Here is a 68,779-nt window from a genome sequence, read left to right as displayed (position 1 = left end):
AAGGCCACAGCAGTGGGCACGCCCGGGGGCTTCCAGAGATGAGTGGGGATTGGACAGTGGAAGGGGGATGAGGCAGGGGCCGCATCTGGAGGCCCAGGTTGTATTGGGGAGAGGGAGTGAGGAGGCCCCCGGGCTGAGCTCAAGGCTTGTTTAGGAAAGCGGGGGCGGGGGGGGGGGGCCTGGATGCCTTGAAGGCCTGACTAGGGAGTTTGGACTTGACCTGGTGGACAGTGGGGGGCGCTGGGGGCGATAGAGCAGGGAGGGGCATTTGTTTGCTGCTCATTCCATTTCACTTCTGCTCCTTCGTTCTCTCAGGGCTGTTTTCCGTCTCTGTTTCTCCCAAGACAATAAATCCTTCTCTGCTCTTCAGTCTCTTCTCTCTAATCCCTGCTCACCCCATCCCACAGGCCATCCTCTGCTCTTGGCTTCCTCTGCTCAGCCAACCTGGCCAGTGCCCCCTGCCCTGCTTTTGATTGGCTTCCCCTTCCTCCCTCTCCCTGGTCCCTGGCCCACCTTCCCTGGGGAAGGGGTTGGGTCGAGTTGGACTTGAGGGGAAAGGGATATGGACATGGTGGGACCATGTGGTGGGAACGGGTGTGATGGTGACTGAGCCAGGAGGGTGCCTTCTGTTCTGACAGCCCTAACCCTTCAGGGAACAGCCCTCCCCCAATAATGCCGCTAAGGCTCTTTAGGAGGATCTTTGCATCTGTCAACCTGATAAATGGAGATACAGATTTATCTAACATATAAATCAGAGTGATGGGCCTTCATTATTTGGTTATTAAATTTAGCAGAAAGGGACAGTTAACCAGATGGAAATCAGACTGTGCAGACAACTACTGCTCTCTTTGGTCTCCTTTCAAATATCTACCCATCCATGCATTTACCCATTATCCATGCATGCATCCACCCATCCACCCATCTATTCATCCATCTACCCACGCATCCAGGCATCCATCCATGCATCCATTCATTAATCCATGCATGCGTCCATCCATTCACACATTATATTCACTCACGCATCTATTATATCCATGCCTTCATGCATGTAGCCATCAAATATTTATTGAGCACCTATTTTGGATGTTTTACATTTAATTCTTACAGAAGCTCTTAAAGATGGACATTGCCGGGAGGATACTGGGACCCTGTGAAGTTACGTTGCTGAAAGTCATGCAGACAGTAAGCAGCCGTACCTGCTTCAAAACACATGCACTTGGTGTGGAATCAAATGGCCTCCCTTGGAGTCCCCAGTGCCCCGTTCTGAGCGTGGAACTGAACGAACGCAGGCTAAGGTTCTGGGATGCTGGCGTTCTAGAGTTCTATTCTGGATGCAGCCTAGGGTGGAAGGCAATGCTGGGCTTCTAGTCTTATTGGCATTGCCACCCCTGGAATGGAGCCTTCTTCATCACATCACTTGCAACTCTGGCACGCCCTTGTTTCTTCTCTCCGTCGTAACTCCCACAAGCGGGAGGCTCCTGGGTACACCCTTGGCCGCTGCACCAGCTTCAGCAGTCTCCTCCAGCGACTGGGCTCTGACACCTGCTTCCCCACGGGATGGCAGCCCCATCTTACTCTGCCCCTTCATTTGCCTTTCTTGTTAAGTGTGGGACCGAGTGGTGGGAATGGGTGTGATGGTGACTGAGCCAGGAGGATGCCTTCTGTTGATGAGAGTTAGCTGCTCATCAGATCAGAGCCGTCTCCTCGGGCCTCAGTGGTTAAGACAAGGGCGTGAGTACTGGCCGCTTACTGGGGCGGTGATCCCTGGAAGCACCGATCGTGGGGTAGACCAGTGAGACCGGGGAGGGAAGGAAGCCAATCAAATGTGTGTTAGGAGCAGTGGCTGCTGCGGGCACCTGCAGCCTAGTCTCCTTGGGGACCTCTGTGGACCGAGCTTTAGCGTTCTCACAGTGGGTGGGGGGAGGGAACGGGGTGTTTACTCACTTGCTCCCCTGGCTGTTTGGCTCAGGGTGCTGCCTCCACGGGCTCTGGCACAGATGCAGGCGCTGGCACTGGAAGGCTCAGGTGGGCTGGCTGACTGTACTCAGGGGGTGTGGCGGGGGCCCTGGCAGCCTCTGCCGCACTCACTGGACGGGCCTGGTGGTCTGGCTGGTCCCTGGGAATGTGGCTCTTGTCAAGCCCTTTCCCCGCAGCTCCCTCTCTCGGTGCCTGTGGAGCTGCCACCCCCCCCCCCCCACACACCCCAGCTGCCCCGACAGGCCCCTCCTACTGGGGCCCGTTACCACACTCACCGTGCTCACAGATTCTTCAGGAGCTCCTACTATGTGCCAGGTGCCACAGAGAAAAAGAGGAAGCTGTCGGGATCCCTCCATGCATTCACAGCAGAGGAAAGGGTCCCAGCGTGAATGTCCTGACCCTGTGCCAACACCGGCGGCCCTTTCCAGGCCCTTCCTGGGCCAGGGGCCTGTCTGCGCTGCATCCCCTCCTAGAACAGGGGCAGACATGCCGGGAGCGCATAGCCCAGAGCCGCCAAGCCTCCTCCCAGCTCTAGGATCTAGGCTGTGACTGCTGTGGTTTTCCCGACTGCCTTTTCCTTCCTCCTGCTGCCTCTGCCTCTTCCTTTCCCGGGGCCACTAGCTCCGTGGCTGCCACCGGCCGCCTGGGTGTCCATCGGCGCTGAGCCTTCTGGCACGCTCTCTCTGTGTCTCTGTGTGGAACCAGGTGCAATTCACAGACAATGGAGGGCAGCTTATTCAAGGGCACCCTTCTTTGTCCCTGGAGAAGGCTCTGCCTGGTACCTGCTTCTTGGAGAGGGGCCTCCTCCCTCTTGACTGCTCCCTCTGCTAGATCTTGCCTTTTGGGGCGAGGGCTTGGGAAGAGTTAAGAGCAGGAAGTGAAGTTACTAAGGCCTTCGGTGTGGGGATGGGGAAGGGCCGGCAACAGGGACGGGGCAGGTGCCTCATCCGCTGGTCCATCCACACTGAAAACTCCTCATTGGGCTACACAGGCAGGCAGGCCAAATCCTGGGCCCTTGGACGCCTCTCCCCAGCCGCCACCCACAGCCTTTCCCCTCGACGTTTCCACCTTCAAACCAGGTTTGGTGGAGTGTGTCTGCCTGTGCTGGCCAACCTCATTGCCTTTGACGTCCTCCCCCTTCTGACTGTGCCATCCATCTCCAGCCCAGGGCAGGGCTGCGCTGGCAGGGCACACAGCTACCAGGTACCTGCCACTTGGACAGAAAGGTGGCTGTCCTTATGTTGGACCGGAGTGTGACTGTGAGGGCTGGGGGTGGGACAGGAACAATTTGCACAGGGGCCTCGAGGTGGAGTGGATGATGAGGCTGTTCGTTGGAGTCTCAGGTTAGGGCTCCAGCATCTCTGATCCGGGAGGAGTGAGTACAAGGCAGCCGCCTCCTGGGGGGAAGCTGGGGAGGAGGAGATTGGAGATTCGAGATGATGAAAGGGGAGAGCAAAGTTACTGATGCTCCTCCCCACCCGACGCACACAGCTCAGGGTACTCGGTTCCTCTCTGCCTGGCCAAGGGCAGTGTTGCCCCATGGAGTTTAAGGACAGAAAAAAAGGGGTGCACGGGCTGCTGTGTGCATTTTGAGAGTAAGACTGTGCTGTTTCTCTCATACCTTGGGGGGCGGGGGTGTGGGGGGGAGCTGGTGGAGCAGACTCGCTCCTCTGACTGGTGGGACTGGAGCTGTGGGGTCATTTCTCCTGCGGGGAGAGGTTGGTCTTCAGAGCAGACCTCCCACTTCCCGTGGAGGGGGGGAGGGGCCGGCGGCGTGTACCTGGGCAGGGCAGGAGCAGCCCAGGGCCTGGTTGGGACAGCTGCCTTGCCCGGGGAAGCCCTGGGTGGGTGGGGCTGGGATAGGACCCCCGCAGGGGCGTTCCTGGGCTCTGTGCTCCCCGTCACTGGTCCCTGAAGTCCAGCTCAGGGCAGGGCAGGGCAGGAGCCGGCCTAGGTGCGTGTCGGGAGGGAGAAGTCTGTGGTTATCCAGAAGCCTCTGCCTGCGCTGGCCACTCTGTCCTGCCCCCACCAGGCGTGAGTCAGACCGAAAGCAGAAGCTGCCAGGCATTGCGCAGGGTGAAGCGAGGCAGAACCAACTGTGCTATTTTGGAACCTGGTTAATTCCCCTGCCTGTCCCCCCTCTTCTCTCAGGGCTCCCATCCCCTCCTGATGACCAGCACTTTGCCTTCCTCAGGGGACGGTTAGGACAGGACTTGGTTTCCTCTGGAATGTGTGTGTGTGGGGGGGGGTGCTGAAGGCCCCTGTCCTTACTGGACCTCCCCTCCCTGGCCCAGAGAACTGGCTCCTGGGGAAGCAGGCTTCTGGGAGGAGGGAAGGGCAGTGCCCCCTCCCGCTGGGCAGCCTGGTGAGGTGATGGTCACCAGCACTGAGCACTGCCCGCTGCCCCCACCCCCGCTGCCTTTGGCCACTGCCCTCTGGGCCAGCTGTCAGCCGCCTCTCCCAGGGGTGTTAGCTGACAAGAGCTTCAGGTGGGAGCCTCTCCCGGCAGTGACTCTCAAAGGGTTGGGAGGGATTTCCGGACCCAGCGGGGAGATATTTTGGGGCCAAGGGCCTTTTCAGAACCCGTGACATCAATACCCTGCCGCAGCCCCAACTGACCCCCTTGTCCATGCTTCTTTCTTGGCCATCCTAGGCCTGCCCGACGTTCTGGCCCCACATTTTAGGGTTTCTTTGGAACCTGCATGAGCCTGGGGGCCCCCGGCAGTCCAGCTTGCGGTGGTGAACGAGGTCAGTGGGGTGTTTCTGAACTAAAGACGGGGTGTAGCTGTCACCCATCTGTGTGGTCGGGGAGGGGGCTCTGCTCTTGTTCCGGGTGAGTGTGTGGGTGGGATGGGCAGAGCCTGCACTGTGTGCTGCTGCCTCTCAGAGGGACCCCGAGGTCAGAGCTCCCCTCTGCTTTTTACCCCCAGCAACCTGGGTGGTCAGTTTCATGTACGAGGGGTAGGTCAGCAGGCATGTTGCAGGTGACCAGTTAACATGTGCGCTCAGATGGGTTTGGGGCTGGGAGAGGTGAGAGGGAGGGATGAAGCGTGTGGAGGAAAGAATGGTCTCCTAGCCCTGGCTGGTGTGGCTCGGTTGGTTGAGTGTCATCGGCCTGTACGCCCACAGCTTGCTGGTTCGATTCCTGGTCAGGGCACATGCCGGGTTGCTGGCTCTGTCCCCAGTGGGAGGCGTGCAGGAGGCAGCCGATCAATGTTCTGCTCTCACAGAGATGTTTCTCTCTCCCTTCCTCTTCCTCTTTCTCTTAAAATCAATAAAAAATTCTTAAAAAAAAAAAAAAAAGAGTGGTCTCCTAGGCCAGCTGCAGAGGGCACACCCTGCTCAAGGCCGTCTGCTCTCTGCTGGGGCTGCTCTCAGGGCAGGAAGGTCGCAGGCGGTGCGTAGAGGATGGTACGTGTTCATGTGTGTGCATGGTGTGTGTGTAGGATGTGCTGTGTGCGTGGTGTGTCTCAGGTGGCCTGTCTGGGCGCCTTTCCACTGATAACCTTGTCAGCTTCCGGGCTGCCTCCCCACAGACCTGGGCTGCCCCTCTGTCCCCAGTGAGCGCCCAGCGCAGAGCCGGCCCGGAGCCCTGTGTTCAGCCCCCACCTTGGCTCCTGGGCCTGAGTCAGGGCTGTTTGCCCCCGTTCACTGTGGGGCTCAGAAAGGCCCTGCCGGACCCTTAAAGCATCTCCCTCCACCTGGAGCCGGTACCTACTGCCGTCTCTTCCCACCTGTCACTAGCGCTCATGCTTGGAACCAGGTGACCAAGCCTCCAGAAGCTGCAATAAAGTGACATTAATGGCCCACATGTCTCCTAGGATGCTATGGTGAAGCGCAGATTCTGGGCTGGGCCGAGCCTGCTGTTCTAACCAGCCCCCCGAGGATGTGATGCCCGGGGATCAGGCTTTGAGTGGTGAGGACTTAAAGGCCCCTCCCATCTAAGCTCCATCCAGATTGCCGCTGCTCACACGGCCAGGGAACTGACTCTGGTGGACCACCTCCGAGGTGCCAGGCACACCACCCCTTCAGCTCCTTCCATCCCCTCACCTACTCGAGGGAGGAGCGTCTGTTTTACAGATGGGGAAACTGAGGCTCTGAGAGGTTAAGTACCTGTCCCTGCTCTGTCAGTGTCCAGAGCACTTTCCACTAACCCCGGCTGTCTGCCTGAGGGCAGACTCAGGACCAGATGCAGCCGAGGGGATGGTGAGGGGATGGACCACAGCTGTCCGGGAACTGCCGGGGCAGCCCTGGGTGGTTCTGAGGTGGGGGTGGGCGGTGCTCGAAGGGAAGGAGGGGCTGAATGGAGAGTGTGCTGGAGTGGGCCCATGTCTGCCCCACCTTCCTCGCCCAGGGCCCCTCCACTAATGGTCGTAAGGCCTCCTCCCTGCCTCCTCAGATCCTCTCCAGACAGACTCCCACCTGGGCGCCCAGCACACGGCTGTGCTCCCCGCACTCAGCCCGGGCAGGCAGGGGTTGGGTGTTCAGACTCCCTGACCAGGGGCCCAGTTCCACTGCCCACCAGCTGTGTGATCCGGGGCAAGTGGGGGGCCTCTCTGTGCGTCAGTTGCTCCCTCTGCCTGGTGCGCAGTAAACCTGTTGGTTTATACAGGGAGATAAGAGATAAAGGCCACCTTCTGTGAACTTAATGCGATTGTCCCTGCTCACCGGTGTTTACCCGCCCTCCTTTCCCCTCCCCTCTTCTAGTGTCTTCTTTTATTTAGCAAAGCCTGGATTCTTCCGTTATAACGAGGTTGTTTTCAAAGCACTCAGAGGCAGATTAAACTCTTAGCAAGGGGGCCAAAAAGGGGGTTCATTTGCAGTGTCCACGCTGAGCGGAGACTGGAGAGGCTGTGAGAGGTGTGGTGCAGGTGATGGAGGAGATGAGGAGCCCTAGCGGGGCAGGGGCAGGCCTGAAGCTCTGTGGGCGGGGCCTGAGGCAGGGAGGGCTGGGTTTGCAGTGAGCCCTTATGTGGGAGCCAGAAGCCACTCCAGGTGTGGCTGCATGTCCTCTGTGCCCCTGGCACCTGCAGGAGTCAACCAGCCCTCCCTGTCCAAGCAGCTGGCGGATGGAGAAGCAAGGGCTGGCCCTCTGAGGCCGCCACAGTAATCCATGTCCCTGCGTCTTCCCGTGGGCCCTGGCTTCCTCACCTGTGCTGGCCACACCCCTGAGAGAGACTGGGTTTGCACCCCCACTTTGCTGTGCTCTTCCAGTGTGACCTTGGGAGGTCACTTTGTGAGTCGGTTTTCTCACCTGCTAGAGGTGCCATTTGTCCGTGAGGGGTCTGTGGAGGACACATGAGACCCCGCGGTAGGTCCTATGGAGCAGCCAGTGCCTGGTAGGGACTCGGGGAGTTTGCCGCGGAGAGAACGGGTGATCACTGAGCAGGTGTTGGGCCATTGGACAGCAGCCTCTGAGGGCCCTGAGTCTCATTCTGGGGAGTCCGAGGGGTGGGGTTCTGGAGGAGGAAACTGGTTGCTCTGGAAGCCTCCTTGTAGCTGGGAGACTGGTAGGTGGCCAGGAAACAACCAGAGAACAGGGCAGGGTGGACGCAGGCAGGACGCTCAAGTGCCCCGGGTGTCCAGGAGGGGCGTGCAGGGAGAAGGGAGAGAGGCCTTTCAGACCCCTTGCCCACTTCAAGCCAGGAGGAAGGCAGCCGCCCACTGAGGGGCAGGGTGAGGGTCGTGTGTGTGTGTGTGTGTGTGTGTGTGTGTGTGTGTGTGTGTGAGAGAGAGAGAGAGAGAGAGAGAGAGACTGCGTGGGCTATATCTGTGAGAGAGAGAAAGAGAGAGAGAGAGAGAGGGAGAGAGAGACAGAGAGAGACAAAGAGAGACAGAGAGAGACAGAGAGATACTGCGTGGGCTATATCTGTGAGAGAGAGAGGGACTGCGTGGGCTATATCTGTGAGAGAGAGAGGGACTGCGTGGGCTATATCTGTGAGAGAGAGAGAGACTGCGTGGGCTATATCTGTGCACATCACAAGGGTGGACCCCCGGACCTGTTCCTCTGCACGCTGCCCTCAGTATGTCTCCTTGTCCCCACTGTCCTCCTGGGCTGGCCTCATGCCCAGGTCCAGCTAGACCCCATGGGACAGGACGGGCTCCCCTCTGGTCTGGGATTGCCTTTCAGGCTGCCCCTTCGCTGCAGAATTGCCCTGCCTTGCCTTGGCCTGGGCCAACAGGCCTACCAGTCAGGAGACGCCAGCTCCTACCCTTTCCTGTGGGATTGAGCTGTGGGCACTGGAGGCCACTGAGCCGGCTGGGAGCTCCTGTGGCTTCCCTCTTCCCCACCTCCAGGCACCTGCATGGTGGAGTGGAGTGCGTCCTGGGTTCGAGTGTTGCTCTGCTTCACCCTTTCGGAGCCTTCGTTTCCTCCTGTAATTCACTGTTTGCTCCCCAGTCGTATTCATCACACACAGGGGCGCTCAGCCTGCGCCAACAGTGTTCCCACTCGGCCGAGTGATTATGTTGCAGGAACCACATCCTGCACCACAGCCTTTAGTCTGTCCAAGGTCAGGTGACACAGCCGTGCGATGGAGTCAGACCGCGGGTCCCTCCGGGAGAGGGTCCTGGAAGGAGCTTTCCAGAGAATGGAAATGTGCTCCACCTTAGTCTGGGCAGCGATACCCGTGGATGCTCACCAGTGAGAAGCCTTCGAGCTGTTCCCTTAAAACCTGTGCGTTTTGCTGGGGAACATTACACCTCAATAAAAAGGAAAAAGGCCCAGATGCTAAAATGAAAATGTTAAAAGCATGCACCACTGACCTCATTTCTGTTCCTGGTACCAAATACCTTCCATCAAACAAAGCACACTTCCAGGGGCGACGGTGACTTTCACCCGCTCTCCTGGGCATGGGAGGGAGCCCCGCTGTTGCCTTTCATGACCTGTAGGGGGCACCGGGCCAGGTAACATAGTGACAACCGCCTCGGGGAGTATCTCCGGCGTGTGGCTCTGTGCTGAGTGCCCGCCTGCTGACCTCTTCAGAGTCCAAAGGTGGGCATCATTCACTGTCCACCGCCTCTCCCTAGCACTGCCGTGAATCATGTGATCTACAAGCTTTGGGAGGAAAACGAAAACAAAACACCTTATAAAACCCAGGCGGTTGGAGAAGAAGCAAAGAGGGTGCCCAGGAGCGGAAATGCTGGTCCAGGCCATCCTGCCCTGTCCTATCAGGAGAGACAGAGCTGGGGTTACTGTGGGCTGCTCTGCCCCAGGCTGGGGTCTTGATGGTGTGTGTGTGTGTGTGTGTGTGTGTGTGTGTGTGTGAGAGAGAGAGAGAGAGAGAGAGAGAGAGAGAGAGAGAGAGAATGGATGGAACACTTTACTAGAGGCACCCAGCTTAGGGCACAACTGCTCTGTGGGAGGTGGCCCTGGCGGGGAAGCCCCACTTGCCTGATGGGAAGACTGAGGCCAGGCTCAGACAGTGAGTCAGGTTCAGGGACTTGGCAAGTTCCCACGGCCTCCTGTGGGCAGGACTGCTGGCTCCTGGGAATCTTACGGCGCCTCGCCATCCCTAGCTCTCTTGGGGTCCAACCCAACTGATGCCCCCAGGCCCTGTGGGCACCGTGACCACCTTGGTGGTTCGGGATGGCCTTCTCCTGAGGTGGGGGGATTATGTGAACATTCTTGTTCCGTTTCCTGTTTCACCCGGCTTTCCTTTGCGGCCTCCCCTGCCAGGGCGGGCTCGGAGAAAACAAGACAAACGCCAGCCCTGGAATCTTTCTCTCTCTTCCCTTCCCAGGGCTGAAAGCTTCCCCAGGAGGTCACGGGGCCCCTTCCCCTGCCTCCGGAGCCTGGCACCTGTCAGAAGGCCTTCCTTTAGGGGTCGGTTTGATGTCCCTCCGCCACACGGCACAGTTCCCGTGCAACCGGTAGTTTGTAGCCGACGGGTCAGAAGACAACTTCTGACCGGAGGCACAGAATGCAATAAATGGCTTAAACAGGCGTCCCGGCCCCTGGGCTCGCACACTGTGTTGTTTCAGCCGCCAGACATGTGTTTTTCTGGGAATGCAGGAAATTATCTCTGCCCTTTGAGGGGGGTAGTTTTTCTGCTTGTGTTTGGGGATTCCAGGCCGTTTCATCGTTCCAGGCACCCTCTGGCCCTGGGTTGGATGAAAGAGATCAGAGATCAGCTGAAACTCCTTGATGGTAAGGGGTGATTCTTCCGTGGGAACCCCAAATAAAATGTGGCGTCCCTCACCCCAAGTGCAGGACCAAGGCCAAACGCTAAGCCTGAGGGTTTAGGTGGTGGAGCCAGGCGGCCAGGGTCCAGCCTCGCCGCTCACTAGCTCTGTGACCTTTGGCAACTGCCAACTGCTCTGCGCCTGTGTTCTCATCCGAAAGGGGGCGGGGGCAGCCCCGTTACCCACGTCATGAAATAACTGTGATAATTAAGGTGATTTGAACGCACCTGCACATAGTGAGGACTTCATAAGCATTAGCTATTAGTATAGAATGTTGTTCCCAATTAAAAACATATACACGTTCATTATAGAAAAAGAACATTCCAAAAGTTAAAAGGAAAAAACACACACCACACAAGTACATCTTCCAAAGAAGACAGTAATATTTTATATATTTCTCCCAAGAGGTTTTTCTGTACATATTTGTACATGGTGATGATCAGATTTTTTAAAATTTATTTTTTGTTAATCCTCGCCCAAGGATATTTTTTTCCCATTGCTTTTCAGAGAGAGTGGAAGGGAGAGCAGGAGGCGGAGAGAAAAAGAGAAGCATCGATTCGAGAGACACATGGGTTGCCTCCCGCATGCACCCTAATTGGGGTCAGGGATTGAACCTGCAGAACAGGTATGCGCCCTTGACTGGGAATCGAACCCGAGACCCTTCCAGGCACGGGCGGACGCTCTAACCATTGCGCACACTGGCCAGGGCTGATGATCAGATTTTATTTACAATTTGCACCCCTACGTTTTGTCACTGGACGTACCCCCACGTTGCTTATCGTAAACAGAATGCCCCATCAGGAGGGAAGCACCACACTCTAGCTGAGCGACCTGTTGCTGCGCACTGACATTTTTCATTGTTCGGTGTAGCCGGTGATGGGCATCTTGATGCGGAAAGCGGTTCCTGCACTTAGCATTACTTCCTTACGGCTTTGGCAACGATCGCCAAATTGCCTTCCCAAAGAGGGTGTACCAGCTGCACTTGGGCAGTTGTGTTGAGCTGCCTGGTACCCAAGGAAGTTTAAAGCCGTAGCCTCACTTGGGTGGGAGGGCAATTTATGCAACTCTCCTTCTAAATTATTCAAGATCTGCCCTCATTCTTATGTAATTTTTAAAAATGAAAGTGTAACACACAGAAGGTAAACAAATTGTGAGCAGCTGGATCATTTTCATAAACGTGACACTCCCGTGTCCCCAACGCCCACATCAAGTTACAGAACATTCCTAGCCCCCCCTGCCCGAGCCGTCCGGGGCCATGTCCCCGTCACTCCCCACCTCGGCAACCAGGATCCCGGCTTCTAACAGAGATTCGTTTCGCTCGTTTTTGGACTTGACAAGCATTGGTCACGCGGCACGCCGTTCTGTGTCTGGCTCCTTTCGATCAACATCACGTCTGCGAGTCACTGACTGTGCAGCGGCAGTGGGCTCACGCTCCTCGTGAGTAGCTCGCCGGTGTTGGGACAGACCACACTTCTTGCCCATTTTCCGGTCGATGGGCACCGGGGTGTTTCCCAGGGTGGGCTGCTCTCCACGGCGCGGCTGTGACGGCGCAGTGCGTGTCCTCGGCGAGGCTCATGGACGCTTTTCTGTCGGCATCGCTCAGGAACGGAGCTGCTGGCAAGTGGCGCGTGTGCGTTTTCTGCTTCCTGCTCCAGTTTCTAAAGGGTCACCTGGAAGGCAGAAAGGCCCCCAGGCAGCTCCGCCCGGCCAGGGGAGGGCCTGCCGCAGCTGAGAGCAGATGGTGCTGCCTCTGAAGGCTCTCGTCTGGGGCCCGGAGTGGAAACGGCGACGGGCCCTGGGTCCTGGCCCTAGAACTCCAACTGGCATGGCCTTCTGACCTTGGCCCCGGGCCTCTGGTGGCCAATCAGTGTCCTCACCCAGGGCCCTTGGCTGACCCAACAACTATGGCACTGAGCAGGGCAGGGCTTGGGCCAGACTCCAGGTAGACGTGGGAGACCCCAACTTCGGACACTTCCTTTTCCCTTGTTTTAAAAGAATCACACAAGTAGCACATATCACAATAAGAGTAAGTGATTAGAAAATGGAATAAGAAACTATAAAACCCCCTCTTTACCGCTCCCCATCCCCCCACTCTCCTTCCCAGCAGGAACCACTCTGAGCAGTTGGGGTGTTGGGAAGCTCAGAACAGCGGATAAAGAGTGGGGGCTGTGAACCAGGCTGCCTGCATCCAGTTTCTATTCTGCTGCTTATCTGCTGTGAAACCTTGGGCAAGTTACTTTACGTCTCTGTGCCTCAGTGTCTCCCTGAAAATTGGGGGCCACGGTCGTCACCTCACAGAGCTGCTGTGAAGAAGAGAGGAGTTAATGTTTGAAAAGCACTTGCCAGCCCTGGTCCAGGCAAGCATTCAAAAAGCATTCTGATCCTTCTAATCTCTTCTGCACACTTACCCATTTCCTGCCGAGTGCCCAAGCTGGACATTTCATTCTGCAGTTTGCCTTTTCCGCTCAACGAGGTATCTTTGAGGTCCTTTTTCCTATGTCAAGACTTTTCTGTTCTGGGGTCTTCTTTCTCCTTGTCTGTCTCACGGGGGGAAGGGGTGGGGAGGCAGCGATATCTCTCTCTTTCCTTGTCCTCTGTCCACATCTTCCCTCAGGAAAGGTTCTGCTCAGCCGCTCATATTGAGGTGAGGTGACTGATGAGGGAGGCACGCACGCACACACGCACGCACGCTGGTAGAAGCCTGCCCTGGCCCTGAGCAGAGGAGCCGGGAGGGAGCACAGAGTGGAAACGGGGTGCCTGAGGGGCTGTCCCCAGAACCCCTGCCCCTCCACAGCCCCAGGGAATGCGGAGCAGGGCCTGAAGTCAGCTGACACTTCTGCACCCTCACCGTCTTCTGGAATCCTCCCAACAACCCATGGGGAGCTGAGGCTCCGTTTTACCAAGGAGGACACCAATGCACAGAGAGGCTCAGTGGCTTTCCCAGCGTCACCCAGCCAGTCTGGGCAGAGCGGGGGCCCCAGCCCAGTCTGTTGGACTGCGCAGCTCATTTTGGTCATAACTAAGCTAGAGCCCAGAGTCAGCTCAGGCAGAGGTAGAGTCGGCTGGGAGATTCTGGATCAACAGTGGCAGGAAGTGGCCTGTGGGTTCCAAGGGTGCAGATGGGGGTGGCTCTCGTTCTCTCGGCTGAAACTTTAGTCCCTGCTGCATTTTCCATGCAACTGGGCAGGAGCAAGAATTCTTTGGGGCATCAGACCTACCCCACCCCCCCTCAGGAGGAGGGCTGTGCAGGGGTAGGGCAGGGAGAAGGCTGGGGGAAGCACCCAGCCCCAGTGCTCAGCAGCAGGCACTCCAGGCTCCTGGTTGCTGAAGACATGCATGGGGGACTCTTCCCAGGCCTGGGGGCCTGGAGGCCTGGAGGCCTGATGCTGAGAGGGGTCCAGGAGCATTTTCTTTTGCTTTTTACTTACTTTACTAGAGGCCCGGTGCACAAAATTCATGCATGGGGGGTGGGGGGTGGGGAGGTGTACCTCAGCCCAGCCTGCACCCTTTCCAATCTGGGACATCCCTCTCACAATCCAGGACTGCTGGCTCCCAACCACTCACCTGCCTGCCTGCCTGATTGCCCCTAACTGCTTCTGCCTGCCAGCCTGATCACCCCCTAACCACTCCCCTGCCAGCCTGACCGACACCTACCTGCTCCCCTGCTGGCCTGATCACCCCCAACTGCCCTCCCCTGCAGGTCTGGTCGCCCCCAACTGCCCTCCTCTGCCAGTCCAGTCACCCCTAACTGCCCTCCCCTGCTAGCCTGATCTCCCACAACTGCCCTCCCCTACCAGCCATCTTGTGTCCACATGGGGGCGGCCATCTTTGACCACATGGGGGCGGCCATCTTGTGTGTTGGAGTGACGGTCGATTTGCATATTACTCTTTTATTAGATAGGATTGGGGTGAGTTGGTTAGTAACATTATGTAGGTTTCAGGGGTACAGCTCTAGAATACATCATGTGCATATTGTATCGTGTGCTCACCATGCACGGGGCATTGGGGCTCCCCTGTGTCCCTCCTCTGTTCTTCCTGCCAAGACCGGGCACTGGAGAGGCTGCGAATGGCCCCTCAGATTTGAGAGTGAGCAGGTGTGCTTGGGGGGTAAGGTTAGCATGCCCAGGGTCTCCCCTGGACCACCTCATCCACCCACGGATCCCTGCAAGTCCCTCCCTCAACCGCACACCAAGTCCCTCCCTCAACCGCACACCCAGCCCAGGGGCTCAGGGAGGAGACTGGGACTTTGTGGGAAGAGCAGCTCTGTGAGGGGTGACAGCTTTGACAATGGGCCACTGAGCCACCCTGTCGAGGACGGGGACAGGCTGGGACAACCCACAGCCTTGATGCTCAGGCTCTGCATGGCTCACAATCTCTGAGATCTTGTCCCCGAGGGCGGTGGCGCCGGGAGTCCTGCGTCCACCTGACACGCAAGCAAACTGAGGCTGGGCAGCCAGAGCGGCCGCAGGGCCCGCCGGGGTCTCCTCGGGCAGAGCCAGCTCTAGCCCAGCCCTTTGTCAGAGAAACAAGGGGCTCCTTCTCCCCCCCCCACCCCACCCCCGTCTCCCCGCGCCGGCTGGCACTGCCAGGCCCAGCCCCTCCCCAGAGGCCAGCTGAAGTGAGATTGTCCCTGAGGCCGAGGAGCTGCCCAGCGCTGCTGTGTGAGTGTGGGGCAGCTGCAGGGAGTGGGGAGGGCTGGGCTGGGGTCAGAGCCCGCGGGACTGCTGTGTGAGGTGGACAGTGGGTCAAAGACAGGCTCCCCCTCCGGAAGGGCACGGGAAAGGGGTGGGGGCTGCAGCTGTGCCCCTGCTACAGGACAGAGAAGGGGAAGAGGGGGGTGTCTGCCCCTCGCTCCTTGGGACTGTTCGGTTGAGAGCTGGGCAGAGGCCCCTGTGGCTGAGGCGGCGCCTTGACTACCTCCTGGCCTAGGAGGGCGGAGCGGGGAGGACGGTGAAGGGAGCACGGTGGTGAGGGAGGGCCGCTGAATGCTCAGACCTGGAGGCGATGGTGCTGTCCCACTTGGTAGGGAAGCAGCTGTGGTGGTGGGCGGGGACTGGGGTGGGGGTCTCCTGGCTTGGACTCCATTCCTGGCCCTGGACCAACCAGACATGCAACCTGGGACAAGCCCCTCCCCACAGCCTGGGATTGGATCCCAGACACTGTCTTCTCTGCAAGATCCTTGACCTCCCCGTGCCTCAGTTTCCTTGTCTGTAAAAGGAGAATAATACCAACCACTCCCTCGTGGGGCTGTGGGAGCTGAAGCGCGCCGCACAGCACCCGCACACGGTGCACGCTCAGACATGTGGATTGCTGTTACTCCCAGGGTCCGGTGACTTTCATGGAATCTTGGCCAGGACCTCCCGCTCATGCTTATGTCTGGTGCCTGGCATTTGACCGAACCTGTCAGCCACGTGCTTTCCTTTTCCACCCGCAGAGGTCTCGGGCCCATTTTTAGGCCCCAGGGTGCAGCTCTGGCCTCTGCTCTGCACGGCAGCTGACCCTGCCTATCCATTACCCACTCAGCCTATCCATTACCCACTCAGCCTATGCATTACCCACTCAGCCTCCCCAGTGCCATGCGCTGCTCAAGCCGCAGTATTGTGATCGAACACTCTCATCAATCTTCTAATGTAGAAACTGTTTACAGGTGAGGAAACTGAGGCTCAGAGAGGTTAAGTGACTTGCCCAAGGTCACACAGCAAAGTGGCGGCAGAGCTGGGATTCAAGCTCACGCCTGTCCTGCTGGATAGCACGTGCTAAAATGCAGTCATGCCGCCTCTTGCAATATCCCTGGGATGGGACCCTCCAGCCCCTGCCAGGACCTGTGTGGAGGCTGGGCTACCTTTCCGAGAGTCTCAGCCCATCCCAGCTGGGAGGGACCTTAGACATCACCCAGGCCTACCCCATCAATATTTAATATTTAAGATGGCGATATTGTGCACAGGGAGACGGAGGCTCAGAGAGGATGTAACCAGGGCCACTTAGTGAGCCAGGGACAGAGTGGGCCCTGCTGCAGGCCTCCTTCTGTCCTGCCCTGCCTCCTCTCAGACTAGGCCTGGAGGCCTCAGCCCCCGGCCCCACCCGAGCCCATCGAAGCTCAGGCTGCCGAGCCGGGCAGTGAGAAGCCCACTGGGAGCACTGGTGCCTGGAGCGGCCCTCCCTGCCCTGGGCTGTCCTGGCCTCCGACTTGCCTTCCTCCTGTGGGACCGTGGCCTCCAGGAGCTCAGGGGCTGCGCTCGGCTCGCTGCTGCGTGGCCAGTGCCGGTTCATAAATAGCAAACGCTCCCTGCACGCAGCGCATTGATAGAGCGATAGCGTCTGCCGTCACAGGCCCTGGGCTGGAGGCCAAAGGGACAGCAGGGAACAAGACAGACAAAATTCCTGCCCTCAGGGGAGCGTGCATTCCTGGTAAGAGATAGACAGTGAGTGAAAGAACGAAGCAAAAATGCATAATATTTAAGACGGCGATAGGTGATACGGAAGAACATGAAAGAGGTGGGGGTTTTGCAATTTTAAAGGAGGAGGTCATGGAAAGTCTCTGTGGGTGATATTTATGGCCCTTGAAGATGAAGGAGCTGCGAATGCCACCCGGGATCTGGTGGAAGGGCATCCAGGCGGAGGGCAGAGCCGGTGCCACGGCCCTGAGGTGGGAGCGCACCTGGTGTCTGAGGGTCGGGGTGGCGAGGGCAGGTGGAGAGGGGAGAGCAGGAGGCGCGGGGTCAGAGGGTCCACAGGGTGGGCCCAGACCCCAGAGCCCCTTTCTGGTGAGGACTTGGGCTTTTTCTGAGAGAAGTGGGAGCCATGGTGAGTTCTGAGCAGAGGGAGGGGCAGGATCTGACTCGGGCTTTAACGGGATCCCTCGGATTAGAGTTCTGAGTAGAATCTAGTGAGGCTCGAGAAGGAAGAGGCTGCCCAGGACCAGATAACGTGGCAGCGAGGTGGAGGGCAAACGGGGACGCACCTGAGGTCAGATCTGACCGGCCCCCCCGTGTGAGGGAGCGGAGGGAGGTGATCCCAGTGTTGGGGGCTGACACCTGCAGCGAGCGAAGCAGAAGGAATCCGCTTCCGCCCCAGGACCCAGGCGCTTGCATTCCAGGCTCCGCGGTGACCCTGGGCAAATCCCGTCCCTGCTCCGGGCCCCGGCGTCTGCTGTGCAATGAGCGCCCTCCCTCTGGCCCGGGCCCCGCCCCCAAGCCCCAGTGCTCGGAAGCGGCCACGCCTCACAGACCTGTCCCCTGGCCCCTGTCCCCTGTCCGCAGGAAGCCAGCGCCAGCGGCCGCCATGGCGTCGCGCATCGGGCTGCGCATGCAGCTCATGCGGGAGCAGGCGCAGCAGGAGGAGCAGCGGGAGCGCATGCAGCAGCAGGCCGTCATGCACTACATGCAGCAGCAGCAGCAGCAGCAGCAGCAGCTGGGGGGGCCGCCCACCCCGGCCATCAGCACGCCCGTCCACTTCCAGTCTCCACCCCCTGTGCCCGGGGAGGTGCTGAAGGTAGGGCTCGCCCCGGCCCGTCCCCTCCTGCCTGTCCCCGGACACACTCGAGCCGCCTTCTCCCCTGCCAGGTGCAGTCCTACCTGGAGAACCCCACCTCCTACCACCTGCAGCAGTCCCGGGACCAGAAGGTGCGGGAGTACCTGTCCGAGACCTACGGGAACAAGTTTGCTGCCCACATCAGCCCTGCCCAGGGCTCCCCGAAGCCCCTGCCAGCCGCCTCCCCGGGGGTGCGGGCTGGCCATGTGGTGTCCTCCTCAGCGGGCAACAGTGCGCCCAACAGTCCCATGGCCATGCTGCACATTGGTTCCAACCCTGAGAGGGAGGTGAGTGAGGAGCTGGCCATGGCTGCCACCAAGGTACTGCCCTCAGGGAGCCCCAGTCTGAGGGGGACACGGCCCTGCCCTCAGGGAGCCCCAGTCTGAGGGGGACACGGCCCTGTCCTCAGGGAGCCCCAGTCTGAGGGGGACACGGCCCTGTCCTCAGGGAGCCCCAGTCTGAGGGGGACACAGCCCTGTCCTCAGGGAGCCCCAGTCTGAGGGGGACACAGCCTTGTCCTCAGGGAGCCCCAGTCTGAGGGGGACACGGCCCTGTCCTCAGGGAGCCCCAGTCTGAGGGGGACACGGCCCTGCCCTCAGGGAGCCCCAGTCTGAGGGGGACACGGCCCTGTCCTCAGGGAGCCCCAGTCTGAGGGGGACACGGCCCTGACCTCAGGGAGCCCCAGTCTGAGGGGGACACAGCCCTGCCCTCAGGGAGCCCCAGTCTGAGGGGGACACAGCCCTGTCCTCAGGGAGCCCCAGTCTGAGGGGGACACGGCCCTGTCCTCAGGGAGCCCCAGTCTGAGGGGGACACAGCCCTGTCCTCAGGGAGCCCCAGTCTGAGGGGGACACGGCCCTGTCCTCAGGGAGCCCCAGTGTGAGGGGGACACAGCCCTGTCCTCAGGGAGCCCCAGTCTGAGGGGGACACAGCCCTGCCCTCAGGGAGCCCCAGTCTGAGGGGGACACAGCCCTGCCCTCAGGGAGCCCCAGTCTGAGGGGGACACGGCCCTGTCCTCAGGGAGCCCCAGTCTGAGGGGGACACAGCCCTGTCCTCAGGGAGCCCCAGTCTGAGGGGGACATGGCCTGTCGTCCGGGAGCCCAGCCTGCTGGGAGGCTCACAGGAAACCTGCACAGCCAATCCCCTGGGCCGTGTGGCTCCTTGGGGAGGAGACCTGGCTGGGTCCCGGGGCTGTGGGACCTGGAAGCTCATGGGCTCCTCCCCCCGCCGCCCCCCATCAGGAGTGGAATAGGGTGGGCTCCAAGGTGCCCCAGGGAAGGCCCGGCAGCCCTGCCCTCCTGGTAGGCCCTCCCCAGCAGACTTTTCTCTTTCAGTTTGACGTCATCGACAACATTATGTGTCTGGACGACGTCCTGGGCTTCATCAATCCTGAGTCTCAGATGCCCAATACGGTACTGCTGGCCGGGGCGGGTGGGGCGGCAGAGGGAGAGGCGGCGTCAGAGGGAGGGGCCGAGGTCCTCCACGGCTCAGTCTGGAGAGAACCAGAACCGGGTCGCCTCCATCAAATCATGTAACGGGGGCCCCGGGCCCGGGACAACTAGGATCCCGAGGGACGTGTGTCTACCTGCACACACGATGGGACTTCAGCAGGGACAAGTGACACCGTTCGGGAGGCTCCCTGGGGGGTGGGGGCCGGGGGCCCGGGGCTGGGCCTCAGCAGAGGCGGGCAGGGAGCATTCCAGGGCAGCAGTGGCCACAAGGAGGCCCAGAGCTGGTGAGCTCCTTTGGCTTCCGGGGCTCCCCCTTCTCCAAGCCTAGGGCCCAGCAGGCCAGGCCCGTGGCCTCACTCCATGGGGCGAGGGACATGGCGGCTCCGTCCCCTTCCTCCAGAGCCTCTGGCAGCGAGAGCGCTCTCTGGGCCTCCTGGGCAGAGGGAGGCGGCAGGTGGGACGGAGCCAGGAGTGGAATCAAGAGGCCTGGCTTCTGGCTTTGGCTGTGACCTTGGGAAGTCTCTTCACTTTTCTGGGTCCTTGCTGTCAGCTGCAAGATAGGGAAGATGCCTTCTACTCGCAGGATGGTGGGAAGATTAGACACAGCAAGAATGGGGGGGGGGGGCGCCTAACTGCGCACAAAGGTGACACGTATTTACACTGAGCCGGGGAAGGTGCAGGTGCCCCACCCCTTTTTGGGGGTTCTGAACCTCCACTGTTCACTGCTGCCCCTTGGGCCTGAGCCTGACGCCCTGGTCTTGGACCCAGCCCCTGCCACTGTAGGAAACTCCGTCCCCCACCCCCACTTTCCACAGTGGGGACTCAAGGAGTCACTCCTCAATCCCCAGCCAATGAGGCGTTGTCCAGTAGCTCAGCAGGGGCATCGAGGTCTAGGGAGGGAGCGAGGCCACACGCCCGGTCCCTCTCGGGGTCTCTGTGTGCCCTGTGGGGTGCCTGTGCACCGTGTGGGGCTCTGGGCCTGTGATGTGCTCTGCATGTGTCTGTGTAGGAGCTGGGGGTCTTTCCAGAGCCCAATCTGCTCCTGCCAGGCACTTGCTTACACCCCCACTGGCTGCCCATCCCCAAATCCCAGGTCTTTGCAAGTTGAGCCCAGCACGCCAGGGTCCAGCTCACCTCCTGCCCGCCCCGGGTCCCTGCACTCCCGCAGGCAGTCCCCACCCGCCCGGGTAGGACCCTCCTCTCAGTTCGGCTCAGGACTGCAGCTCCATGCCCTCCGGGACGGTTTAGATTAGGTGCCCCGCCCCTGGACCTCCTAAAGCTTGGGGACAGATCCTCTCCCGAACTTGTACCTGGCGTTCACTGCCTCCTCGAAGCTCCGTGTGTAGGCCGAACTCTTGGGGCCTGTGGCTTGTTCAGCCCTGGACTCCGCAGACTCTCAGGAGGGCGGGGGTGTCCGGCTGGAGAGGTCCCCAGTGAATTCTGACGCCTCTGGTGCTGGCAGCTTGCGGCCCCTTAGAGCTGAAGCTGACCTGGAGCGATGGGCCCTAGTGAGGACCCCTCATGGAAAGGGGGCTGCTCACCGGGCCCCCCTCTCCACCTCACCCCACAGCTGCCGCTGTCCAGCAGCCACCTGAACGTGTACAGTGGAGACCCTCAGGTCACAGCCTCCCTGGTGGGTGTCACCAGCAGCTCCTGCCCAGCCGACCTGACCCAGAAGCGTGAGCTTACAGGTACCTCCTCCCTGCCTCCCTGTGTCCGGGCCCCCATCTCCCCCTCCCCTCCCTCCCTCTCAGCTCCTCCCTGCTTCTCTCCTGGCCCCCAGATGCTGAGAGCCGGGCCCTGGCCAAGGAGCGGCAGAAGAAGGACAATCACAACCTAAGTGAGTCCTCCCCACCAGCCCCTTCCCCTGCCTCCCTCTCGCCCAGGCTCTAGGTAGCCTTCCCTCCCCAAGGCCTTTGGTGGGACTGGGCCAGCTGAGACTGCCTTGTTCTGGAAGGGGTGGGAGAGGGGCTCCAGGGGAGATCGTCATGAAATCCCCAGCACCTCAGAGTGAATGAGTTTATCAGATTGTTTGCTTTTGGGCTTGGAACCTGGGGACTCCCCGGCAGTGGGGGTGTCCAAACCCAGGCAGCTTGGCCTACTGGCAGCCCTCCCTCGCAGAGCCCCTTGGTGGTGCCCGGCTTGCGCCCATCCCCCATCCCGTAGAGATCCCACTCCTTTGGACGCCCATAACTTCCCAGAAGGCTAAGGCACCCACCTCGGGCTGGGCCCTTCTCCCCAGGTGGGGTGCTCATGCCTCTAATTGCTCCCTCCTGCATGTGTTACCTTTAGTTGAAAGGAGACGGAGGTTCAACATTAACGACCGCATCAAGGAGTTGGGAATGCTGATCCCCAAGGCCAACGACCTGTGAGCGGGTTTCTGGGGGAAGGGTAGGGGCTGGAACAAACAGCCCCATGCTGGTTGCCAGGGGGAAGGGCGGGACGAGAATCCCTTGATTGCTGCCTTCTAAGAGCTTATCAGCTGTTTGGGAAAAGGTCCCTCCTTCACTCAAATCAGGAAACTCCAGGCAGATGAGCAGATGTTCTGGAGTGAGGCGGGGCAGGGGGACTTCCTGGAGGAGGAACGACGAGGGAAAGTTCGTTGAGGACATTGGACTGGTGGGGAGGGGGCTTGGGGTCGGAGCCTGAGGGTCAAGGACGGGTATGGGTTTGGGTGGCAGTAACGGAAGGCTGGGGAAGGAGGCTGTTCTGAATCGCTTGGTCCTATGGGGTTAGGGAGGTGGGTGTGACAATGAAGTTCCTGGGAGGGCCTGCTCCGTGTGTCGGGAGATCAGCCTCAGCCACAGATAGGGGTTGGCTGGGTCTGAGGGTCCTGGGCAAAGTTGGGACAGGTGGCATCGGCTTCTGAAACCAAAGCAGGGTCTCATTCCCACCCCCGGAGTGCACGGCAAATCCTTGGCCGCCCTGAGCACACACCTCTGGTTCTGTGCCCTGCAGGGATGTGCGCTGGAACAAGGGTACCATCCTCAAGGCCTCTGTTGATTACATCCGGAGGATGCAGAAGGACCTGCAGAAGTCCCGGGAGCTTGAGAACCACTCTCGGCGCCTGGAGATGACCAATAAGCAGCTCTGGCTGCGGATCCAGGTCTGGCCCCTGCACTCGGACCTCTTGGGAAGCTCTGACTCCTGACCCCTGCCCTGGCTCTTGACCTCAGGGGCAGTGTTTACTGAAGTCATGGGAATGATGCCATGAGAAGGGAAGATGTATTAGTCAGGATGTTATGGTTTGGTAACAAACATTCCCAGCAACTTTAAGCAGCAAATATCAGCTGGAGGTTCTGTTCTGTGAGACCTTCATTCTGGGACCCAGGGCAGTGGACGGGTACATCTAGAGCTGGCTCTTAAAGCCATAGTTACTCTTCAGGTGGCACTCATCACACTTCTGCTTACAGTTAATTGATCAATACAAGTGCATGCCTACACCTAACCTCAAGGGGGCAGGAAAGAGCAAACCCACCCTGTACGGAAGGCAGAGAGTTGAAACCCTTTGGTGATAGTGCTAAGGATCGCCATAGAGGCCAACTCAAGAACCAAGGCTTGGGAGTCACCTGGAGCCACGGGTTCTAGTCTAGTCCTGGCTAGAGGGTCTCTGTGCTCTTTGGACCTGAGGCTGGTCATCTATATAAAGGGCGATTGGACTGAAGCTTTTAAACTTTCCTGTTTCTATTTCTCACAGTGGATAACTAATTTGCATTACAATACAGCACACATAGCCACACTCAAAGTGAAAGATCAAAGTTTCATCAAAGAACCTCTCCTTAATAGATGCAGTGCATTCTGGTAATTTCTAGTCCAGTCTAGTCTAGTCTAGGCAAGTCTATTTCAATTAAGGAAAATAGAGGGAGAGCTGGTCAAGACTCACTAAGTGGTTTCAGAACCCACTAATGAGTTGTGACTTAGAGTTTGAAAAAACATAGGGGAAGCTACCCTAGGCTGAGACAGTTTGTGGTCTTGGATGCCAGGGGAGAGGGGCAGGGGCTGTGGCAGGGGTTGGGGGCAGCTGGTGTCCATGGGTGCGTGCCCTTAGCCCTCTGTCTGCCCACAACGCAGGAGCTGGAGATGCAGGCTCGAGTGCACGGCCTCCCCACCACCTCCCCGTCCGGCATGAACATGGCCGAGCTGGCCCAGCAGGTGGTCAAGCAGGAGCTGCCTAGCGAGGAGGGCCCGGGGGAGGCCCTGCTGTTGAGGGCCGAGGTTCCCGACCCCGAGTCACTGCCGACTCTGCCACCCCAGGCCCCGCTGCCCCCGCCGGCCCAGCCACCCCAGCCACCGTCCCCATTCCACCATCTGGACTTAAGCCACAGCTTGAGCTTTGGGGGTGGGGGCGACGAAGGGCCCCCAGGCTACCCGGAACCGATGGGGCAAGAGCACGGCTCCCTGTTCCCCAACCTGTCCAAGAAGGACCTGGACCTCATGCTCCTGGACAACTCACTGCTGCCGCTGGCCTCCGACCCCCTCTTCTCCACCATGTCCCCCGAGGCCTCCAAGGCCAGCAGCCGCAGGAGCAGCTTCAGCATGGAAGAGGGCGATGTGCTGTGACCCTGGGGACGGGCAGGCCTGGGGGCTGGGAGGGCAGGGCCGCCTCCCTCCCCCCTTCAGGCTGCACTTGTGTGTGAAGTAGCCACCTGCCCTGCCTTACTCCTCCCTTCGGCCCCTTGTTTGGACTTAGTGCCCGCTTGGCAGCCTGTGGGGTCGGGAGAAGCCCCCACCCGGCTCAGTACTCCCGGGGGCAGCCCTCTGATGGGGCTGGGCAGGAGGAGGTCTTGAACCTGGCCCAGGGGCTGTGCTGGAGGTGAGAATAGGTCCTGGAGGGTCCTGTCTTCTGAGCCCGAGCTCCCACCCCACCAACGAAGGACTCGTTGGAGCAGGGGGTTCAGGAAGTTCCTTCTCGGAAGCAGTGACTGGTCCAGGGGGAGCCCAGGCCTGCTTTTCTGGGACTCAGATGGCAACAAGCCCATCCTCCAGCCTGGACACCCCCCTCACACAGGTGGGGCGCCCCCGGCCCCCCTTTGGTGCTAACAGCTCTCCGCCAGGCGGTGTGAGGGCGGGGGTGGCCGGCAGAGGGTGCTGGGTTCAGGCTAGTGTGGGGTCTCTGCTGGGAGAGCAGCTCCCCTCCAGTCTCCCCACTTTGTGCCTTAGTAAACACTGTGCTTTGTACCCGCTTGTCCTGTCTCCTTGGAGTGGGTCTGGGGCTGACGGAGAACGGGAGGATTCCACCCAGGGGGCTCCTTTCTGGGGACGCAGTGGGGGTGAGGGCAGGGGGGAACAGGAGGGAACAAGCCTTCACCTGGTCCCCCCAGCTCCCCAGCCCTGCCTAGGGCCAGCTAGCCTCCCTCAGGCTTGGTGCTGACGGGAAGTCCCTCCTCGCAGCCACGAGATGGCGCTGCAGCCACGCCAGCCTCGCCTCCAGAGCCGCCTGGCAGGGTGACGCGGGGAACTAGGTTGAGTCTACTGTTTGGACACCCTCGGCCCAGGCTACCCCTGACCGGGTAGGGGGCGCGTATCTCCTGTCCCCACCCCCACTCGTGGTGGCGACCTCTCGGATTCTTCACCCCCTCGGTGGGCTCGGGCCCCTCTGCTCGCTGACTTAGTGTCTCTAGTCTCTAGCAGCACCCCTCCCTAGTGAGGAAGGGGTGTCCTCTGGGTTCGGGGAACCAGGACCCACGTGAACTGGTTTGGAAGGAGGCAGGCACGCAGGACACTGGCTCTGTCCAGATAGTTCTCCCCTCGGCTTCAGTCCCACCCCAGAGCAGCTCTCAGGGCCTCTGCTCCCAGGGCCTGGGTGCATGACCTCGCCCAGGGTGGGGACGTGGGTTTGGCGCAGCGAGGGGTGGAGTGGCAGCTTGAGCTCCAGGTGTCGGGGGAGGGAGAGAGGGTCTTTGGGGGCTTTGCCTAGTTCTCCCCCCACTCCCCTGTGTCTTCAGGTAGAGATCACAATGGATTTCCCCTCATGGGGCCCGGGGAGGCTGAAGGGGCCTAATTAAAAAAATAAGAAAATCCCAGGATGGAAATGGAGGGCAGCGTCCTCTGTGCAGAGCAGGAGATCAAATCCGCGCGGAGCCATTCACGCGGGAGGGGCGGGGAGGAAAGGGGCCGGCTCGGCGCTGATGGCACTGGGCTGAGGATTCATCTCAAGGTCAGATGGGGCAGTGGACGACCTTGTGGTGTTTGAGCCAGCCTGGGGAACTGGCACCTCCTCCCAGGCCCCACCCCACTGCCGGGGACCTGCCAAGGTGCTGGGAGCACCCCCCAGTCCTTCCTAGGACAAGCCCTGGGTCCCAGCTGAGGGATGGCTGGTGGGTCCAGGTGTGGCTGTTTGGGCACCGAGGGGGTGGGGGTCTGGGGACGCTGAAGGCCGCTGGTCCTTCAGGTGATTGAAGGAGAACCCCATTTGAGGATTCCTTCAGCGGAGTAAGCTTCCCATCAGCTCCCTCACGCAGCCCTTCAAGACCACCATAGCCGCACCATCCACCCGCCTGCTGGCTTCCTGGCCCCTGGGCTCCTGGGAAGCAGGGTCTGCTGGCCCATTGGGCAGGCCTGAGGGTGTGGGTGAGGCTCCACCCACAAGAGGGCGCCAAAGGGTCAGGAGCTAATGGTTGTCAGCCAGGTTGGGGGGGGTCAGGGAGCGGGGTGGCGGGAGCCTGGGCTGCTTTGCACATTCCAAACAGTCTGCGGGGGCCCTGCAGCGCCTGGGGCCGGTGAATACAGGCGGAGGTGCCACCTCCCGTTTCCACAAGCCACCGGAAAGTTCACGTCCGGACTGGTCTGCAGGAACACTCAGGTACCTGGAGAGGAGCCAGGCCAGCGGCTTCCGGCCCGTGGCTACGAACACCTCTGAGCCAGCAGGAGGGGTGCATTCTTCATCCGTGCTTTCTGTGGGGCAGACACCTTTCCAGACTAAAGGTCCACAGCGGGGAGTTATTTTTAAAAAGTGGGGGGCGGGGGTGAGAGCAGGCATGGGCCTGTCTGACCCCTCACCTCCCCGAGGAGGCCCCTGCGGCCTGGAGAATTAACAGGAGTTTGAAGGGCAGGCATGGGCTGGGGGCCCCGCTCAGGCCAGGCCGGGTGGCACTGGCTCTCTGTTCCTTAGTGCCTGCCTCCTCAGCACTCGGTGTCCTCCACGTCCAACCACGCCTCCCCAAGGCCTGCCCACCACCTGTCGTGAAGCCTGGGGGTCGGGGGAGTGGAGAAGCAGAACCTCGAAATGCCTCCTCAGAGTTTCACAGGTTCCCGTCACCCACTGTTCCTTTAAATCAGATTCTTCCTTTGCTGTTTGGAGCCATTGACTCGGAGGAGAATCAGATACACACTATGAATCTTCTCCCCGCAGCCTCCAAAAAGGAACCCCAAATTTAATACTCCTGCTCCCAGCTCATGCCCCCTTTCCCTCCTGTGCCCCTCCAAGCCCCCTGGCATGCCAGCTGGAATGACTAGAAAGACCCCCATCCATTCACCTCCTGTTCCGCCCCCCCAGACCCCCACCTCTTAGGGTCCGGCCCCCTCCCCCTCTCAGGCTCCTCCAGACTCATTTTTCCTTTGCTCTCTCTTTTCTGAGGGGGGCAGTGGAATTTATACAATATTTAAGCAGCCAGAGCCGGGTCCGGGAAGATATTATTAATGTAGAAGGGACGGGCTGCAAATGCTTTTGGACCTGGTTACAATTAGAGGGTGATTTTTCTAAAGGTCAATGAATTCAGATAATATCCACAGGGGGGAGAGAAATTTAATACCTTTTTAGTGAATTAATTAATTATAATATTATATCGGCTTGGGGTTCTTTTCCAGAGTGATTAAGGGAGCGATCCGTCTTCTGTGAGACCGGGAGCGGCGCCTGCCGCCAGCAAGGACCCAGCTCGGGGCTCAGGATGAGGGGGGGGCGGGGCGGGGGCCAGGGAGCTGGGGTGTCAGGCAGCAGGGGGGGCTGGCAGGACTCAGTCTGGGGAGGGCAGGTGCAGTGATTGGCAGTGCCCTTTCCCCTCAGCTGGCGCCCGGGCCCGGCCCTCCTGCCGCCTTGTCCCTGAGCTTCAGCATGGCCTGCGGGTGGGAGGCATGGGTTTCCACCTCCTGCTTTACACTTGGGGAAACCGAGGCCCACAGGTTTCAGGGACTTGGCCTGAGCCCCACTGTGAGTTAGGACAGATGCGGGCCGGTAGAGCCGGCTAGAAATAACAAGAAGGCTCCCCCCACCTCCCGAACCAGACTTTCCAGAAACTTCTCCACTGGCCTGCGAAGGTCCCCCTGCAGATGGAGGCTCTGCTTGTGAAGTGGAAGCTCCCCAGGGTGCGAGTCAGTCCAGCTGCTGCGAGGCCGAGAGAGGGAGCAGCTGAGATTTCCGTCCCTGGGGAGAGGTACCTTCACCCGCCTGGCCATGTGGTCAATCATTTGTTCATTCAGCGCACGCGTGTGCCCCCTAAGACAGACAGAAACAGCCCTTCTCGGACCCCACCCCCCCCAGCTTTGGCCTCCCCTCCGCTGCTCCCTGAACACGGGGGTGGGCCGAGCAGACCTGTGGGTCCTTTCCCCTCCACCTGAGGGCCAGAGGGCCGCTGGGAGGTGGTGGGCATTCATTTGCCCAACAGGCCTGGGCGCCCGCCCTGAGCGAGGGGCTGGCTGCGGGAGCCGCAGGGCTGAGGGGCAGCAGCCCCAGGGCAGGTGGGCGAGGAGACGGCCACGTGACAGCAGTGAGGATGCAGCGAGGAGTTTTCAAAAGGGAGAGGTGGTGTTAAGCTGAGCCGTGAGGACCGGGCTGAGTAGGAGAGGGAGGGGTGCTCCAGGCCCAGGGCACAGAGTGTGGGGGCCTGAGGGCGGCAGGGCTGGTGGGATGGGCAGTGGGGGGCTGGCCTGGGCACGCTGCCTGGGTCTGGGTTCAGAGAGGCAGGGAGCAGCAAAGCCAAACAGGCCACATTTAATTAACTGTGGGCTCTGCCTCGGCTTGCTGGGGCTCTCTGTGCCTCAGTTTCCCTTCCTATAATGGGGGATTTCAACATCTACCTCCCAGGGTGGTTGTGGGGATTCAAAGAATAACTGAAGGAAAGTGCTAGGCACAACATGTCACTCAAGATGTGGCTGCGGACGTCGCAGCTTCCTCAAGGGAGTGGGTGGACTAGGGACCTGCCCCTGGCTGCACCCTCAATTTCTTTTCCCTCCAAGGGGGTGCCTGGGCACGTCTCTGGGGCAGGAGGAGGTCGGCATTTTTTCTCCTCTCCTTGCTCAGCCTCTTCTCCCTCCTGGTCCCCCTCCGCCCTGGCCGCCCCTGCCCCTCCCCCACCCCCTCATCCCTCTCCGTGTGCGGCGGGCCGGGAGGGCCTTCCCATTGTACTATCTTTGGGCCCTAAATTAAAATTGATGACATCTTGAAATGAGCAGTGAGGGTAATTTTGCTTCTGAGCCGGGATGCTAATGAGGCCCCTTAATGGTGCGAACGCTGAGCTGACGGGTCGTGTGTCACACGCAGCGGTGAGGGGGGTAATGGCCGCGGTAAGTGCCGGTAATTACACCCTGTCTCGCTGTATTTTGGCAGGCCTGGTGGGAGAGCAGGGGCTCAGTCACCGCCAGCAGGGGCACCCCCCACCCACCGCGGCCTGACAGCCAGAGACATCCCCTCGGCCCAGCCAGGCTCCTCAAATCCAGCCTCACCGAGAATGAGGGACCTGGGGCACAGCCCCCCACACGTGCAGTCACACATGGTCCTGTTACACCATGTGCACCCCGACACCCCCACATCCTCACCCCCACAGCCTGCACCAGGCAGTTAGACACACATGCATGCCTACCCATTGTGCTCCCCCTACACACTCCACACCCTGTGAACACACAGCCGCATGTACACACCCTCAGGGCTCACACACGTACATGTGCACACAACACGCCCTCAAATAGCATGCAGGCGCCTACCGTGCTCCAGCCTACCTCAGTCCGCCCAGCCGCACAGGGCGGTGTGGCTGTTCTCGTTTTAGGACGCGGAAACGGAGCCTTGGGGGAATGAAGCGATTTGTCCCAAACCACAGGGCTGGGCAGGGGCAGAGGCAAGAAGGGCATTCAGGTCCGTCTTACTTTGCAGTCTGCACCCCCTCATCTCCTCTCCTGTGCACTTGCACATACACTGAGTGGCCAGATTATTATGTTCTCTGAACGCATAATAATCTGGCCACTCAGTGTATATCCTATATACTAAAAGGCTAATATGCAAATTGTCCCCTCGACCAGGAGATCGACCAGCAGGCAGGCCGGCCAACCACCCATGTCCCCTCCCCCTGGCCAGGCTGGCCGGACCCCACCCATGCACGACTTCATGCACCGGGCCTCTAATATATATACACTGAGTGGCCAGATTATGATGCGTTCAGAGATCATAACAATCTGGCCTCTCAGTGTACATACCTCTCAATGTGCACACACGCGCAGGTCACACATAGCCTCTGTGCACTGCACAATCACCTAAGCACTGCTGACACACGTGCGTGATGGACTTAGCATGCACACACAGGTATATACATGTGCATACACATACACACTTGGATCACACAATGCTCACACTCCGTGTACACACAGTGTGCTCGTCACGTAGCCGCTCCAGGCTCCAGCATCTCAATCTCTGAAGAAGGATAAACCGCCCCGCCCCACTTCCCTCGCTGGTATTTAACTGTTGGGGTAGAATGACGGCCACACAAAGGAGTGTGAGGTGCCCTCTACACCCCCTGCAGGAATTCACACCGGGTGCACGGACGCCGTACACGTGTGCAACCACCCCAACCACTTGGTGTCTAAGCTCTCCGTGCATGCAACATGCAGCCTTTAGACACATCTCTGCACACACACTATCCACATGTGATGAACGTATGCGTGCAGCCCTGGTGGAGAGCCCCAAGTGCACACACCACTGAAACTGGAAACTCCACAAAGCCCGCCGGTACTTGTCATGTGTATATCCTCCCACCCACAAAACGCTTATTAGCCCATGATTACAGCAGAGGGTAAAAGTATGGGCTTGGAATTTGCCTGCGTCCTTGGCCTGGGTCCATCGCTTTACTTGCTGTGTGACCTTGGGTAAGTTACTTAACCTCTCTGTGTCTCATTTTTTCCCCTCTGTAAAACGGGGGCAATAATAGTGTACCTACTTCATAGGGATGTTGTGAGGGTTAAATGAATTACTGATGTAAAGCACTTAGTGCCTGGCACATGGCAAACCTCCTATGAACATGGAGGCAAGGTGTATATCTATGACAAAGGATGCACGTCAGAATACCGAGTCCCGAGGAGTAGGCAGTGGGAGGTAGAAGAGGGAGTGACCACCGAAGGCTTAGGTGGCCCAGTCGGGCTTCCTGGAGGAGGAGGGATTTAGGCTAGGCCTTGAGAAGGACTGTAGCCCCTGTTCAGTGAGCACCTACTCTGTGCCAGGCCCTGAGCTAAACACTGTGTATGAATGAACCCTGAGTCCTCTGTGACCCCCAGGAGGTGGGCACTGTTCTGTCCACACTATGACAAGGAGAGAAGGTGCAGAGGCTTGGAAACTTGTCCAAGGACAGGAAGGGCACAGACAGGAGGAGAGGAGGGCACGGGAATTCCAGGTGGGACAGCAGCATGTGTCAGAAATAGAGCAACAGATGGGAAAACACCCCCAGAGGGCTTTCCTCGATATACTGTAACTGCTTCCAGATAATGAGAAGGGTGAGCATCTGGAGGGGCGTTCTGACCTAATTGCTGTGTCTTGCTGTGTCGCTTGCAGCGACACCAGGGACCGGGGTAGGGAGGGGTGCGGCGCAGCCCACAGCATGCTGGGCCAGGGCGGGAGCCTGCCTCACCACCCCTCCTCCCCCCACGAAGGCCCAGCTGGGGAGGGGAGGGGCATGCTGAGCCCCCTTCCCTGAGGACCAGGCCTGGCTGTCTGGAAGAGGACGAGAGAGGACTCAGAGGCAAGAAGCTGTGGGAGGAGGTGGTGAGGGCGTGAGTGAATCTCTGCCCACCCACCCTGAAGCCAGCATGGCCGCACCCCCAGGCTACTTCCCTGGGACCTGTCAACAGGCAGTAAGCCGGTTGTCAGGGCGCCCATGGCTCTCCACAACAAGCCCCAATGTCCCATGTCCATGAAGTCGCCCAGGGCCTGACAAGCTGGCCTGCTCACCGTCCTCAGAGAGACACAGATGTTTTCCTCAGTGTCTGCATGAGCTGTTCCTATTTGTAATACATTAAATATATATATAAATATATTTTAGAGCGAGGAAGGGAGAGGGATAAAGATAGAAACATCAATGTGAGAGCAGAACATAGATTGGATGCCTCCTGCACACCCCACACTGGGGATCGAGCCCACAACCCAGGCACGTGCCCTGACCGGCGGTGACTCCTGGTTCATGGGCCAACGTTCAACCATTGAGCCGCACTGGCCAGGCTGCAGTACATTTTTTTAAAAAATATTTTTTATTGATATTTTACAGAGAGGAAGGGAGAGGGATAGAGAGTTAGAAACATTGATGAGAGAGAAACATCGATCAGCTGCCTCCTGCACACCCCCTACTGGGGATGTGCCTGCAACCAAGGTACATGCCCTTGACCAGAATAAAACCTGGGACCTTTCAGTCCGCAGGCTGACGCTCTATCCACTGAGCCAAACCGGTTAGGGCTGCAGTATATTTTTTGATACCCAGCCAACTAGGTGCCCCCTCCTCCACAAAGCACTGGTCCTCGTGTTCTGGGGGCTCCTCCACCCTGTTTTTCTCAAGTCCGTAGGCCAGTGGCAGAGCGCGGATAAGGGAGTAGCCCCTCTGGTGGAGTAGCTCTTCGGCTCATGCCCGTCCCTGACCCTCTGCAGGTCCTCTACCTCCCCTGCTCCCAATTTGCTGGGTCGTCCTCCCCCTGCCCTCTGACCCCCGCCTTTAGCCAGACTCCTAGTTGCTGTTCCCACAACACGGTGCCTTTGCCCACGCCGTGGCTCACACTGACCCTTCTGCCTAAGCCCTCTCCTTATATCCCATTGCGCCCCAATCCTGCCCATCAGAGACTCAACTCAGAGCCCCCCCACAAGTAGCCTGTGCCCCTTCTTTCATAGAGCCCTCTAGCCAACAAGGACGGAGCATGGCAGGGCAGGGGGGAGCAGGCGAGGGCTTCTGAGGCCCCCAAATGTGGGTTAGCACCCCAACCCCTGTTTTTGGTGGTGGGAACATGGGGTAGTACTCCCCCCCATATGTCGTCTTTGTTTTTTCTTCTGTCAGGGGTGAACCCCCCCCCCGAGGCTGAGGGTTCCCCAGGATTGGTACGTACAGACCTGGCCGGTGGCAGGCAGGGGAGGGGTGTCCACTGTGGGATTACATCATGTATTGTCCAAATCAGGACACGGAGGGTGGACGTGCGTTTACACCAGAGCAGCAGTGAGAAGGGACTGTCCGGAGAAGCAAGGCGAGTGGTCACCAGATGGACGTGTCAGGCCCGTCCTGCCCATCCTCTGGGGGGAAGGGCGGGACACTGGGGGCCCAGGGCCAGGTGGGCTTGCACCTGGGGCCTGCTCAGAAGCAGCACAGCTGGGGGCGGGCGTGGGGGGGGGGGGCGTCCTGAGGCCCCCCCTGTGGCAGAGCCTCAGTAGGGGACATGGGAGGGGAAGCTGTTGGCAGTGGCTCCCACGGCCAGACAGTGGAGAGAAAACGAGGGGTGGGAAGAAGGGGTGGGGGACCCCAAATCCCAAGATGAGCTCCTGGAGGTCCCAACAGCCTCCGTTACAGGAGGTTGTAGCTGCCGCCCTCGTAAAGGCCCGGCTTGGTGAGACAGGCTCCCCTCTGGGCGAGGCTCATCTGATCCAGCAGCCAGGGGGCCGGACGGAACTGTCTTTGTCCCCAGTTCACAGAGGACAAAGCTGAGGCGCAGAGCGAGGAGGGCAGAGCGGGGCTGGACCCGGGAGTTGGGGGCAGAGCGGGGCTGAACCTGGGAGTTGAGGGCAGAGCGGGGCTGAACCCGGGAGTTGGGGGCAGAGCGGGGCTGAACCCGGGAGTTGAGGGCAGAGCGGGACTGAACCGGGAGTTGAGGGCAGAGCGGGGCTGAACCCGGGAGTTGAGGGCAGAGCGGGACTGAACCGGGAGTTGAGGGCAGAGCGGGGCTGAACCCGGGAGTTGAGGGCAGAGCGGGGACTGAACCCCGGAGTTGAGGGCAGAGCGGGGCTGAACCCGGGAGTTGAGGGCAAAGCGGGGCTGAACCCCGGAGTTGAGGGCAGAGCGGGGCTGAACCCGGGAGTTGAGGGCAGAGCGGGACTGAACCGGGAGTTGAGGGCAGAGCGGGGCTGAACCCGGGAGTTGAGGGCAGAGCGGGGCTGAACCCCGGAGTTAAGGGCAGAGCGGGGGCTGGACCCGGGAGTTGAGGGCAGAGTGGGGCTGAACCCGGGAGTTGGGGGCAGAGCGGGGCTGAACCCGGGAGTTGAGGGCAGAGCGGGGCTGAACCCGGGAGTTGAGGGCAGAGTGGGGCTGAACCCGGGAGTTGGGGGCAGAGCGGGGACTGAACCCGGGAGTTGCGCTGTGACGCTGGGCACACGGCTCCCGGGGAGGGCAGGCCACCTTCCCACGCCAGGTCCCAGTCTTGAACATCACAAGGGGGCAGTGGGCCTAGCAGGAAGCAGCTGGGCGTGGGTTTGAGTCTGGCTCTGTCCTGGCCTGTGTCTTGCTCCCCCAGAGCCGGTCACGCCATCTGGAAACCCCTGTCCTGTGGTCCAGCTCCTAGACACGGCGCTGCCAGGCCATCGGCACACGGCAGGGGGGGGTGCGGGGGGGGGGGGGAGCGTGGCACGTGCTGTTCCCTTCCTCTCTCTCCAAGCTGGGCCAGCCCTGGGCTCCCCTCCCTGCCAGGAGGCCGCGACTCAGGCTCCAGAGCGTTACCGACATGCATAGAAGCCAACACTTTTGAGAAAAGAACAAGGAGGCAGGAGGTAGACTCAAAACTGGCTCCCCAGTCAGGGTCCGGGTCAAGATCTAAGGGGTTTCAGCCCCGGACCTTCCTGACGACGGACCCTCCCTGAGGAAAGGGCCCTGGCTCAGGTCCTGTCCTGTCCTTGTCCTTTGCTTCCATGGGCTGGGCCGGCTGGGCCGGCGGGGCCGGGGGGGGTGGGGGGGCAGTTACAGGTCCACAAGGCTACCCGTCGTGGTGTATCCAAGGTTTGAACTTGGCCCCGGGTCTTGTTAGAAGCAGGGCAGGACGGGTTGGAGCTGGTTCTGAGGTTACACACGTCCATCCTGGTGTGGGCCGGGGTTTGAAGGGAAGCTTCAGGGTTCTGAATGAAGATGCTCAAAACGATGGAAGTCGTTGTTTAGGTTGTTATCACGGGAGCGCACCTGACTTCGGGCCGCGGTGTGGACTATTCCAGCGGAACCCCGGGCTCAGGGTGGGCTCAGCTGGGCGGGTCTGCCACCGTCCCTCAGGCGCCTTAGCTGGTAGGTTCTAGAAAAGGGGAGGGGCGGAGGGAAGGCTGCTTCCTAATGAACAATTAGTGTCTGCTGCGTGGTAATCATGTGGTTCTGTGTAATTAAGAAGCTAGTTAGTGCTGTGTCAATTAAGGTTTAATTAGTCCCCTCTTCAGAGAAGCTCGAAAGACCCTCCTGCTTCTGGAATGGAAGATGGGGGTGGGGAGGTGGATGTCCCCCTTCGAGTTCCAGGATGGAGATTTGGGGACCCTGTGAGGCTCCCCCATCCCCAGGGTTTGCTCATCCCAGTGATGATACCCCCGCCCAGCTCCCGTGGAAGGGGCCCTGCAGGCACTGCACCCCATTCTCCACATCTGCTTTAGGGTAACTTCAACTGCTCCCCCGTGGGGCCCAGAGAGGTTAAGTAACTCCCTCAAGGTCACACAGCCAGTGCGGTGGCAGATCTGGGACTTAACCCCAGGACGGTCAGATTCCTATTTGTTTTTCTCTCCCCTGCCCCCTCCCCGGGGACCCCACCTTCCTCTGTTACTCGGCCTGGTGGCGGGGTACAAGCCGCACACTGTCAGGCTCCCGCGGACAGGAGGCGGCAGGCGAGCACGGCGTGCCGGACCGCGGGCCCATCTGCTTGCTGTCCGCAAGGAAGGCACTCGGAAAGTCACACTCCGAGTTTCCTGTCCACCCGCAGCGCCTGCCCGCTGTCCCCCGGAGACTCCCCGTCCCCTGCCCCTGCCACTCTCCTCACAGAGGCCCGTCTCCTTTCCGGGCAGCTGCCGTTTCCGTCGGGGCCCAGCGCTGCCCACGCATCGGGCTAGAAACCACTCTCTTCACGGTGCACAGGGCCCCTGCCCTGAACTCCCCACGCCCTGTTTACAGATGGGAACGGTTACTGCCATATAGTTCATGATGACAAAGGTCACTCGTTCTAAACGTGCAATGCGATGGTTTTAGCATATTTACAGTATACGTGTTCTAAAATCTCATCTAATTTCAGAACATGTCATCACCCCAGTTCAGAACCCTGTACCCACTGGCAGTCACGTCCCATTCCACCCCCACCCCACCCCTCCCCCCACCCCCGGCCCTGGGCAATCACTCATCCACTTGTGTCTCTACAGATACGTCTGTTCCGGACGTTTCACGGAAATGGCATCACACACACTGGTCTTTTGTGACCGGCTTCTTTGCTTTAACAGGATCTTTTCTCCGCTCTCGTTCCTGTTCTAAATAATACGTGAAGAGCATCGTCAAACGTAAGACCTTCAAGCACCTGTTGGAGGAGCTCTTTAGGGTAAATTCCTGGGAGTGAAATTGTAAGACAAAAGTGAGGCCCTGGTTTGATCCAGCCTCACGCCCTCTGCCTTCACTCGCCAAGGTGCTCGGGGTCCTGGCGCCCCCGCCACCCCCCCTCCCCCACCACTCCTGCCTCTTTCTCTCCCTGCACCCCTCTCCTTCCTTCTGTCGTGAGCAAGGACTGTGGCTTCAACTTCCAGGAATGTCTTTCCGGGCTGGTTCCCAATGCTTCTGGACGGAGCCCACACTCCTTGGTGGCCCTTGAAGGTTTGCTGCACCCCCAACCTCCCTCCCTCCCTCCCTCCCTCCCTCCCTCCCTCCCTCCCTCCCTCCCTCCCTCTTCCTTCCTTCCTTCCTTCCTTCCTTCCTTCCTTCCTTCCTTCCTTCCTTCCTTCCTTCCTTCCTTCCTTCCTTCCTTCCTTCCTTCCTCCCTTCCGCAGTAATTCAGCCAGAGCAGGCGCCTCACCTGCCCTGAGCGGCCCACCTCCACCCCCTGCGATGGCTTCTGCTGGCTTCTCCTCTTAACTCCAAATCCCCAAACTAGACACCAGCTGCTCCCCAGAGCTTTCCATGACCCCTCAACTCAGAAGTGACACCTCAGCGGGGGAGCATTGCAGACCGCAGGAGGCCGGCTCGGGGAGCAGGGGGGTGGCGTTTCTGGGCTGTGGTGGGTAAGTGAGGGCCGTGGAGTAAGCCCCTCGCCTGTGCTTGGACGGAGACACTCAGTGCCATCACTGTGGGCCCAGAGCCACCATTTCACTGTAACAGCCCTTTCCACGCCTCTCTTGGGAGCCAGGCCCTGGGCCGGATCCGGAGCCAGGGAGAGAACAAGACAAAGCCTTGCCCGCTGGGAGCCGAAGTTTTAGAGGGAGAGCTGCCAAGGGAAGAGGCCCTCAGAAAACAAGGTGGGAGGGCGGAGCCCCACCTCACTGGCCGGGCCGGTGGAAGTGATGGACAGGGGACCTCCCGCCCGTCTCCCAGGCCCGTCTCCCAGGAGCAGAAGTAGCTGGAAGGCCCAGTGGGGAGGCGGAGAGATCGGCTTGAGGAGGGAAGGAAATGAAACAGAACCGAGATAATTGTTCCCGTTTGACAACTTTTTCTAATTAGGGACCAATTATGTCCTCAGGTACCTAATTGGGGTCCTGGCAGATTCTCTCATTTGCTAGGTAATTACTGGCCAGTGATTCTGCCAGGATGAAATTGGGGGAAGAAATATGCTATCACAACATTTTGGTTTTCACGGTCTTGGGGGCTTTGTCCAGGAAACAAGCTAGGTGTTCTGAGCTCCCGCTTCTGCCTCTGACCCCCACCCCTCCCTGCCCCCGCCCTGCCCCTGCCTGGTCCCCTCGCGTCTTCCCCTGGTCTGTGTCTCCTTCCTGGCCCTGAGCGCAGGGAGCTGGCGGCCCAGCCGGACACCATCGGCCGGCACCTCGGGGGTACGGGGTGTATTTTTGCCTTCGTAGCACCCGGCCAGCGTTGGGCATAGAATTACTGTGTGCCAGGAAACTGTTCTCTCTCTCTCTCTCTCTCTCTCTCTCACACACACACACACACGCACGCACACACACACACGCACACACACACACACGGTCATTTCAATAGATATCACTGTTGTCTCCATTTTACACGTGAGGAAACGGAGATACCAAGAGGTTATGTAACATGGAGGAATTCACTGCAAAGAAACCACCCAAGGCGCTCGAAGGTTTTATGTTCGAGGATGTCCGTCGTGTGTTATTTATAACGTCCAACGCCAGGAAGGGATGGAGCGAGGGCAGGGAACCGGAGCGGCTGGCTCTCCAGGCCACGTGCGCGGGCACCCCGCCACACCGTCCCTCACCACGACCTTGTCCTTTTCTGCCGCAGTCTTCCTCCGTGAAATCATTTCTTCTCCGTTTATTAAAATAGCTGTATCGAGGTGCCACTGACGTTTATTGCCCACGTTTGAGGTAGACAGCTTGATAAGGTTTGCTGTATTTTCCACCCACGAAACTACCACCGCAATCAAGACGGTGAACAGACCCATCCCCCGAAAGGCTCCTCCTGATCCCCTGACTCCTTTCCTCGTGCTCCTCCCACCCGCCTCCGTCCCTAGGCAGCCACGGACCTGCCTGCTGTCACTGCAGCTTAGTTGGCATTTTCTAGAACTTAACCCCAATGGAATGGACCCTGGCTCCTTGCAGTAGGCATCGTTACTTTGAGACTCAGCTATGTGTTGCATGCATCAGTATTTCATTCCTTTTCGTTGCTGAGTGATATTCCATTGTGTGGATGTACCACCATTTGTTTATCCCTTCACCGTTGATCTTGGTGACATATCTGATACAGACAGACATTGTATTACTTGCAAGTCCGGCTATTGTGAATAAAGCTGTCAAAAACATCTCTGTACAAGTCTTTCTGGACGCGCTTTCATTTCTCTTGGGTAAATACCTAGGAACGGAATGGTTGGGCCATTTGGTGGGTGTATGGTGAGATACACAATTTAGCCGTTCCTTTAAACGTTGTAAAAGAAGTGCCAAACTGTTTTCCAAAGTGGTTGTGTCATTTTATATTCCCAACAGCGGCATTTCAGAATTCCAGCTCCCCACTGCCCAGCGGCTACACCAAATAGCCAGTATTTCCCTGTGGCCCTGCTAGCAGCTGTGTAGTGATAGCTCATTGTAGGTTTAACTTTAATTCCTCTAAAGACTGTGATGTTGAACACCATTTCACACATTTACTTGCCATCTTAATTTTTTCCTTGGCGAATCATCTGTTCAAATCTTTTATCCATTTTTAGTTGGTTGCTTGTCTTCTTTTTATTAAGTTTTGGGAGTTCCTTATATATTCTACAAACAAGTCCTTTATCATATATGTGAATGCAAATGTTTTATACCAGTCTGTAGCTTATCTTTTCGTTTTCTTTCTTTTTTCTTTTTTTAAAGCTTTATTTATTTATTTATTTATTTTTATTTAATCCTCACCCAAGGATATTTTTCCATTGATTTTTTAAGAGAGAGTGAAAGGGAGAGGGAGAGACAGAGAGAAACATCGATGTGAGAAACATCGGATGGCTGCCTCCTGCATGAACCCCGACCAGGGCCGGGAACCTGCAACCAAGGTACGCACCCTTGACCAGAATTTAACCCAGGACCCTTCAGTCCGTGGGCCAACGCTCTATCCACTGAGCCAAACTGGCAAGGGCTCTTTTCATGTTTTTTTTTGTTTGTTTTTAATTTATCTATCTATCTATCTATCTATATCTATATATACATATACATATATATATATATATATATATATATATATATATTTTTTTATTTTTTTTTTTACAGAGAGGAAGGGAGAGGGATAGACAGTTAGAAACATTGATGAGAGAGAAACATCGATCAGCTGCCTCCTGCACACCTCCCACTGGGGATGTGCCCGCAACCAAGGTACGCACCCTTGACCAGAATTTAACCCAGGACTCTTCAGTCCATGGGCCAACGCTCTATCCACTGAGCAAAACCGGTCAGAGCTCTTTTCATGTTCTTAACAAATCTTTTGAAGAGCAGACGATCTTAATTTTGATGAAGTCGAATATATCATTTTTTTCTTTTGTGGTTCAAACTTTTTTGTTTGTCCTGTTGAAGAAATATTTATCAAATGCAGAGTCACAAAGAGTTATTTCTATGTTTTCTTCTAGAAGTTTTATAGTTTTAGGTTTTACATTTAGGCCTATGATTCATTTTGAATTAATTTTTAAATATAGTGCAAGATATCAGTCGAAGTTCATTTTTTTTTACAGATGGATATTCAGTTGTTCCAGTATCACTTATTGAAAAGTTGATTCTTATCTTGGCGCCTTTTGTTGAAAATAAATCGAGCATATATATATGCACTATTTCTGGACTTCCTATTTTGTTCCATTGATCTATTGGTCTATCAGGTGTATCGATTTGCACATTTGATTACTGTAGCTTTATAAACCAGATAGTGTAAGTTCTCCAAACTGTTCTTTTGCAAAGTGATTTTGGCTATTACAGCTCATTTGTCTCTCTACGTGAATTTTAGAATTAGCCTTCCAGTTTCCACATAAAAGCCTGCTGGAATTTTGATTGGGATTGCATTGAATCTACAGATCAGTTTTGGGGGAGAATTAACATTTGAACAATATTGAGTTCTGATCCATGATCAAGTATATCTTTCCATTTTTTATTTTATTTCTCTCAACAATGTATTTTAATACTTCAGTGTACCCAGTCTTGCACATATTTGATCAGATTTATCATTAAGTGTTTCATAGTTTTCAATGCTATTACAAATGTGTTTTTCTGGTCATTTTGGACTAACTGGAGGTTTATTAATTGCATTGATTTTTCTTAAGAATCAACTTTTGATTTCATTCTTTTTCTCTTCTTTCTGTTTTCTATTTCATTGATTTCTGCTCAGATCTTTATTATTTCCTTTCTCCTGCTTATTTTAGATTTCACTTGCCTTTTCTTTTCTAGTTTCTTTAGGTGGAAGTTCTGATCATTGATTTCAAATCTTTCTTTTTTTCTAATAAAGGCATTTAGTGGAATAAATTGCCCTCAAAGTACTGTGTTGGCTGTATTTTACAAATTTCAACATGTGTTTTTCTTTTCATTCAGTTCAAAACGTTTCCTGGAGTGTGTGGTGGTGAGGTTGAGCATGAAAGGGCCTCCCTCCCTCCTGACCAGGGCTGGCTTTCAGGGGCGTGCCCTCCCCTGCACTGCGCCTCTGCCTTCCCAGTCACGCAGCTGCACGCTCTGCCTGCCCGCTCTGCCTGCACAGCAATCCTGTCAGCCCAGGCAGGCTCTGGAGGGAGCAGCACCTCCGACTCCCAAGACAGAGGGGCTAGGCTGAAGAAGACGTAGTAGGAACCTTCCCGAGGATGAGGGCTCCTTGTGGCACACTCAGCAATGTGCAGACACAGGTGGGTAGCCCTCTGGCACTTCATTGTGGAACTGGGATGTCCGCAGGCTGTCTGAGAACGACCTCTCGTGGCCTTCGCTCCTCCTGAGCCAAAGGATCTGATGGGGCCACTGTGTCTGTCATGTGTCCCTCTGTCCTCAGATTCATTCCTTGCCCTTCCTCTGTTACGCTCTGCTCTGAGCCACAGGGACGAGGCCCCTGCAGACTGCATTTCTGGGGCTCCTGTATCGGCAGGCTTCCATCTGCGTTCACCGGTGGAGGCCGCTGGAGGGAGATGGCAGGGCAGAAGGAAGGGAGAGGCCAGGATGTTGGTGTCCCTTCCTCGTTGCCTTGGGGAGCTTCTGTGTTCTCTCTGTGCTCCTGCTCCCCTAGACGGCCCTCTCTCATGGGCACAGCTTCTGCTCGGCAGCCCCTGCAGTGGTTTAGTTCCTGCCACATGGTCCTGGCTTCGGGCTGTGCTAACACCTCCTCCTCCTGTTTTCCCTCTATCCCTTCCCAGGGTTGCATATCTGTCTCACCATCCCATTGGCTTCTCAGTGCTTCTACCACCCATTTAACCCATTTCCTGTAGTGAACCCGCCCCAACACACACACACACACACACACACACACACACACACACACACACACACTTGGGAATTCTCTGAATTTTCCCAATTGGTCCCAACTTAGAGAGCCATCATTCAGAACGGAGTGGCTTCTTTGGCTAGAGTTCTAGGACAAGACCCCATGAGATGCTGGCTTCTTTCATGGCTCAGCCGCCCATACCTGGTCCTAGGCATGATCAAGTTCAGGCGTGTCATGCCCTGTCCGGCTTCAGGGCTCATCGCTCGCACAGTCAGAGTGAACAGTGAGTGGCCCGTGGAGTTTGCCATGGGAAGCCCTTCTCCGGGCAGCAGGGTTAGCTTCACTCACTGCCCTGGCAAGATTGGATGGTAGCTTTTAGTAGGAAGAACCACGTGGGGCCTCTCTCCTGGGGGAGATGGGCTATGTCTTAAGAATCTGTTCTTGTTCTGTCTCCCCGCCAACCTCTCCCTGATTCTTTGGAAACAATGCGCCTGGTTCGGGGAGCTGTTCCTTCTCCCTCTAGTGGTCCTCATGAGCCTGTCAATGACCACAGTCCCCTCCCCAGCAGGAGTACTGACGGCCCAGGCTTGGTCCATCCGTGTGTCCAAGGCCCCTTGGCCAGCGATTCATTCAGATGGACATGTGATCCAAGAGAGCCACCAGAGCCCTAAGACTAATAAACTTTGCACAGTCCCTTTCCCCCCTGGGGCCGCTGGCGCCTCCAATTCCTATCCGCCTTGCTCTCTCCCAACCCTCCAGCATGGAGGAGATCTGTTGCAACAGGGAACATCGAGGCCAACCCACGGTGAGTCGCAGAGCTGAGGCAGAAGGAGGGAGACAGAGGTTCCTGGTGGCATCGGGTCCCCAGCTTCCCCCGGATGCTGAAATCTTGCTTTAATTTGACCAAACCAGAGTGTTCCTTCCAGCTATGCAAGCCAATAAATTCCTTTCTCTGTCACCAGCGTGGTAGACACAGCTCGCTGAATTCTTTGTTAGGAAAGTGAGACTTTGGGGTAAACCCTCCATTCCTCTCACAGAGCAACGAATGCTAAGAGAAGGGAAGTGGATCAGTTGGTAGTTTTTCTCTCCTTTTCCCCAGTTTAATTGAGACATGATTGACACGCATCATTGTACACGGTTCAGGCACATGGCATGATGGTTTGGCTTACAGCTGTTGTGAAATGATCGCCACAATGGGTTCGGCTGACACCCATCATCTCATTCAGACACAATAAAGGAGGAGAAGAAAAGACTCTTCTTGTGATGAGAACTCTCAGGATTCACCCTCCTAACAGCTTTCCTATACATCATACCGCAGCGGTAGCGCGGCTCATCATGCTGTATGCTACGTCCCTAGTACTTAACTCATTTATCTTATAACTGGAAGTTTGTTCCTTCAGATCACCTTCCTCCAATTCTCCTTCTTCCCACCCTCTGCCTCTGGTAACTGCAAGTCTGATCTCTCTCTCTCTCTCTCTCTCTCTCTCTCTCTCTCTCTCTCAGTTGTTGACAGTATTACAGATGTGTCCCATTTCCCCCCTATTTTCCCCCCTCCATCAAACCCCCACCTCCTTCCCTAGGCTTTCCCCATACTATTGTCTGTGTCCATAGGTGATGCATATATGCATATACAGGGGTGGGCGAAAGTAGGTTTATAATTATAGTGCAAGTAAGTAGTATAGTAATTTATCACTTGTGTTTTATGACAGCCATTTGAACAGGTATGACATGATATCTCATTGTGGCTTTGATTTGCGTTTTCCTGATGACTGGTGATGTTGAGCATCTTTTCATGTCCCTGTTGGCCTGTATTATATCTTCTTCGGAAGAAAGTCCATTCAGGTCTTTTGCCCACAGTTCCTGTGGGTCAGGAATCTGGACATAGCTGAGCTGGGTGGGTCTGGTTCAGGCCACATGTTCTATCGCTGTGTGTGTGCCCGATGCCTGGTTGCAGCCAAAATGTTGGCCAGAGCTACGGTCATCTGCAACCTTGACGAAATGGAAACATCCATTCCCCAAGCGGCTCCCTTGCATGGCTAGCTGTGAGCAGGGGGCCCAGAGGGCTGAGTGCCCCCTCTCCAGAGGGCTATCTGAGTGTCCTCACACCCCCGGCAGCTGACCTCCCTCGGAAAGAGTGATTTGAGAGAGCAGGGTGGGAGCCCCTGTCTGTTGGGACCCGGCCTTGGAGTCCACACACCTGGGAAGCTGGGGAGCATGTCTCCATGAACCAGGCCCCATGCTTATTTCACCTCCCTCGGTCGTGGTTAGACACTGGTATTTTCTGTGATCGCCAGGCCCACTCAGGTGCTCAGCACTGTGTGGTGTGCTTCATCAGGCCCACTTGACAGGTGAGGAAGTTGACTTGGGAAGGGAACTCTCATTTTCAGGATGCCCTCTCCAGTGAGGCACCCTGGGCCTGGTCTTCTGGCTTTAGAACCTGAGCTTGTCTCAGGTCCCCGTGCTGCTTCCTACAAAGCAGGATGCACCCTAAGCTGGGAGGCAGGGGACCCGGTTCCGACTTAGACGCCCCACTCCAGTGGCTGTGACGCGGGGCAGTCACTTCCTGTGACAGACGCTGTGGACCGCCTGCCTGTGTGCAGTGGCATTGTATCTGCTCCATGTGCGTTCCTCTCGCACGGAGGGAGGTTTGGAGACAGTGGTACAGGCCGGGCGGCGCTGCTCCTCGAGGTTCTCAGAGCCCCAGGCTCCTTCCAGCTCCGCTCTGCCAGGCCCAGTTCTCACGGTCCAGGGCAGTGGCTCCCACACTCTCGGCAGCAAACGGGGGAAAGAACAGGAAAGAGAGCACAGACTTGCCAGCCGTGAGGGAGCCAACCTGGGAGCAGAGCCTCCGGCCCCATCAGGCTTGCCGATGACCGTGGCTCTGGCCGGCATCCTGACGGCAGCCAGCCTCACCAGTGACCCTGAACCAGACCCGCCCGCTCAGCCACGGCCGCATTCCTGACCCACGGGAACTGTGAGAGAGTCCGCGTGCATTGTTTTGAGCTATTAGATTGTTTTTGTTTTGTTATATAGTGACAGATAACAAGTACAGCACTTATTCACTGAATATTAGTTTTCTTTCTGGCGAGACCTTCTCTCCCACCACGTGACTCTCATTTCCTGGAAGTGCTGCCCATGAGGTCTTAGGCTGCACATGTGTGCTCCCCCGGGTAACAGGCTCTGTGTGAGCCCAAGGAGGGAGGGCCTCAGAGTGAGGCCGGCCTCACAGGCCTCCAAACCCTTTGTGCTCCTCAGGGCACATGTTGTCGCTCGGGGGTGATGGGAAAGAAAGCGTGATAAAGCAGGCATGGAGAGGGCTGCATCCCCACCCAGCCAGGCTGCTGACCGGACCTGGGAGCTCGGGAGGCAACGTCATGGTCCCTCTGAGCCTCGGTGTCTTCTTATATAGAACACGGGGTCAGGATTGGGGAACCCCTTGCTTCCTGCCCATTCTCACGCGTGAGTCAGGAACATGTACATCCTTTTCTTGAAGGACAGCATTTGCACGTCAGTTGCACACGTCATAACCACACAGCTCAGGGCACTGCAGACGCTGAGCACGTTTACCCAAGCGGCACCCGATGAAGAGGCGGACGGGTACCACGCCTGGAGGTCCTGCAGGCCCGCCCAGCCCTGCGCCTGCGGTGACGATGGGTAACTGCCTGACCACCGGCACCCTGGCTGGGCTCTCTGTCCTTGTATTTCGTGTTTGGCTTTGCTACTCAGCTCCGGGTTTGAGATTTGTCCACGTTGCTGTGTGTGGTTGCACACGGTTCATTCTCACTGTCGGGTAAAATTCCATCCTGGGAACGCACGATTGGTTTATCCATCCTGCCATCAACGGACAGCTGGGTTTCCATTTGGGGGTTATGAGTGATGCTGCTGTGGACATTCTCACCTGTGCCTTTTGGAGCATGCGTGCACACATGCCTGTTTCAAGGGTAACTAGCAGGGAATCGCTGGGTTGGGTGCTATGCATCTGTCCCCATTAGTAGATTCTGCCAAAGGAGATGCATGAATGGACACCCCCAGCGGTGGTTACCAGGGTTCCTGGTGCCCAGTTCCCTCGTGAGGTGGGCGGGTCCTGTCTACTGACAGGCGGCTAGACTTCGCCCTGAGAGGGGGGACGCCTGAGGGGTGGGTCAGAGGAGGGAGTGAGCCTGTGGCCACGGGAGGCGTTGGGCAGGGCCATCTCTTGCTTTCCCCCTGAGCTAAGCAGGGGGAGCGGCAGCGGTGGCCACTCCACAGGGCTGAGGCGGAAGCTCGCCTTCGCTCTGTGGCTTTGTCCCCACGTTCTCCTTACCCGGATGTGGAAATTGCTTGGCCCCTGTGACTGGTCCTGGTGGCAGCGTCCAAAGGGTGCCCTGGGGAGGAGGTGGGGGAAGGCGGTGGCAGACCCTGGCGGCCTCCCCGCCAGCCAGCCCCTTTCGCCCTGCCCAACAGCCAGTCAAGCCGGGTCTGGCCGCAATCACTGCAAGCCCGCGCTGGGTGATGGGCCCGCTGCCCGCGGCCTCGCCAGGGAAAGCTGCGCCAACCCCTGTGGGCATCTCCATCCCTTGCTCCCAGCAGCAGCCCATCAGGCAGCAAGTGCTGAAGGTGGACACTCCTTTGGGAACAGCCCTCAACCAGGCACAGAAGGTTTGTGTATAAGCACCTTAGCTCCCCCAGAGGCACCCAGGATTGGGGGCCAGTCCCCGCCGTGGTACCCGATTGGATGACATGCCCTTTATTGGCTGCCCTCCCGGAAACAGTCTCACCCCCTCTCCCTGAGACTGTTTCCTGGAATCCCATCCTGAACAAACTCATTTGTCCTCAGAGCCTTGTCTAAGGCCTGCCCGGGGAGCCCAGCCTAAGGCCACCTGTGACCGGTCTGGACAAAGGTGTGAGCAGACCTGCCAGGAGCTCTGGCAATGCCCCCCTCCCGCCCCCAGTGAAAGGAGCAGGAGGAGAAGGCCTCTCTGTCCCACGGCCTCTCTGTTCTATGGCTGTGTGTGTGCCCGATGCCTGGGCTGCAGGAGCCGCTTTGTGACCAGGAGGGCGGGCGTGGCCCACATGCTGAGGATGACAGAGCAGAGGGATGGCATCTCTGACCCTCCCCGTCGGCTCGGGGTCACCCACCTCTGCGCTTCCTGTGAAGGAGGTGATACATGTCCTTACAGATTAAGCCACCTTTACCTGGTTTTTCTGCTGTTTGCAGCCAAAAGCATCAATTACTCTCCAGGGCTTGTCCCAGAGGTGTCACTGTTGGAATGCACATCCCCACACTATCACCTAGAAGCTCCCCATCAGCGGCCCCAGAGAAGATGCCAGGGGTGGATGGGGGCAGAGGGGCCACAGCTTGAACACCACAGGTGGCTGAGGACCTGGAGCTGAGAACCAGGGTCCCAGAAGGGACAGGGACGTGTGGGCAGCCGGTATCTGGGGTCCCAAGGACAGGGGGTGGAGAGGGCAAGAAGGCAAATCCCCCATTAATCTGGTCAGGGTGAGCGTTGTTATTGTTATTATTATGAAGTATCTCAAGGCTCACACTTATCCTGGCCTGGCCGGGCCCCATTAATGGCCCCATAAATCCCAGCCATAAAGAGTAATGGGGGGAGACAAATGAGATAATTAGGAATAAATCTCACCGAGGTGTCTATTCAGCAGCGTCCCTGGAACTGGCCAATCTTCTGAGCCATTAGCCGGGCCCCTAATTAATGCCGAGCTGCCCGGTGCGGCTGCAGAGGCTCCGGCCTGGGAGGGACCCGGCTGCGGGCACACGGCCCCCTCGGCCCTCTGCAGGCGACCTTGGGAGGAGCTAGGGACATGTGCCCCAGCCTGCCTGCTTTGCTTTGCTGTCTCCAGGGCTTATGGACGCTTTGTCTGCATTGTCCCATCTGCCTCCTGGTCTCTTCGCCTCCTTTCTTCATCTCACTCCATCTCCCGTCCACCTTCAATCTCTACTTCCCTCTCTTTTTGAAACATATATTTTTATTGAGAGAGAGAGGAAGGGAGAGGGGTAGAGAGATAGAAACATCATCAATTGGCTGCCTCCTGCATGCCCCCTGCTGGGGATCCAGCCCACAACCCTGGCATGTGCCCTGACAGGGAATTGAACCAGCGACCTCTTGGTTCCTGGATCAATGCTCAACCACTGAGCCACACTGGCCGGGCTAATACTCTGACATGGTGACTGGCCCAGGGATGAGCCTTAGCCCCTTCCCTGGACCCCCTGAGGCGGCCAACCTGAGGAATGCCAGGTAGGCCCAGCATGTGAACACCCCCCCCCCCACACACACACACCTGTCTGCAGTATAAAGGGATGAGGCTGTAACCCAGACAGCGGCATCCCCACAGGTGGGGATGCTACAGGGTCAGGGAGAGGAAGTAAAACTAGGTGAGGGTCAAGGAAGGCGGGGAGGGCCTCTCCTCTGGAGGAGGTGGAAGGTGAGGGGGTGGCAGGGGCGGCAGGAGGGCTGTGGCCATAGGTTTCATCTGTGCTGTGTCTCCTTAATCCTAGGAAAGTCAAAATGTGGGAAGGAGCATAAACACAGAGGTGACAGGGGGAGGTCTGTGACCTCTGTCCCCTCTGCTGCCCCCTGTGTGGCCTGAGGTCCCTGTCCCTGCCTCTTCCCCACCCCTCCTTGCGCTGGGCCAGTCCTGAGAGCTCCACGCCCACTCTGCTTTCCCACTGCCCAGCGAGTGTCCGGAGGGCCTCGGGGAGCAGCCCTCAGGCCCCCGCTGCTGCCTCATCTCCCTGCGGGGTAGGGCCTGGCGAAGGCCCCAGGCATGGCTGGCTGCAGGCAGCCCAGCTTCGGGCTGCTAAAAGGGATCCCATCCCAGCAGCTCTGGGGCCCGGGGGCGGCAGGGCCTGAAGCTGGCTTTGCCCAGCTCTGGGTAGGGGCATGGAGAATGCAGTGACATGTGCCAAAGTCCGGGCAGAAGCTGACGGAGGCTATGGCTGCCGAGGGGCGGGCTGACCACCCCTTTCCTCACAAGCCGGCCCCCGGCTCAGCTACTTGCTCAGCCTGGGCAGCAGCTCTTGGGTTGGGCACACAAGGTCCCCCAGTGCACACAGGCAGTCCAGGCCAGGAACAACTTAATTTGGCCTCAGCACCTTCTCCGCCCACACGCGTGGGGGTGAATGCCTGTTTTGGGTTAGACCTGAAGGGGCCCCTCAAGAAGTCTCTTGGGCAAAAGGGGTGGGTCTGCTGCTCCACAGATGAAGGAGAACCAGAGAGGCAGGCCAGCTCCCCGGCCACCGCGGCCACTGCGGCCACCACCAGCTTTCCAGTCTCACTGCTGACCCATCGCACATATGAGGGAACAAAGGCCCAGAGCGTGCAAGGGCCTTCCCTGGGGTCCACAGCAGAGCCAGGGCTGGAACTGGCTGGTTGAAGAGCAGAGACTGGGAGTCAGCGGGGAAGGGCCGTGGAGTGGAGGGGAAGGGTCTAGAGCGCAGGCTTGCCCTGGACGGATGTCTCGGCAGCGTTGAGTGGGTGGGTGGCCTCTAAGACAAATGCCGTCTGCTTCCCAGCAGCTACGAGGGCCTCCTGGGTGAGATGGGGGCGTCGGGGAAGGCAGGGCGGCCTGGGTGAGGGGAGTGAACACAGGGCTCAGCGGCACCACTCAGGCTGCCCAGGGCTGGCGGTGGGTGCAGGCGCTGAAATGTGAAGTATGTGAGGGCATGTATATGTGTGTGCGCGCGGTGTGTGTGTGTGTGTGTGTGTGTGTGTATGTATATGAGAGAGACTTTGTGGAATGTATGTGAGTAGTGACTGTAAGGAGAGTCCGTGTATATGTAAGTGAATGACTGTGTGTGTGAGCCAAAGACTATGTGAATATGTGTGTGAGAGTGAGTGTGTGTGTGTGCGCGCGCGCTGGGGGGAGGCTGGCTAAATCCTGCCCGTCCCGCCCCCACCGGCCCAGCCTCTCTGGTTTCAGCCGCGGCCCTAAAGAAAACAGCCTGGCGGGAGCCTGCAGCAGGAAATCACTATTTGGATTGCAGAGGCGCCTCTTCCTGCCCCCACGGAGGGGAGAGGGCCGGGAGGGGGCCTTCCTGCCCACCTGGACCAGACCTCTGGCTGGTCTGTAGCACTCCCCCCTTCCCCCTCCCCCCTCCCCCCACACACCTTGGCCCTCTGGCCTCCCAGACTTCCTCAGACCCCAGCCTCTGGGAAGACCTGAGGTTGAGCCCCCCCACCATTGTCTGTCCTCAGGACAAAGAGCCACAGCAGCGGCAGAGGAGTGGCCGCTCCCTGAGGCCCTGGGAACAGACTGGCTCAGCCTCACCCAGGGCCACTGGGCAGCCTGTCAGTCACAAAGGCACAGCCTGAAGCCCCGCACTGCCACGTTCAGGAATAGTCTCACTAGAGCTCGCTCGTGCCCAAGGACATGTTGGAAACCCTGTTTATAACGGGGGAGTCCGTGGAAGGGGCTGAGCTGGAGATGTCCCTGGATTGCAGCTCATCCCTCAGCGGAACTCCTGATAAGAAAGATTCCGAGACCAGTGGTTAAGAGATAAGAACAGAACGCGACTATGTGTATAGGATTTTGACATTTTTGTTAAAAAAAAAAAAAAAAGCAATATGAGCAAATGCTCGTTTCTGCACAGATTAGACTTTGGACCTTTGGACCGTGGGCATGAAATAACTAAGCACAAAAGGAAATAAGCAAACAGAGAACAAACGTTGAGGGCGTACAGGATGGGCTTCTCTCCTGGCTTTGGTCCTGCCTGCATGACCCTGGGCAGGGAGGGCACGCTCTCTGTGTCCTGAGTTTCCTATGTGGCCCCAGAGGTCAGAGAACCTGTGTTCACATGCATGGGGGCGGCAGGGGGTGGGGATGGGTGGGGAGTGGGATGGCAGGAGAGATGTGGGGGTGGGTGGAGGCCCTCTCACCGCCTCACATTTCCTCCTGCTGCAACTGCGGCCCACTGCCAAGGCCAGGCTGCCCCCGCCTATGACATTCCTTAGGAGAGTTACCATTTCATTTGGCCCTTTTTCTGAGCTCCCTCCGTCCTCCCAGACCACTGCAGACTTTGTTTCTGGAAGCAGTGGCCACCAATTTCCCACGAGATCTCCACTTCCCAAGGCCTTCGTCAGCCATGTCTTCTCAAGACAACCCAAGTCCAGCCAACAAGACATCCTCTCACTCACCGGGGCCCCTCTGGCTTCCTCAGGTCCGGGCTGGGGTGGGGAGGCTCGGTCCAGCCGGCCCTCCCACGGTCAGCGTCCACTGCCCCAGGGGGACCCTGCCGTGCTCAGGCCTGCCCCTGCCCTGCACACCAAGGGCACTGGACACATGCCTGGGAGGCCCCTGCCAGTCCAGACAGTTTCTTTTTGGAGGTGACTGAACTGGGCCGTGACCCCCACCCAAGCCTCCCAGTGCAGCCCAGGGCAAGCTCAGGCTGTGCTGGGCCCAGGGTCGCCCCTCCCCTGGACATGGCTCTGCCTGGGACAGAGGTGCCACCCTTGGAGTTGGAGCCATTGCTGGGATGGCTGGAGTCCACAGGAGATTAATCAAAACCTGGACACATCTGCTGTTAATTCCGTGCCCAGGTTACCTCTTCCCTTTCTGGACCTCCCTCCCCTTTGGAGGGAACAGGGATAACGGTGGGGATTTGGTACCCACTTCGCCCTTCCCTTCCTGAGAAGCAAGAAGAGGGAGGGAAGAAGGAAAGCCCCCCTCCCCCCCAAAGCCTCATCCATCCGGCGCTTCGTAGGGGTGTGGGGGGTGTTTGCTTTTCAGAGTCGTGGTCCCTGGACGTTACTTAGGAGCCCCGAGGAAATCGGAGATGACAAATACCTTTATTTACAGCGACAAACGGAACAGACCCTCCCTCCCTCCCCTCTCCCCTTCCAGTCTTTTCTATACCCTTCCCCCTCCCGCCCGCCCCGGTCCGAGCCCAGCTCTGCGCGCTGGGGTCACTGTACGGGTCACCCCACCCCACCCCCACAGCCCAGGAAAGAGGAGCAGGGAGGGGCCGGCTGAGGGCGGGGCGGGCGCCTCTTTTCACATTTTGCTGCGCTCTCAGCCTGGGCGCAGCGGGAGGCGGGCGCCGGGGGCAGGGAGAGGTAGAGAAGCGCACAGCCCCGCCTCCCGCGCCCCTGCCCTCCCCCGACGTTCACAGTGTTCCGCGCCCCCGTCCCCGAGCGGGTCCCACCCTAGCCCCCCGCCGCCAGGTCCCCGGCTCCCGGGACTGAGGTGGTCCCCGGAGCGCCCCCCCCCCTCACTGGGCTGGGGTTCTGGGAGGTCCCGGGCGGGGGAGGGGGGACGGGAGGGGGCCGATCAGCTTTGGGCGCCAGCCCCGGCCGCCCCCTGGAGCTGCGGGGCCGCGGTCAGGAGGAGAAGCAGAGCCCGCAGCACTCCATGCAGATCTCCAGGCAGTCGGCCGACTCGCAGCAGGCGTCCAGGATGCCGCAGTCCAGGTCGCAGGGCAGGTCGCAGTCGGCGCACTCGCCGGAGCCGCAGCAGCAGCAGCAGAGGCACGAGTCCTCGGAGCTGCAGGAGCCGCACGTGGCGCAGTCCAGGACGATGTTGCACAGCGTCAGGAACTCGCAGAACAGGCAGGACAGGATGCAGTGCACGCAGCAGTCTGCGGGAGGCGCGGAGAGCGGGTGTGGGGCGAGGCCCGGCACGGCCCTGCCACCCCGTCACTGAGCGCTCAGTGCCCGGCAGCAATTAAGCTGGAGCAACCGGTAGCTCCGGGAAGTGGGGGCTGTGAGGAGCCTGCTTAGCACAGAGTGAGGGACACACACCCGCCGGGTAAGCCGGAGTGAGGGGTCAGCCAGGCAGTCTGGATCCCGAGCTCTTAACCCTCCTCGGTCACTTATTTAACGGGCGCCGGGGGATGACACGTTGCAGGCACTGTGCTAAGTGCTGGGCATGAATTAAACTCGTTTAAACTTGCACAACTCCGTGAGGTGGGACTACTATTAACCCCGCTCTACAGATCAAGACACGGAGGCAGAGAAATCACTTCAAAATATAGCCAGAGCCCCGGCAGCATGGCTCAGTGGTTGAGCATCCACCTATGAACCAGGGGGTCACGGTTCTGGTTCGATTCCCAGTCAGGGCACATGCCTGGGTTGCGGGCTCCATCCCCAGTGTGGGGCATGCAGGAGGCAGCCCATTGATGATTCTCTTTCATCATTGATGTTCCTATTTCTCTCTCCCTCTCTGAAATCAATAATAATATATTATATATATATATCTCCAGAATCCTCCCATGCTGCTAATCTCTGCCAGGGCAACTGCTTCTCCACTCCCCGCCTTTGACTCCCACTCCAGCCATCCCACCCCACACACCAGGGGCCCTTAAAAACTTGGATGGGATTCTGTCCCTCTGTCCCTCCAGTGGCTTCTGCCTCACTGGGAGTAAAAGCTAAAAATCTCAGAGTGGCCTCCATGGCTCCATGTGATTGGGTTTGCTCCCCCCCACCCCCCCAACCCCGCCTCTGTCCCCTGTGTCCCTTCTGTGGCCACACAGCCTGCTCCTCCTCTCGCAGGCACTACTCCCCCACCCCACCCCCAACCTGGAATGCTCTGGCCCCAGATAAATGCTGGTGCTCATTCCCGCCCCTCCTTCAGTGCCCAAATGCCACCCTCTTTAATAATGCAACCTGCCCGCCCCACCCCAGCACCCCCATTCCGGCACCCCACCCCCTTGCCCTGGCCTCCTTCGCCTGGCCCCAGCAGGACTTGTCACTTTCCACCGCACTACCCAGCTTTTCCTCCCACTGAACTGTGAGCTCCACAGGGGCAGGCCTCTTTGTCTGTCCCCAGAACAGAGCCGGACACATGGTAGGTGCTGAGTAAATAAACAGGAGTGCACGGATGCAGGAGCCGCTCTGGGGCACCCGGATGCAGGAGCCGCTCTGGGGCACCCGGATGCAGGAGCCCGCTCTGGGGCACCCAGCTGGTAAGTGCTGGTGCTGGGACCTGGACCCGGGCAGGCTGGCTCTGGTGTCCACACTCGGAAGCGCTCAGTGTGCTGCCAGGATGCTGAGCTGGCACCCCTGCCAGGGGCCAGGCCAAGGGGCAGAGTGTCCACGTCCCCTGAGCAGGCGAGCCCCTGGCACAGGCTGCTGGTCCTGTGGGAGTCTCACACCGCCATGGAGGGTCTGACTCCCCCAGCCCTTTCCTGTGTGGGGGGAGGGGGTCTGGTACAGCTGGAACCCCTGCAAGCTATCTGCAAGCTGAAGAAGGGCATTCTCTTCCAACGCAAATCTGATGAGGTCACCACCTTGCTTGAAACCCTCAGTGGCTTCCTCTTGCCCTCCCGATAACCGATAATCGAAGTCCACTGAGCATGGTTTACGAGGCATCCCCGCCTCCTGGCCCTGGCCTGGAGTCTCACCTCCCACCATTCTTCACCTTGAACTTCATAATCCAGCCACTCTAGCCATTTCTCACCTCTTTGCTAAATCCCCCTAACTAGATCCTCCTTCTCAACCTTTAAGCCTTGCTCAGACTCCTCCAGAGCCTTCCTAGGCGCCCCTCCCTGACTTTCTGGGCTGGAGCGGGTGTCCCCTGTGTTCCCATAATCCCCTGTGTGTGGCTTCATCACTATTTATCACATCATATGGTGATTCCCTGCTGTGTCTCTCTCATGAGAGCTTATGAGGCCATAGACTGGGTACCCAGCACATAGCACAGTGCCTGGTTCATAGCAATGCCCACTACACTTTAATGAATAAATACCTCTTTCATAAATTAACTGGGCAGAATCTGCTCTGCGAGGTGGGGAGGTTTATGAATACGCATGTGCAAATGTGTGCACTGAATCCTGTTTGCAGAGAACTAGGTCAGAGTCCCCCAACATGGACAGGAATCACTTAAAAAGTCTGGGGTAAAGGTCAAGCACCACTAAGCTACAGGCAGCTGGGACTCATGCTGAATTGATGTTGGGGGAGGGGGGAGGGAGAGGCCCGGCGTGGCCCTGCAGAGGGCCTTGGTGTTGCAAGAACAATGGCTGGTGTATCTCGGTTCCTGACCTCCCACTGCACCTTAGTAGCCCCTGCCGACCTCCCCAATTAAGCGTCTAACGGTGCGTCGTTCTGTTCTGCCAGGTGTCCTGTCCGCTCTCACTAAACAGATGGTCCCCTCCTTTAGGAAAATTTCCTTTTCCAGAAACGGGGCGGCTTAAGCGGGATTAGGCCATCTGGCTCCGTTCCTTGTTACAGAAACTCTGGGAGAGCAGGGGTGGGGAGGCGTTGGCCTTGAAAAGGCACATGTGCCTCAGTTTATCCAACCACCTTTGCAAAGTTCTCAGATTTGAGTCTTGTGTCAGGCTCCCTGGAGGGCTTGTGAGAGCCCGGCTCCTGCCCCCCCGTCCCCCCAGAGGTTCAGATCCAGTGGGCCTGGCCTGGGGCCGAGACTTGTACCCAGAAGCCCGGGGAAGACGCTGCTGCTGGTCCCTGGATCAGGCCTTGAGGAGCCTGGCTTTGGAGGCCCCTCGAGGGGGCGGTGGTACTCACCCTCCTGTGCCTGGAGCGGGATCTGGGAGGCCGCGGGTTTGGTGCTGCCCTTGCTCTTCCTGCTGCCCTGGCTGGCGAGAGATGGGTGAGCCTGCAGCTTCCGGTGGGCCTTGGGGCCGCCCAGGGCACCATTCCCCGCCCGCCTGGCGCCGCCCAGCTCCAACGGGTGGCCAGAGCCATTCGCCAGTAGTGGGGTGCAGCCCAAGGGGTTCCCCTGTGGCTGGCCTGGAGAGATGACGAGAAAGGGGGGTGGAGTTGGGAGCCAGGCTCCGTTCTGCTCCTGCCTGCTTTGTCCTCTCAGACACCACAGTTCACCCAGCCAGATTTGCATCCTGCAGACGAGGAAACTGAGGCCCAGAGAGCAGACCTGACGTGCCCAGAGGCACACCAGGAAATAGCACTGAGTGGAGCCTGGCTCCGACTCCCAGGCCAGTGCTCATTCCAGAAGTCAGAGGTGCAAGAGGGGCTCAGAGTGCTGGACCCCCCCTCCTCCCACCATGAAATCCATTCTCCTGACTTGGGGTCCTGGGATTTGGGCAGGAGAGGTGGCGGTTGGGGGAGGGACCGGGACAGTTTGGCTGGGGTGGGAGGGCAGCAGTGAAGTAGTTAACCTTCACTTCGGCCTCTGCCAAGCCCCCAGCTGTTTTTGCCCTTCGTGCGCTGGGTGAGTTATTAGAAACATCTGTTTGGAGATGAATGCCTGGTCTGGAATTCGGGGGCTCCTCACAGCAGCCCCTCTATCTCCTCTCCTCCACGCCCTGCCCTGTCGGCCTCTGTGGGGTGGCTGGCGAGAGTTTGCTGAGGGGCCCTTGGGGTCTGGGTGAGGAGGGAGAGAAGAAGGGAAGAGGGAGGCCAGCGGGGAGACCCCTGAGGCCAGGAACCCCCGAGTCCCCTTCGCAGGCGGAGGGACCAGACTTCAGCTTTATCGGTGAGGTGCAGGGAAGCTGGCCCCAGAGAGCCCGCCAAACACCCAGTTCTTCCCTCACCCACTCAAGTCTGCTCACCTGAAAGGCAGTTCTGTTCATAAGCCACGAGGGCAGCTGTGTGTCGGGGAGGGCGCTGAGAAGGGGCACTAGCACTCGGAGCCCTCAGCGCCCTCATGGGCCCGAGGCAGGACCCATGGGCCCGAGGGCCTCTGTAAACATGGGGAACTTCCATCTCTCAGGTGCTGGGGCCTGGTCCCCCAACACCCTCCAGGCCTGGCCTCTGTGTTTGAACTGTGGTAGGAGGAGACGGGGGAGGGGGCCTCAGTGCCTGGCGAGGGGCTGGGCCTTCTGGGAATGGCAGTAGTCACACCACTGAGCACTTACTGCTTGTCGGTCACTAGTCTAAGCCCTTGACTTGCTCGCTGGATCCTCTGGGTATTGCTCCTGGGCTGTATCCTCCCTTACGGACGAGGAAACTGAGCCCCAGGGAGGTACAGTAACTTGTCCAAGGCCCACAGCTCCTGTCAGAGGTGGACCAGCCTAGAAGCTGGAAGTTGAAGCTCACAGGCCACAGGCAAGGAGGGGGCAGAGATTGGGAGACAAGGGACTGGGGAACAGGCTGCTTCTAGCACAACAATCACTATGCTCAGAACTAGTAGTTGGCATGTTTTGAGCTGTTACTGGTGCCAGGCACAGTGCTAAGAGCTTTATGTGTCGTGATGTCTTTGAGTATCAGGAGAGATCTATTATTAGCCCCATTTCACAGATGGCAACACTGAGGCCCCAGCGGATAAAACTCGCCAAGAGTCCATGTCTAGGAGAGGGAGGGGGAGGGGATGGAGGTTGGGAGAAAGGAGCAGAAAGGTGGGGAGTCTGGCAGGATGGGAGACCGGGCTCTGGAGAGGCTCTGCGCTGGAACCCTTCCGCCCTGAGGCGTGGCTGGTGCCTGCATCTGGGTAAACAGGGGTAAGGGAAGTGGCCAAGCCTGAATCATCATACCCCCACCTCTTGGCCCCATGGGGGTGACTGAGCTTGAATCCTTGGCCAGCCCAGTGCCCCCTGCCCTGCTGCCTAAACATGGCACAGTGACCAGAGGGCGGGCATGTGTGGTGAGCTGAGGGCCCTGGGGGGCGTGGGCAGACACAGAGCTTGCCTGTGGCCATAGCAGTGGAGTGACCAGGGGGACTGAGTCACAGAGCAAACACTCAGGGCCCACAGACACAGGAGCGACTGTCCCACTCCCTCCCAGACTGGCCACTGTGCTGACCTCTTTCCCCTATTCCTGCTGGTGGGCGTGTTCGGAGGGGCTGAGGGCAGTGCGCGAGCAGGATTTAGCAACCCTGACTTCCAGGGAGTCCAACTTCGCCCCAGATGCCCTGCCTGGCCGCGGCGGCTCCCAGCTCAGCATGCCAGCCGGGTGGGCGGGCACAGGAAAGAGCACTGGGTCAGGAGACCCGAGTCCCCCAGCTTCTGTCCAGGGTGAGTGGTTCTCTGCGCCTCAGTTTTCTGGTCTGTAAAATGGGCTTGACAATAGCCAAGCTGCCTCACAGCAGGCTGGGCAGCACTTGGGATCATTCAGGGAAAGAAAGTTGGGAAGTGCAACGGTGCCTGCAGATTTGGGCATCTTAGCAGTCATTCCACAACAGCTCCGGCTGCCCCTTTCCCCTGCTCCTGAGGGTGAAGGTGGAGAATGCTCTTCCTCCCAGAACCTCCTTGGAGACCTCAAACCGAGCCTGGGAATGAAACTGAATTTTGCTCCTTTCTGCCCAGACCAACTGGGGGCTTCCCTCCGTCCTTTTGCCCTGGACACCCTGAAGGCTGGTGCTGTGCTGGGCTCTGGCTGCCCCTCCCTGGTCCCTGGACCTCTTCCCCGAGCCCCAGGCTCTCGTGTCCTGCACCATATTGCCGGGGTCCTGACTTACTTTGCCCGTGCACACTCATTTTGAACTAATCTTATGCTAATAATTTTGTGCGTGGAGATCTTCCTAGACAGAAAGGACAGTGACGTGTCAGACACCTCTCCACTGCCCACCCTCCAGGTCCTGGCCCTGTGCTAGGTTCCCGAGAGCACCCACTGCATTTCTGCCAGCCCATCTGGACGGCATTCCCCACTGTAACCCCTCCGTGTTGTCACCCCAATTCCCCGGCCCCCTAGGACTCACGTGTCACAGCTTCTGTGGGGACGTCGAGGTCAGTGCTGTCCAGGGCCTGGGGGGCCCCCGGGCCATTGCCTTGAGGCATGGGGGGTGCCTCCTCCTCCAGGGAGCCCTCTTCTAGCACTGCCTCCACAGAGTGAGTGGGTCCTGTCCCTGCCTCCAGCCCAGGCAGGGGCGATGGGGTCTGGGCTGGGGAAAAAGCAGACGAGCGAGGTGTTTCCCGGTGCCCTTCTGTGTGCCCAGCCCGGTCCCCTCCCTGCAGCCCAGATTGCTGGGAGCCCTCATTCTTGGTCTCTTTGTACAGTTACCCAGCCTTTACCCTACCTGGCAACAGTGCCAGACTCCAAAATAGACTCCCAAACCACAGCGCGTGAGTGAGCGAGGGTGTGTGAGCGTGTGCTCATGTGTGCCTGTGCATGTGTGTGCATGCGTGTATTGGTGGTGTCAGGAGAAGAAGGAGAAAGACAGTGCAGGAGAGAACAGACAGGTGGTCGGCGATGGAGAGATAGGGACAGGCCCCAGGAGTGACAGCGAGAGAGAAAGAATCAAAGGGACAGTGACAAGTAGAAGCAAAGATAGAGCCTCAGAAGGCGGGGACTGGGCACGGAAGGGGAGAGCCCCAGAAGCCCAGTGACAGACAGCCTGCACCAGGAGGGAGACTCAGCAACAGAGCGAGAGCAGCGATGGAGAGAGAGATAAGACAGGGTCAGAGGCAGAGGCGAAGGAGAAGGGAGCGCGATACAGGCTGAGCGAGAGGGAGACAGACAGTGAGAAATTGGGTCAGAGAGAGGAAGACAGCAAGAGAAAGAGTTAGAGAAAACCTAGGGTGAGGGGAAGGCTGAGGCCTGGATTGGAGGGGCAGGAGCGACAGGGAGAGGATGAGAGGGCTGGGAAGAGGCGGGCTGCAGCCACATGTAATTACAGTGACCAGCTCAGCCCTCTGCACGGTGGGCGGAAGGAAGGAAGGGAGCCACCTTCAAACCCACAGCTCCCCAGGCGGCAGGAGGCCGGACTGGGCCCCTGGGCCCAGGGGGAAAGGTTAGGGGGATGGGCGGTGGAGGAGGGAGGTAGAGAGGGGCCCTAGTTCTCACAGGGTGTGGGAAGGCCTGAGGGGAGGTAGGGCGCAGGAGGGTGAAGGCAGGGTCATGGGGCCAAGGAGCAGACTGGGCAATGACAGGGTGCAGGGTGCAGCCTGAGCCTCAGCGGACCTCGGGCTGTGCAGCGGGAAGACGGGGGCCTCAAGAGGGTGCCCCACATGCCACATTGGGAACAGGGAAACATAGAAACAAGAGACTCAGAGGGACACAAACCAAAGACCACGGAGAGGAGAGGGACTCGGGGAGACAGAGGAGGATGGAGGGAAAGGGCGGTGAGACCCAGTAAAATATTCACAGCCACGCGAACACACATCACAGAGGCTGAGAGAGAGGCACCAGAGGGACAGAGAGAGAAAATCCACGATGAGGAACATTGGGCTTCCATATGGGGAACCTCTGAGCTGTCTCCAGTGGAGTGGGGGAAAGGGAGGAGGGAGATAATGAAGGCTGGGCACTCAGGTTTGGGGAGAGGAGAGGGGGACACCTTGAGGGGACACTCAGGGACTCAGCTGCCTCCCTGGGCCCTGAGCATCCCTCTATAGCTCCTGACCTTCAGAGCGCCCTGAGCAATTCTTGTTTCAAAGACCCTGGTGCCCCATGGCCAGGGGGACAGGCCCCGGAGGCCCCAGTGCGGAGCACAGAGAGCAGCAGGCACGCTCACTCTCACTCCTGCCCAGGGAATCACGGGCCCTGCCTGGAGCCAGGAGCCAGGGCCGGAGGCGGAAGGGGCTGGGGCGCCAGCGACTTCTAGGGGACACCAGAGTCGTGTGTTGGGAACCTCTCATGGTGCCCACTCCTGCTCCACGGAGACAGGGTGGGCTGCCTCCAGCCCTGTCCACTCTTCGGGCTGTTGAGAACCCCATCCCCCTGGGTAAGGAGAGAGAGAGGTCAAACGGCTTTTGGAAGGTCACAAAGCTGGGACGGGGTGGGGAAGGCGAGTGGAGATGACACGAGGGAGGAGATGCTGCCTGGTCGATGGGCCTCTCCTGGCCCTGAGCGTGTCTGCAGCAGCTCGGACAAGACTTTTAGGGCTGAGACCCCAGGTTGTGCGTGAAGGCGGGGATCAGGGCTTGGGTCCTAATTCTCTGGAGAAGGGGGCCTGCCCAGCTCCAGCCTCTGGCCCTGAAGGTGGAGCGCTGACTCTCCCTGAGGTAAAAGGAAGAAGTCTGAGAGGGAAGTGTCAGGTCCAAGCCCGGTCTCCCCAGTTACCAGCTTGGGCAAGTTACCAGGACTTGGGTTACCTTGTGTGTAATGGGGTTCCTAATGCTGATCTCTCAGGGGTTCAGAGAGTAATGAGAGGCTCAGCAGTGTCCTGGCCTGCAGGGCCATTCAGGAGCACTTCCACCCACTGACCCACCACCTGCCCTCCTCACACAAACCAGGAAAGAGAACCCAGTTCAGGCATCTTGGCCTGGAAACATCAAGGGGCAGCTCTCCTGGGTCAGGAGGGGCAGCGGAGGGGAGCCGCAGCTGCCCCAGGGAGCAGCGCTGAGGGCAGGAGAGGAAACTGTGCCGAGTGCCCGGAGAACCGAAAGCAGAGTGAGAAGTAGAAGTGGCGGGATGATCCGCTCTGTGAGTCAGAGGGCCTGCGCCTAGATGCTGGACCAAGAAACAGCTCTCGCCAGGGCACATGGGGCAAAAAGCCAGACACGAGGTGAAGCCCAAGTGCTCACCCATCAAGAGCTGGAAAGAGCCCTGACCAGTTTGGCTCAGTGGATAGAGCGTCAGCCTGTGGACTCAAGGGTCCCAGGTTCGATTCTGGTCAAGGGCAAGTACCTTGGTTGTGGGCACATCCCCAGTGGGGAGTATGTAGGAGGCAGCTGATAGATGTTTCTCTCTCTCTCATGTTTCTCTCTCTCATCGATGTCTCTAACTCTCTATCCCTCTCCCTTCCTCTCTGTAAAAACATCAATAAAATATATATATATATATATATATATATATATATATATATATATATATATATATATATATATATATATATATATATATATATATATAAAAAAAAGAGAGAGAGAGATGGAAAGAGCCCAGTTTTCCTTCTTGTGACTGTGGGACTTTGCTGTCCAGCCGCTGAGGAGAGAACATCTCTGAGGAAAAACGCCCAAAGGATGTCCCCTAGAGGGTAGAAATGCAGCGTGGGCTGGAGGCAGGGTGGCCAGTGAAGGCCAAAGCTGGCTTGTGGATGTGCAAGTCATGTTCTGCATAAAGGCACCGGCCAAGGGGGCAGGGGTGGGCTGAAGACCCTGGTTGTGCCCGGCTTCCTGGAGGTGCCATTGGCGCAGCCAGCTGCCTACCTGCTGCAGCTGAGCAGAGGGCCACCTCTTTCTAATGTGCACAGAGGGCCACAGGTGCTGGGGGCATCTCTGAGCAGGGGTCCCCCTCCACAAGCGGGAAATACAGAAAGGCAACAGCCCCGTTGCCTGACACACGTTCATTCCTAACACAGGATAAGGCGCTGGTCCACGCCCTGAGCTCTGGAAAGACAGCCGAGAAGAGGGTGGGAAATGTTTAAATCCATCGGCCCAAAAGGGTAGGGTGAGAGACCCACAGTCTCAGCAGGGCACCTGTGGGCTCCCTCCGCCTGCTGTCCACCAAGGTGAGGGGCACTGAGAAGAAATGGGGGACCTCTTCCAGGTGGGATGGGTTCACTCCGAGGCTGGAAAGTGACCACAGGGCCCCTGTTCCGGAGCGGCAAGGCCAGATCCCGCACACCCAGCCTTCTCCACGGGCTTCTCCCTGAAAGCCCTGACCAGCTTTGCAGAGAGAGCGGGTCAGGATCTGCTCTGCTCAGAACTCCGGTCTCTCCCTGGCCTGCTAGCCAAGGCCTCAGTCTAGATCCTCACTAATCAATGGACAGGGATCACATGTTCCAGGCATACTGACCTCTCCGCGGCCCCAGGCCTTCTGACCCGGCCCCTCAGGCTTAGCTTGTTCCTTTCTCCCACTCCACAATCCAGCCCACCCTTCCTAACCCAGCTCAAGCTTCAGCTCTTCCTCCAGGGCCTTCCCTGAGCCCCGAGCCAACTGTCCCTCCTCGGAGTGGCCCACTTGCTGAGAACTTAGCACTCAGCATCCCTGCTGTTCACTAGAACCTGGCAGTGGAGTCCTGGCCCCTCAACGCCCCGGGCAGCCTCCCTGGCTCTGGCTGGCCGTGGTGTCACTGTTCATCTGGCACCGCGGCGGGGACTCAGCAAGGTCTGTTGGTGAGGACTGAGCTCTGGAGCTTGGACTCGCCCAGCTCAGGGAAGGAGAGAGGAGGAGACAGTGAGGACTGGGGGTGGCGACTGGCTCTGAACCCCAAGAAGGCGAGAATGTGGACTCTCTTGATACATAGCTGTGACAGCCTGGTCACAGTCCCAGGCCACCGGCTGGGACCGGAGAGGGCCTGAGCTGGCCTGTTAGGCTGGGTTGGGTTGGTTTTATTTTAGGTCTGAAGGCTCCAATTCCCCAGGAAATTCAATTTAGAACCAAGAGCAGGAATGTGACGCCCCAGTGCTGGGCAGAAATCTGCTGTGGGTTAGGGAGCCAGGTTCTGGGGCTCTCAAGGGGTGGGTGGGGAGAAGCCACTGGGGGCGCCAAGGGTGTGGGGGCTTGGCCACCTGCCCCAACCAGAGCTGCCCTGAGGCTCCTTCACCCCATTTTTCATCGTACTCTGCTGAGGGAGGGGCTGACTTGTGCCCTGGCTGTCCTGCCAGCAGGGCCCCCGGGGGCAGCACCCTGGCCTTGCTGTGCTGTCAGGGCTCAGCAGGGAGCGTGGGGGATTCTGGTCTCGGATTCAGGCGTCTGTGGGGTTTTGGCTGGGTCTCCTGCGGTTTGGGCTTCCTGGGCAGCAGCCTCATGCTCCCAAGGCGGCAGAGCCAGGCCTCCTCCTGTTATGAAAGCCACATTGTCTGGCTCAGCCCAGTCTGGGGAGGGGGCTCGCTGGGGTGCTGGGGGCCTCAAGTTACAGCCCCGGGCTCAACCCTCCCAGTGATCCCCCCGGCCTTTGTCCCCTGCCCCAGCACATGTAGCCCCTCTTCTCCCTCCGGGACTGAGAGTGGGTGGGTCGCACAGGGAGAGGATCTTGGAAAGAGGCACTGGGGGGTGGGGGGTGGCAGAGAAAACAGATAAGCAGAGGAAGAAAGCAGGGAGTGGGAGGATAGGCGAGAAGGAGGCTGAGAAAGAGAGGAGGGGCGAGGGAAGCTGAGCGGGAGAGAGGTTCCCAGCCCCCAGAAACCCTCCCCAGCCCCTGGCTCCAGCTCTCTCCAGCCTGAAGGAGCCCAGCTCTTGGAGGAGCTTATTCCCAGAAGCCCCTGCTCCAGGGGCCCACAGAGAGGAGGGAATCTGAGGATTATGGGGGGCGCGTGCAGCAGGCACATTAGTGTCATTCATGTGCTGGCCCCTGGCCAGATATCCCCCGCTTGTCCTCACTCTGTTCTAGGGGCCCCCCACCTCCATAGCCTGGGGGCGGGGTGGGGGGCAGAGGGCCATGGTTCTCACTCGCAGACCTGGGGAGCTGGGACAGGCCCTCCAGCAGGCAGACGGGCTCTCATGGGCGGATGTGGAGACTGAGGCCAGAGGGGAAGGAACTTGTCCCAGGCCATGCCGGGAGTTGTGTCAGAGGTCCAGGGCCAGACCATCATTACTCAAAGGGGGAGAAAAGGAGAGTGGGGTGTGTGTGTGAGAGAGAAAGAGGCAAATGAATTAGACTCACTCGGAGCTGGGATTAAAGTCATGCAATCTGGGCCTATATTCCTGCACCCCAGCCCTCTGCCCTGAACAGATCCCAAAAGTTCCTGACTTCTGACTCTGTTCACAATGAGCCTCTGCTCACATCTGTACAGTGAGGGGGGCTGAGAGCCACAGCCCAGGGGGCTCCCACCCTCAGGGAGTCCCAAACCTCCCTGAGTCGGGGGGCTCCTGCAAGAACCCGGGATGTTACAGACCCTGTGAGCTAGGAGAAGGGCTGTGTGTGTGTGTGTGTGTGTGTGTGTGCAGGGTAGGAGCAAAGGGGACTGGCCAGGCCCCGGTGGGGAGGAAGGCGAGCAAGACAGATGGCAAGAAGGGGAGGGGCCGGGTCCTGTGGCCGCTTTAGGCGAACAAAAGTTTTCGGGAAGCGCTGGGCTCTGGTTGGGTTGGGGGAAGGGAAGGGGAGAAAGACTCAGACATCCCCACCTTCGCCTGAGGCCCCCATAAATATTTACACACTGGGCCGAAATGGCTGGGACACAAATCCCAGACGGACAGACAGCCTGCAGTGTGTGTGTGTGTGTGTGTGTGTGTGTGTGTGTCTGGTTGGGAGTGAGGGGAGTGAGAGCCAACTTGGCACAGCCCCGGCTGCGTTGGGGCCCTGCCCCCATCACCCCAGCGCTCCACTGGTTTTGGACCCCGTCCCAGAGAGCCAGACCCCTCGCCCCCACTTCCACCAAGCTCCCCGAAACTGTCTCCTCTTGTCTCAGGGAGAAGGGGGGAGAATTAACACCCCCCCCCACCCCGGAGCCACCCACCCCGCTCCGGTCCAGCCTCCCTCTCCACCCCCCTCACCCCCCACATCGTACCTGGGCCGGGGGCTGCGCTGGGGGCTTCATGGGGAGCGTCGCGACGAGGGGAGTGCTGGCCACTCACCTGGGACATCGGCCCGGGACCTGCGGAAAACAGGGCTCAGCGGGTGGGGCCGACCTTGCCCCGCGCTGCGCGTGCGGGGAAGGGGGACTGGCAGGGGCGATCCGGCCGCAGGCGAGCGCCTCCTCCGTCCAGTTCGGCCACCGACGAACTTACTCGTGCAAGCTGCGCGCTCCTCTCTCGCCCCTCCGGGATCACGGCGCCGGGCCTGCCCTGCGCGCCTGCCCAGGGCGCCCCCGCCGAGGGGCCACGCAGCTCCCGGTGCCCGCCCCGCGCCCCCTCCCCTCCTCACTCACGACGCTCTCTCATTCCGGCGCCAGCTCGCGCCGTGCGCCCCCTTCCTCCTTCCTCTCCTCCCTCCAGCCCCCTCCCTCCTTCCCCGCTGGCCTCGCGCCTCCCTTCCTCCCCGGCCCACCCTCTCCCCGCCCCCTCCTCGCTGTCCCAGCGCTGCCTGCCCACCCCCACCCCCACCGCCGCGTCCCTGCCCCCGCGCGGGGCTCGGCGCTGCCTGGGCCGGACGCGATTGTCCGCGGGGCGCCGCGGCCCGAGCCCCCACAGGAAGCTGGCTCCACGCGTTTCTTCCGCGCTGGCAGAGGTGGGCCCCAGTCTCCCCAAATCCCCGCCCCCCAGCTCCAGCGCCCCCAGGGGCTGCGCGTTCCCCTTCGCCTGTCCTAAACTCTGCAAAAGTTTGCGGAAAGTTCGGAGAACCGGAGAGACAGCGCGGTGACTACAGCCACTGAGGGCTACTTGTCTGAATGCCTGTGGCCTCCACATCGCCCAGTCCCAGCGATGGGAGTGGTCAAGTTCCTCGGGCACCCCCTGCCCACCCCCTCCGTCCCCTGGGGACCCTGAGCCGGGCGCCCGGGGTCGGGGGCTCGCAGAGGCCGTGCCCACCCCGCCAGAGGTTGTCTCCAGGGCTTAGTGGCGAGCTACCCTCCCGAGTCCTCCAGCCGCTGAGCATCCCTAACCTCCCGCCCCGCCGGCGGCGCGTGGGAATCTGTGTCAGAAAACCAGCTCGGGAGGCAAAGAGCCCTTCTCCGGTGCAGCCTTTCCTTCGGCTCCGGACCGGGATCCGCGGCCTCCCGAGTTGTGGGGGCGCGGGGAAGGGGAGAGAAGGGGCCCTTCCAGGGCGGGCAGCGGGGCACATCTGGAATGGTGTGCTGGCCCTTCCTCGGGCCGTGGGGTAGCCAGGAAGCCGCCGACGGCAGCCCAAGGGGGTTCAAGGACCCTCAGCGCGACCCCGGGATCCCGTCCCCGACCCTGCGGCCGCGGGTGGGGCTGGGCGCGCCGCGAGGTGACAGCGACTCCGCCACACTCGCCGGCCGCCTCCGAGCCGCGTCTGGGCTCCGCACCGCGAGGCCAGCGAGCAATTAGGGAGGCGGCGGCGGCGCCAGGCCAGCTCGCCCCGTCCCGCGGCAGCCGGGGTGGGACGCGGGGCCGAGTGAGGGACTTCCCCGGCCCGGGCGGCAGCTACTTACGGCGCTCGGAGGTCCGCGCGGCGCCGTCTCGGCCAAGATCGCCGGGGCCCCGCGGCGCCCCCGCGCTCTCGCCACCCGGGCCCGCGTCCCGCGAAGAGCCCAGGTGGCTGCAGCCCGAAGAGGGGTCCCGGGCCGGGAGGAGGGGCCCAGCTCCCGGGGCCGGGCTGCCTGCTGCGGGGGCTGAGCCTGGCGCCCGGGAGCCAGCCCGGATCCGATCCGGCTGCTGTCTGGGAGCCCTGGCGATGGGGCGGACTCCCCCTTCCTGGCAAGGGCTGAGTCACCGGGACGCGCCCGCGCCCGGGCTTGGCCACTGCTGCATTCTTACCAGCTTAGGCTCACCTGGGCCCGGGGCTGGGCCTCACCCGCTTCCAAGAATGAGGTGCAGGATGAGGGGTGGACATGGTCTCCAGGGCAGCCCCCACCGCCCCTCTCTGCCCCCTCCCCGACCACAGACCCTAGAGCTATCACCCCGCCCCCTTCTCAGTCTGTGTCCAGGGACCCTAAACTCTGGATCAGCCCAGTTCCCCAGCCTTACCGTCTGAAGTCGCCTGCTTGAGCTCAGAGTCCTCTGAATCTGGCACAGTACACGCTAATATGTCTGGTTTGTTAGAAACGTAAAATATGCTTTAAATTTAATCCCACATTGGTTATACAAGTGTGCTCAGTTTGTGAAAACTCAGCAAATTGAACATTTAAGCTACATGTGCTTTTTGTGTGTCAAGATGACACTTGAATAAAAGTTTTTAAAAATAGCCGTGGCTGGTATGGGGTTAGAGTGTTGGCCTGTGCACCAAAGGGTCGTGGGTTCGATTCCTGGTCAAGGCTCGTACTTGGGTTGCAGGTTTGATCCCCGCCCCATAGGTACCTTCGGGAGGCAGTCTATTGATATGTCTCTCTCACACCAATGTTCTCTCTCTCTCTCTCTCTCTCTCTCTCTCTCTCTCTCTCTCTCTCTCTCCCTCTCTCTCTTCTCTCTCTCCTCTCCCTCCCTCCCTCCCTCCCTCCCTCCTTCTCTCTCCCTTTTCCCCTTCCTCCTTCCCTTCCACTCTCTCTAAAAACCAATGGAGAAAATATCCTCAGGGGAGGATTAACAACAACAACAAAGCTTTAAAAAGTCAGCACTCGTTAAAGTCAACACTCCAGGACAGAGCATCGTAGGGTGTGATGGCCAGGCAGTGGACCTTGGCATGGGTCTGCAGGTCAGATTCCCACTCTTGGGAAAGTCCCTTCACCTCTGGGAGCCTCAGGAGGCCTGAACCCTGGGGCCCTCAATGTGGAACCCAATCATTTCATTGTTATCCGGGACCAGGACTAAGGTCCTGGATAAGTGAGGTAAATGGGCCACTCATCAGGGTGCAAAATTTAGGAGGGTGCCAAGATACAGAACATGGTAATCTAAAACTAAAACACCAAATCAGCGAATTACGGCCCTGCCAGTCAGCTGCCTGTTTTTATAAATAAAGTTTTATTGGAACCAGGGTCAAGACACAGGGTGAGCTGAGTGAGATAGGATCAAGCAAGTTCAGGGTTATTTAAAATGTTGGCATTTTGTTCATCATGGATTTTTAAAAAATATATATTTTATTGATTTTTTACAGAGAGGAAGGGAGAGGGACAGAGAGCTAGAAACATCGATGAGAGAGGAGCATCCATCAGCTGCCTCCTGCACACCCCCTACTGGAGATGTGCCCGCAACCAAGGTACATGCCCTTGACCGGAATAGAACCTGGGACCTTTCAGTCTGCAGGCCGACGCTCTATCCACTGAGCCAAACCGGCTAGGGTGACTTTTTTTTTTTTTTTTGGCATTAATTTTGATTTTTAGGTATTGCAGGAAAATCGTTTATCTTAATGACTGACTTTTTTTGATGCCCCCTTAAGTTTTACACCTGAGCGATTGTCTCGCTCACTCTAGGCCTTACGCACCTCACCCTAGTGCCTGGCCTGTTACTCTCCGCCTGAAGGACCTGGCTAGGACCCAGGGTAAATGAGCAGAGGTTGGAGTTTGCCCCCCACCACACACACACAACTCTGGGTGGGCTCCGTACCCAGGTCTGGCCTAGCTTTCGTGGGGTCCATTGGTCAGAGCAGAATGCAGTCCTTACAATGGCCTTCAAGCTCCGCAGGCTGGGCTCTGTCTGCCTCGGCCTTTACCACCCTCCCTCATTTCCTTCCAGCCCTGCTGCTTCCTGAGTTTGTTTTTTCAATTTGCCTCAGTGGCTTGCCTCAGGGCCTTTGCACTGGCTCTTCCCCTGCCCAGCATGTGCTTCCCCCAGATATTCCTGTGGCCCTTCCTCCTTTCCTCTGTTTATGTCACCTCCTCGGAGAGGCCATCCCTGACCCCTCACTCTCTGTCCCTTCCCACCACTTGATTATTCTTCATAGGCCTCTTCCCCACTTTTCCTATTTACCTGTTTATTGGTGGACTGAGAGCTCCACGAGAGAAGGGACTTTGTCGTACCTGCTGGTGCATCCCCTAGAACTGTGTCTGCCACGAAGAGCTCAATAAGTGTTTCCATTGTCACATATGGGGAAACAAGAGGCCAGAGAGGGGAAGGGGCGAATGCATGTCACCATCCTACTGAATCCCGGGCTTCCAGACCACCCCCCCAGTGCTCTTACCTTCCCCCCACCCCCGGGCCCTCCAGGCACCAAGGGTGACAGTGAGCCTGCACGGTTCTCTTCCACACAATGCGCTCAGCAGGCTGGCCCTGCTCCAGCCCCTGG

General features: G+C 58.7%; 2 protein-coding genes across 3 annotated transcripts in view; one reads left to right on the top strand and one right to left on the bottom strand.

Annotated features, from left to right (window-relative positions):
- Nucleotides 1-24,317, top strand: part of TFEB (transcription factor EB) — a 47,115-nt gene extending 22,798 nt beyond the window's left edge. For both annotated transcript variants that reach the window (XM_054722290.1, XM_008158922.3), the window contains exons 2-9: nucleotides 17,421-17,652; nucleotides 17,724-17,978; nucleotides 19,023-19,100; nucleotides 20,710-20,830; nucleotides 20,923-20,979; nucleotides 21,432-21,507; nucleotides 22,098-22,245; nucleotides 23,211-24,317. In XM_054722290.1, the coding sequence (XP_054578265.1) occupies nucleotides 17,443-17,652; nucleotides 17,724-17,978; nucleotides 19,023-19,100; nucleotides 20,710-20,830; nucleotides 20,923-20,979; nucleotides 21,432-21,507; nucleotides 22,098-22,245; nucleotides 23,211-23,699 (1,434 nt within the window). In that variant the 5' untranslated portion in view covers nucleotides 17,421-17,442 and the 3' untranslated portion in view covers nucleotides 23,700-24,317. The remainder of the gene's footprint in view (nucleotides 1-17,420; nucleotides 17,653-17,723; nucleotides 17,979-19,022; nucleotides 19,101-20,709; nucleotides 20,831-20,922; nucleotides 20,980-21,431; nucleotides 21,508-22,097; nucleotides 22,246-23,210) is intronic.
- Nucleotides 24,318-51,207: 26,890 nt separating this feature from the next.
- MDFI (MyoD family inhibitor) lies at nucleotides 51,208-66,102 on the bottom strand. Its single transcript, XM_008158923.3, has 5 exons — nucleotides 66,054-66,102; nucleotides 64,512-64,598; nucleotides 57,881-58,063; nucleotides 54,793-55,017; nucleotides 51,208-51,908 (listed from the first exon to the last, which is right to left on the bottom strand). Exons 2-5 carry the CDS (start codon nucleotides 64,585-64,587, stop codon nucleotides 51,652-51,654), a joined length of 741 nt encoding a protein of 246 aa, XP_008157145.2. The 5' UTR covers nucleotides 64,588-64,598; nucleotides 66,054-66,102; the 3' UTR covers nucleotides 51,208-51,651.
- Nucleotides 66,103-68,779: the final 2,677 nt, after the last annotated feature.

The sequence above is a fragment of the Eptesicus fuscus genome, chromosome 10 (genome assembly GCF_027574615.1).
Source record: "Eptesicus fuscus isolate TK198812 chromosome 10, DD_ASM_mEF_20220401, whole genome shotgun sequence".
NCBI lineage: Eukaryota > Metazoa > Chordata > Mammalia > Chiroptera > Vespertilionidae > Eptesicus > Eptesicus fuscus.
Note: the sequence above shows the minus strand (reverse complement) of the source record. Positions and strands in the feature narration are given on the sequence as shown.

Bases quoted from the DNA above. Each gene is read 5' to 3' on its own strand.
- MDFI (XM_008158923.3), bottom strand. From the start codon at position 64,587: ATGTCCCAGGTGAGTGGCCAGCACTCCCCTCGTCGCGACGCTCCCCAT. The intron at 58,064-64,511 runs GTACGATGTGGG...CTTTTTCCCCAG, and splicing joins CAGCGCAGCCCCCGGCCCAG to CCCAGACCCCATCGCCCCTG. The intron at 51,909-54,792 runs GTGAGTACCACC...CGCCTCCCGCAG, and splicing joins CCCGCTCCAGGCACAGGAGG to ACTGCTGCGTGCACTGCATC.